We start from the raw sequence: 71,889 nt of genomic DNA on the forward strand, positions 1-71,889 counted from the left end.
TATGTGGGCAAATACCTGCTTTGCCCCTAAGGGGTCTCACATCTCTATATAAGGAACTTGTACACCACCTCATAAGATAGAGAAGAGAAAGAGGCCAGAGGCCCAACCCTATACCCTGTGTCTCGTGTGTTTCCTCTATCGTGCTTATAAGAAGGGAGACGGGTCTTCTACAGCTTCTCGCGCCTCTATTGCTGACGGGAGGGAAGGGAGCGGATCTGGTGATCCGTGGTGACGTAGTTCTCAACACGTTATCACCACGCTCTACCTCAACGTTGCTGCGAGATCAGATCTGCATCAACTCTCCGTCAAGCCGGCAGGTCTCCGGCCTAGCCGAACTGTCCTACGCGACAGGCTTCGATTCCCCTCTACACAGTCGAGCGGTATGTTTTGAATCTATTGTTCGCTGTGAAGATTGAAGAACAAATTGAGTTGTATAAAGTGGTGAAAAGATTGTTGCGGCGGTGGCTCGTCCGCACGCTCCTCTGGTATATCTTTCTACTATTTATGCTCTGCCTCGCCGTCGGAGGACGGATCCATGGCTCGTCGGGGCGCTCTGTTGCCTGCCTTGTGCATAGCGACTTGGCCGGATCAGGACTTCCACGCCCTGCGCGTAGCAGATGGAGGTGCATGCACTGAAGAACGGTGTGGCTGGGTCCAATCCACATCAATTTCGGCGGCGGGTGCGCACTAGTGGCGAGTTTTGCGCATGCAAACGCTCGCATGCAGCTGCATGGCATGGCATGCACGGCTTGCAGCATCCCATGGATTTGAACTTTCCTCTGGCTTTTGGCCCTTTTTCAATTTCAAGTGACGTGACGTGCTACATCATAGGGTAGGCACACACATCAAGCTTCATGCATATGGACAAATAAAAATGGTACCCGATCAGTGTCTGAGAAAAGGAAAAATCTCATGTTTATACAGTTTTCCTTATATTTTATATAAATAGAATATAGCATGTTTTATGTTGCAATTTCTTCTTTAACTAATTATTTCATGCAGTGAATATATATTTGAAAAAATGCATGCTTAAATATGGGGAAAATACCTTTTAGCACCCGATGTGCTTATGTTCGTGTATTAATTCCAATATTATTTTTCTACTTTATTTCTTGTATAAATAGTAGGAAACTAATAAAATGCATGTGAAGACTATATTGCGCATAATCAAATCGCTCTAAACATTTGCAATACGTTGAGCCTTTGGACTCACCCCGAGCGATTAAATGATATAGTGGGTACTCGGGCGTGCCGATCGGGCTACATTATTCATTGGCTGAGTTATGACATTGGCTGAGCAATGGCTACGCCCTGAACACGACACAATATTTGTGTCGTTCGAACTTGGTTGTGTCATGTGATTGCTATGTCGCGCTCTCTCTTAATCGGATCGGTCCCGTTGAGTCGGACCACCATCGCCGAGTTACACATTTTCGTAGGCCCTAACCATGTGTCGCAATCATTGAGTCACAATTGCGCCTGTTGCGCATGTTGTGCAGATTTATCGTGTACGCCGACTACCGAGACATAATTGCGTCTGTCACGCTTGTTACGGAGGCTTGTTGTGTTGTTGTGACCCTGATGGCCACACACGCATTGATGCCAGATACGCTAGAGCTTGTACTCGTGTGGATTGCGGTGGGTTGTTCAAGCCCCTAAAGTCACATTATACGTAACCTTCGTAAACAATTTTGTTTGCCTATATATTTTATTTGATTGTGTTGTGTGGCATCATATATTTATTTATATTGCCAAGTGGCCATAACAACTATATCAAGCTCTATAGTGCTTGGAAATCTGGGAAATTAAATTGAAATACAATTAAACACAGATAAGTTAATTTTCTGCTCTCTCCTCATGCATAATTTTTTACCCGAAGTAACCCGAAGATATATAATATAATGCATGAAAGCCTTTTTGGCATAGAAGACATCACAAATTGGGATTTTATTAGTAAGCAAAAGGCCTTACCAAATAATTTAAGACTATAAATCTCAGCCATACATTGCTCAACCAGATGTTGGCACATTGCTATTTGTTGCTGAATGACATAAAGCGAACTTTGAGATAAATGGCTACTACGTTAGCAACACGAAGTTGCGAGTACATCGAAAGGTCATTCTGAGAATTTTTTCACAATGTTTGTGTGAAAAACCATTGTGTGTTCCCGTCGAACCACTTTACTCGTCCTATCTAGGACCTCTATGCTTGTGTTGCATACATCTCTCAGAATTGTAAATACTTATAGTCGTTGAATTGACTTGGGATAGTCCTTTGACTGGTATGGTATACAGTAAACCAAATGGTAAAGGTCAATACTGAATGGAAATAAAATTGGGGGCTTATGTAGCAGAACTACATTGGATTTCACCCATTGACATGCTTACCATAATCTATATATGATCTACCAGAAGTAAGAAGAGTAGAAAAATAGCCATGAAATCTCACATCAACACAGAGCTTGAAGCTAAATTAGACATTAATATGTCCTTGGTCCTTGGCACCAGAAGAGCCACAAGTCTTGACCACAAGATTGTAAGTGGTGATAATTTGTGATAAAAATATAAAGATCTTATGGAGACCTGTTGCATTCTCCCTAGTCATGATGACTCCTTCATATGAGAGCAGTATTATCTGTTGTTGAAGACGGATCCTAGGCGGACACCAGTCCTATTTCATTCTTGCCAAGCAGTTATCATCATTTGCTTCATCAAAAGCTAGTTATATGGTGATTTTCCCAGATAAAATGAATTCCTGGCCTTGTCTGTTCTATTCCAAAGCTTCTCTTTTTGCCGAACAACGAAGAGATCGAAATAATGCTTTATAGAACAATTTGGTATATAATATGAGGAGAAATGTTTGTCTTACTGGCAACACCACAAATTAATAACTATTGTTATAAATTCTCTCTCAAAATTATAATACCTAAAAATGTTGCATAAATCGATACCCAATTTCAGAATGGTATGAGTAATTGGGTAAACCATAGGCATTAATAAAACGAGCTGGACTATACATCTCTGCATATAAAAGTCTCTGCTTGGCAGCATTGGCCTGATGTCGTGCACTTTACTACCAATATAAACACACATTTTTCCTATGTGCCTCAAAGCACAATGCAACCAGTGAATGTCCTTGTGAGCGCTAGACCCTGATGGTCATTTTACTTGTTGATCTGAAGTCAACTAATAGCTCCAAACGACGAATGGTATGCATGACCCCTGAAGGGCCCTTATGGATAAAATAGTGTTGCGCATATCAATCTAAATCTTAATGATTGACTATGCATTTGGTAGTAATAATAATAAGTTTGCAGAATTGTAACCATGAAGCAACTTGTTGTTGCGTGTCTCGCTGGATGTTGAGACTAACCCTTCATGTTGAAGGACAAATATGTAGTATTCATGCCACTACATTAATCTAAGTCCAATGCTCACTGCATAAAATCCCTATCTATAATGTGCGTAAGATTTCCAAATAAATCACCACAATAGCATACATTGCCCACAACTGGATGATCGTGGTTGGGGATTTTATCTGTATGCTTTTAGAACATCTCGGCATTAGGGGGAGGAATGCCCATATAGTGTAATGCCTCAACATTCTATTAAACGCACAAAAGCCAAACTGAATATGTCGTTCGGTGTGTACTCCTATGTATATGGAGTTTGCCAGAAATCGTTGAGGAGTAACCATATTGGTCTGAATGCTTCTACCTGATGTAGATGTGGATATACCCGGGATTAATATAATATCCACATTTGACTTATTGGCATTTGATCTATTCTTGGGGACGCCTGCGAATATGATCTGTTGGTCTTAGTCAAAGCATATATTCTGATTGCAGATTCACGTGGTATGTAATAACTCTCCTCCAATGAACTCGCCCTGCTGGTGATTTGCCTCACGAAGAGGTTCATCTTGATGATGAAATTCCTAGCAATGCGCGCAATATCATTGTGCTAGGAATATGAAACAATGAATCTTTCGTTTTGAGAAATGACGGAGATCATTATTAAATGTGGGAGACAAATGTGTCGACACCTATCTTGCCTCTCTAGATTGCAAAGGGATCCAAAACAAAGTCCTAGGCATGAGTGCTTGCAACTCTCTTCGGGTCATTGATAATTGCAATCGAGGCTGAACCAATAATCGCAAAATAAAAGTCACGAGCATGAAGTTCGGACATTTATGGGCACTACTGAAATAATGTGTGGTGAATGTGATGGTTCAAGTGGTCTTGTGAGAGACCCATCCCACATATGTGTTGAATAAACACTGTTCCGCTATGTAATATATCTGGCAAATGGCATGAATTAAAATATGCAGTTAATAGGATTCTGAAGATCCGTCATGAGATCCTAGGAGGACCCATATCTTTGAATTATAAATATGCAACATATAAATTTCGTACCGAATAATACATTCCTGACGAATGAACACTCTCCTATGTAGAGAGAATATCTCCTAGATGAGATTATAGTTCCTTAATGGAACCTTTCCAGAAGAAATAAAGTTCGTGTTAAACACCAAAGTTTGATAATCTCTAAAAAGGGATAAAGACCCATACAGACCCGAGAAGGAATAAGATGAGGTACCAAAGGACTTGAAGTTCACCGAATAAGCACATGTGCATTACACGATCTTTACTCATGGTATTTTCCACTAGATGTGGAATTACGGTATCCTCTAAAGCCACGATGGTAGAAACCTATAAGGTTTAGGTGTTACTGACAAAATATCCCCATTGTGCCAGAATGACATACTATAACGATATATCTGATCGATGAAAAATCCCTGATGGATTACGATCTTTGATGGACTTTTGTTACACCATCATAGATGTTGCAAAGGATGAACGCCTGGAGCGATGTGTCATATTTAGAATATATACTATTTTAACTATATTATCCCCTAAGTCCTATTGAAGGACATGTTGTTTGCTTTGCACAACTATGTATAAATTGTGGTGTAAGATAGAAAATGGTAGCACCCCAACCTCATCCATTCTCGTTATTTCAGATGAATAATGAGACATATATCTTGAAGAATATGCTTGAGTTATGAGGGATAACGATTTTGGCAGATGTCATCATCAGGGGGAGCGAATGCTTATATTGATCACAACTGTGAGACAATAAATGTCATATTCTATGCCCTGAAGGCGTGAGCTTGATGATCAATATATGAACTTTTGTGGAACTTTCTATCAAATATATAGATCCAGTCGGTTGAACACCATCAGTCAAAATGGCTTGTTTATATTGATACGTGCACTTACCTCGTATATCCTAGAAGTGAGTAGAGGTAAAGTTCCTGAAATAGTCCTTGCAAGGATATGCAATCTGTTTGCTAAATCTTTATGTGCATATACTTCTAGAAGAAGATGTTTTGTCTTATGGATACGGTTTTGCAAGGATCAGGGGGAGCACATTTCTAAAGTTAGCCCTTGTAGAAGATTCGATAGAATCTAGATCCCAAAGGATCGAAATCTGTCCCGATGACAGTTGTTGTACTCTTTTTCCCTTGGTGAGTTTTCTTAAAGTTTCTCACATGAGGTTTTTAATGAGGCAACAAAGTGCAAATGTAATTTGTATCACCATGCACTCTTTCTCCATATTTTCCCACTGGGTTTTTTGGAGTTTTAACGAGGCATGTGTTGGTCGCGCTATTCGCCCAAGGGGGAGTGTTAAGTAACCCTAGTTAGGGTTATGTGGGCAAATACCTGCTTTGCCCCTGAGGGGTCTCACATCTCTATATAAGGAACTTGTACACCACCTCATAAGATAGAGAAGAGAAAGAGGCCAGAGGCCCAACTCTATACCCTGTGTCTCGTGTGTTTCCTCTGTCGTGCTTATGAGAAGGGAGACGGGTCTTCTACAGCTTCTCGCGCCTCTACTGCTGACGGGAGGGAAGGGAGCGGATCTGGTGATCCGTGGTGACGTAGTTCTCAACAACTCCGTCCTAAATAAATTATAATTCGTTTAACTTTTTTATGCCACATTTGACCGGATCATCATATTTTTTTTTGCGAAAAATACAAAATTCAAAGCCACATTTAAAATATATTATATGCTAAACAATATCACAGCAAAAATTAACAATAATTATGATTTTTTTTGAATAAGACGAGCCGATCAGACTTAGAGTAAAAAAGTCAAACGAATTATAAATTAGAGATATAGAAAAAGTTTAAATAGGCGTGCGATCATCAAACTTGTATCATCTAGGACTATGAATTTGTAATTGTAAATAACGTGCATATCCCTAGGCCTACTAGTTTGTGTTATCTGGATCTATAATTTTTATAAGCGTGTCCCTAGTTCTACTAAACCATGTCATTTAAGTCCAAAGCTAAACATATGAACACTGGTTTATTTTTATTTAAAAGAAGAACACTGGAAGGAAGCTAGGCCCATACTTGGCCTACATAGCTATGCACAATTTATTTATTTTTTCGTTCTTCTGAAAAGCCCAAAGGCTCAGCATTGCTAGACAAGTTAAGACTCATATTGAGCTTACTTTCGTCGGCCAACAACTGACAGCCCACGTCTAAATTTAGCCGAAAGGAACCCAACCCACGAAGCATCCGCCACAGCCGAACTGGCCCGATGTCGCTGGTTGCCTACGATGCCTCCTCCGATGAGGAAGACGCCGGCGAGCCTGCCGCCGCCGCGGCGCCACACCCTGCCCCCATCGGTCCGCAGCCAAGGCCTCCGTCTCCTACGGCAGTGAGCCCTGCTCCTCGGCCTACGCCTACGCTTACGCCGCCGCCGCCAGCAGCCAGCCAGTAAGCTTCCCCCTCGCTGTCTTGTCTCTCTAGGGTTTCGCTTGTAGCGACGGCCGTTGCTTGGTATGTCACAAGCTGACGGGGCTGACTGATTGAGCGTGCTGTACTGAAAGTTGAAGCTACTGGCTATCGAATCACTGTACTAGCAAACCCTGCATCAATACGAGCTGCAATCCATTGTTTCGCTTTACTCCATAGCTCACGGTAGCGCGACATATCTCGTAGGAAGGTTCAATTCGGAATAATTACTGGCATGTATGCGTTTTTTTTCAATGTGCACCTTTAGGGATGCTATTTGTCATGGCCCATACTTGACTCTGACCATGACAAAGGAGACAGTCGGCTGGACGCGGGTGTTTGACGTGTGTATCGTTGATTTGAATATAATAGCGTTGTGTAAGCAGATGTGAGTGGGCCGTGAAGTTGGGCCGGATTGTTTGGGCGCCTATATAGGCTGCTCTGTTGTAACAGAGAAGGGCAGAACTTTTGAAATAACAGAACTCAGTTTCCAGTAACCAATTCACCTCACGGTGTGTTCATCGGCGATCTCTTGGTGACGACTGCGCGCACTCACGTCGGCGACGCCGCGCCGGCCAAGGGTCGTGACAAGTGGTATCAAAGCCGATCATCTTCGGCCTCACTTCTTCTACTTGTGCGCTTCTCCACGCCTGCGATCTTCACCTATAGAGTTGTTGGAAGCCACCGCACGCAAGCTATTCAACGCATTGCAGCAGATGGCCGCCGCCACGCCACAGCACGACGACGAACGCGTCTTCAAGGTGTGGCCTATCTTCGACGAGGAATGCATCTTCGATGGAGAGCCTATTTACGACGAGGATCCCAACGGTCTCATCACTGAGAGCGTCGACGTGTTTGGCTCTTCGGGTGCCCCGATGTACGACGACGTCTTCGCCACAAGCGCCTGCTCCGGGGTGTCTTCTCCTTCCTACGATGAAGACCTACTCGGCGTGTTCGGGATTTTCGTTCCCGACTGCGAGCAGTTCGACGACAAGCGGACGGTCCAAACCCGCTTCGACACCGCGCCGTGCATGGAGTCGGAGGAGACTCGCCAGTCTCTCCTTGTCGTCAACCACTTCCTCAACCACACCATCGCCCAGGCCCTCGTCGCTGACGGCGCCGACCACTGTTTTGGCGAGGAGCTCTGCTTCAGCGAGGAGCTCGACACCGATCAGACCACGGAATTCCAGTACTGCGACGGCAACCACGTCGGAGCCGAGATCCGTGCACACAGGACCGAGGCGTGCGAGGGTTGGGACATCTGTCAGGTGGTCGACCACAACGTGGACGCTGCACCGGTGGCCGACAGCTTCCTCGCGCTCTCACCTGCGAACAAACTCCGCTTCGACATGCCCGATGGGATGCAGGGTGGCTTAATCGCTTCCAATCACCTCCAGGGAAAAGTGGCGCTCGACCTCCCCATCAGCAAGCATGTTTTCGATGGCGCCAGCATCGACGGGAAACCGTGCTTGCGGGCACACACGCTGAGGAGCATCGCGGAGGAAGCGCAAGCGCTGGAGGCAACGTTTCCCATATTCCACGCCCAGACACTCAACGTGCTCTGCGGCACCATCCCGAGCTACTGTTTCACCATCGCGCTCATCGCCGTCGACGGCCACTTCAACCTCTAGCACCTCGACCCGCTCCCGCTCATTCCTTACATCCACGTGGCTCCATTTCTGGCTTCTTCTATCCTTCAGTTGGTGGGGTCTGCAGAGGAGGAGGAGGTTCTCACCAACTCGCCCAACAGGTGTTTGGTGAATTGCTTCAATCTCATACAAAGTTGTTTCAGCAGGGATGCAGTGTCACATCGGCAGCCTTGGCCACCACCTCATATGCATGTTGAGTCTGGGTGGGACAGTGCTGATTTACGTCCAATTTCGTGGCCGTCTTTCACCATAGTAGTTCATGATTCAGCAGTGCTCATGTTATGGCCGAAAGGAGTGCATGTTGTTGCTACATTCTATCATCGAGGAGTTCACGAGTTGGTGCAACCTTTGTCAGCCCGAGTAACTGATGGACAACGCTATAGGCCTATGAAGGTGGATGGGGCTCCCAAATGGATGGTGATTCAATACCATGGTGCAGCTACCTGTTTACCCGGCGTTCAACCTTCTGTTTCCACAGGAGCGGTAGTGGAGCTGTTGTTGCTCTCGGCTGCAAGTGCTGCTATGGTCGGAATGAAGATTGTTGATGTTGGAATTGATAGTGGTGCTAACAGGGTGCAGCTCGCGGGCAAGCTCAAGATATCCAAGACCGACCAGTTTGACTCCGACGCCTACGTGCAGTCCAAGTGCTGCGCCATGGATGAGAAGGAAGTAAGGCACCTGTGTTCTTACCTGCAAGATCTAAAGAAGACTTCTGCTGAAGTGATGCGCAGAAGTGTTCGTGCAAATTATGTTGTATTCATCAAAACATCAAAGGAGATATCAGACCTTGAAGGGAAGCTACTGTCAGTTAGAAATTTGCCAAGTACACAGTCGGCATTAATCCATGGTCTATCCGAAGGGGTTCAGATAGATTCATTGGTCACAGGGCCTGAAGGTTCTGTTGAACAAGACATATCCGGTGCTGAAGATCAGAAGCCATCAAAAATATGGAAATGGTCCACAGAGTTCCCGAACATGCCTGATGTTCTGCTAGCCGAAAGAAGAGTGGATGAAGCACTAGACAGAAGTTTAGCAGTCAGTACTATAATATTTGCAAACTTTCATGCTTCCATTGTTTGGGGGTACTCTGGACGGGTTGTTCCTTATCACTGGTTCAAGAGCATGTTTGGGTGGACATATCTGAAAATCGGTGTTGATCAGTTGGTGCGGCAGTGTCCAGTTTTTGAACAAACTCAAGAAGAGCAGCAGTTTCCTGTTGGGTCATTGCATCCGTCTTACTTGAGTGGTTACTGCTTTAACTCATTGTATCGGTATGCGAGTGAAACCAACAGACTGGGTGCAACAGACAGAGACGGTGTACTTGTTGACGCTTATGCTCTCTAGATGGCTGGCAAACCACGGCTAGTCTCCTTGCCGCATCTGATTTCTGTGTACAAGGGTGAGACCGAGTATGTTGTGCTTGCACACGTAACCACGACAAGTCTACACATTGACGTGATGATGGTTGTTGCTGCTCTGAAAGAATTGGTTTCTCTAAGGAATTTCCTAATTGATTTCCTAGAGCCACTTGCGTTGAAATTTGGTTGGGATGCTAAGGGTGACGCGGGCCACCTGAATGCTAGGAATTGGTCCACTGCCACGTTAAGGAGGACGTTCTGACAGCTGCTCCAAGACTTTTTCAATGCCAAGAGTTGGGCAAGAACATCAACCTCAAGGAGCTGGAGTTCAGACTAGAGAACTGGTTTTGCAGGACCAAGCTATTCCTCAAGGTGTTGATCCAACGGTCAGAAATGTCAGAGCTCTCTATGTGGATGGATTTTCATGCAGCGAAGACTCATCTCTTTACTGTTGCCTTGCTTGGGGACAAGCAAGTTTTGGTGAGGGGGCATATGTCATGGCCCATACTTGACTCTGACCATGACAAAGGAGACAGTCGGCTGGACGCGGGTGTTTGACGTGTGTATCGTTGATTTGAATATAATAGCGTTGTGTAAGCAGATGTGAGTGGGCCGTGAAGTTGGGCCGGATTGTTTGGGCGCCTATATAGGCTGCTCTGTTGTAACAGAGAAGGGCAGAACTTTTGAAATAACAGAACTCAGTTTCCAGTAACCAATTCACCTCACGGTGTGTTCATCGGCGATCTCTTGGTGACGACTGCGCGCACTCACGTCGGCGACGCCGCGCCGGCCAAGGGTCGTGACACTATTATCTATGCTATGCAGCTTCAAAAGTCAAAACCATGGGTTCTTCCCTTCTATACATATCTGGTCATCAGTATGTGCTTGCCCCTCTTTAGAGACGAGGGTACAGGTAAGACATCTCCACTTTACCTCTTTTTACCCTGTATAGATGTAGTATATTCAATCCACAAGCTTAGCAGCACTCACAACTGAACAGTGTAACTAAATGATAAGGTTAGTTCAGGGACATCTCATTGATCACGATGTTGTTCCCTATTTTGTAATGTTTAGAATGCTTAATGATGGCTCAATCGACCTCACGTAGAGTGCATTTTGTTTGTGGCGGAAGTAACTGTATGTTAACTAGTTAGTCACATATAACTTCTGGACTAATGCATTTTTCCTCTACTGCTACTGCATTGGGTTCTGCACAGTCCTTCCTCCTAATGCTCACCATGTACCACAAGTAGATGATCATTATGTTCTTCTTTAGCATGCCATCATAAATCAATCTGGAAATATTGTACTTATCTATAAGACCCAACTAATCTGGTGGTGGTTTTGGTGTAGCGCTAAATTTCTCTTATCATGGTTTATACATGCTGCTTATCATCAGAACGAGACACTAATCCACTAATATATTATGTGCCTATTCTGCTTCTTCTGTACGGGCCTGATAGTTTCTCTAAATTTTAACTAGCAAGAAAGAGCATATTTGCCTTGTGCCATTGTCCTTGATCTTCTGCCTTTTTTTAGAAAAAGGAATTAAATGGTACTCCTAACAGGATAAGTTGGATTATTAGATGCCCTGTGATGCTTTGGTTTATTGGGAAAAAAGATCGCAATTGATATTGGTTATTCAAAGCAGACACTTCCCTACTGCATTTAATCTTTACTGTATTTCCTTTGTTATGTTATATTTCATTGCCCCCTCTTTATTTTGGTTCCTGGCCTTGTTCTTTTGTTTCTTCTGATTCATTTTCAGTTCTAGCTGTGTGCTGAAGTGTTATTCTGGATGTATACTTGATTATTTGTCAGTTTCCTAAACGCACAGCACATTACTACCATTACTCCCCCCATTGCTATCTAGGTCTGATATGGTTTTTGTGAGTTCTTAACTTGTTGTTTTTGTCATTTTGGTCCAGGAGTGTAGCACCAATTAGTTCGAGTGATGTCTCTCTGCCCACATCATCATTAGATCTCCCAGATGTTGCAGATCTCTTTGCTCCCCCTGCAGACAATGCATCAAGGAAGAGGGAATCAAATGGGTCTGCTCTTCATGACTCGCGCAATAAATTTCCAAGGATGCAATCACAATCCCAAGGCATAGGAAGTGCTGCAGGGAACGCCCTAATTCCACCGCAGCTTCGTGGAAGGTTAGTTTCTTTTTTTTTTCTTTCCATTTCTCTTCGGCGCCTTGTGAAAGTGAGACCAGCTTATTATATGTATTCTCTAGTCTATACCCCCCTCAGCTAACGAGTCAAATGCTTACAGTGAACTATAATATGAGACATGTAGGCGCATTCCCAGGTGTATTTGCCAAAATGTTCACATTATATATTTCGCATCCCTGAGTGATGTCTACCTTTTTGTTACTGCTTCACAGGAGCAATGTTGTTACCGAAGACATGAGCAAACTCTTTGTGGCTAAACGAAAAGAGTAGCATCTTAACCTTTTCTGGACCTGAACCTCTGTTTGGACTCCATAGACTGATAAACGCATGTACTGAGTGCAATGGATGTGCCGGCATGATCCAAGGTTGTTGCTGAATCCTAAAGAACCGGACGAAGGATGCTAACGGTAGGACGACCTGGTCTCTTAGCCTACCGTGGGCTGTTGTCAGATGTCAAAAATGCCCTCTTAGAAGTTTAGAACATTTCTTTGGTGCTCACTCGCGTTTCATGTTCAACGGTGCTACATGACTGGTGCTGGATGCATGTAAACTCTGCAACCCTATCATGTTATGGCAGCTAGATGCTACTACGTCTATCTTTTGGTCGGTGATTACAACCATGTATTACGTCTAGTAGTGGTAATAGATCGCGATCCAAATGCTTCTTAATAAAATAGTAGAACTCTAAATAATTTTAGTTAAAAAATGAATAGAAATAAGATTCTGATTTTATTTGATCCTTAAATCGTATAGCGTAAAATTTAGAGCTTATTATCACCTTTAATTACACCCATGGTTGAACTATGTTCAGATAAAGTACTCCCTACGTTTTTTCCAGCATTTTCTTCTTCTGTTTTTTTATTTGTTACATTTTAGTTTAAAAATAAACTAATGGACGCCAAATATTCGAGAACGGAGAGATTTTTCGGTATATACTTCTTTCTTTTTTTATTTGTTACATTTTAGTTTAAAAATAAACTAACGGACCACAAATATTCGAGAACGGAGAGAGATAGTACGTAATTGTCTCATCAGATTCTGCTAGCAAGTGAGCTAGTTTCTTTTAACATGGTTTCCACGTAGGCTAATTCCACTCCTGTTATAATCTACCGTGAAGAATTTTTCGTGTCAGAGAGAGGTAAGGTACTTATTTTTTTACAACGATCTTGTCTGATTTCATAGTTTACAAAATTTATTTTGTAAGAAAACCTTTTACCAAATTTATTTATTTTTGCTCGGAGTGTGCATTTTATTTTTTTTCCCGGTGCTTGTTTGGAAACAAAGATACCAGAGAGTATTGAATGAGCTAAAATCCTCTTTCTATTTAATTTTAAATAATAAGGATATTTTAGCTCTCCTAATCTCTCCGGTATCTTTGCTTCTAAACAAGCCCTCAAGAACATGTTCATCTGTGTGCCCTCTCGCCCAAAATATTACTCTAAATTTTTCCTCCAAATTTGCGCGCGTGCTCGTGCTCGTCCTCCCCTCATCCGCCGCCGCATTGGCACCCCACCTAACCCCGAAACTGAGGCTCTCTTGCTCGCTTCAATCAATGGCCGACTAGTGGCGAAGTGAAGAAGCGAGAACTTGCGAGATTCTTGACCTTGCTCCCGCAAGCGGAGGTATGTCGTCGGCCAAACATTTTGCTTCTCAGTCTGCTTCTGTAAAAATTGGTCAAATAAATCAACGTGAATGTAGAATTCGTCGAGTCATCGCGTCCTGACTAGATGAATCTGTCGTTTTCTAGATCCTAAATCCGCTATATTCATGTTCTCGTTACACCTAGATTATCTAGGAATCAAAATTCTCATATAAACTCTTCAGGGGGAAAAATCTCAGTCCCCCTCTCATCCAAAATATGTTGGTGCCTTTTTTGGGGGAGGGGCGGGGGTTGGTTGTTCATCAATTTTGACGTCATGTTTTTCGTGCCACTCAATGGTTTGTTTTTCGGCGTTGAGAAGGGCTGCGACATTGTTGTGCTGTTGTGTGAGGTTTGAGATTTGGCCTCTTTTGGATACTTGAGTATCTGTTTTTAATCTGATTATTTCCTTTGATTCATATGTACTGTAGGAGCCTCTTTGAGTACCCAGTCACGTGCTGGTTGATGAATTCTTTTTTTGTTAATTTGTGAGGCTTTTTTATGTGTTCGAGGGTTAGATGAGGTTTTAGTCTATCCACGACCGTTTTTCTAAATTTATCCTTGTATATCCTAACTATAATATTAACTACTCTCCGCAGTATGGTTGTTCCTATCTCATTTGCTCTGTACCCCACCACTGATATAATATTATTTTATTTTAACTGCCATCCTTTTCTGTATTTTATTTAATTCAGAATCTCCATCAACAGTAGACACCTGGAGCCTGCGCCCTCAGCTCTTCTTCTTCGCTCCCTCCTAGCTCCCCTCGTCATTTATCAGTGGAGACGTGGAGTAGTGCACATTGCACAAGCACCATCCATATCGCCTTCCACCTCTGCGAGCTCGCCGCCACCATGGGACCCGCGCACCCGAGGCCCCTCTAGAAGTCGACTTCCACCAGCGTTCAACGCTGCCGCCATGGAGCTTCTCGAGAATACTCTGTCCGCTCCATGGCAGAACTTCGAGAGCTCCGGGGAGGTCAAATGTAGCGAAGCCGATGGCTGGGGCGGTGCCCAAATCCGACGCACCGGACGCGGACACCGTCGCCGCCTCTCGAAGCTGTGCTATTTTGAACTATGGGACCTTTTAAGCTCCAAAAGACTATTAAAAAATTGTTCCCTCAAACTTGATATTGTGGCCAGCTCTAAAAAAATTTTCTTAAAAAAAAATCTAAACTCACAGTAGACTAATTAGGCTGGCAGCCTAACATACCATATGTTTCTTGTAGACGTCGACTACCTCTTAACACCCAGCGCGTGAGAGGCCAGTGTTCGATAGAAAACTGTTGGTTGACTTCAAATGCACTTTCTTCCCAATAAACATTTTATAGGTTACTTTACGGGTTTTGTTGGAGTTGCTCCAAGAGATCTCAAGTGTTAATGCAATATTGTCACAACGTCACATTTTTTCCCTATGCTAACTTCTGCCCATCTCTTAACTCCCATGCATCCATCCTATTTGTTGGTAGCGAGTATTGAGATTGTAACATTTATAGGGTGTTTGGTTCGAGGAATGAACTAGTGCATTATCTTTTCACTCATCGGTTTTTTTGTTTGATTTGTGGAATAGAATAAGTTGATCCATCATCACCTCATTCCTCATATTTAGTTAGTTATTACTAATACTAGGTATATGTTCGTGCATTGCAACGGGGGACGTTTGTGCATGCATAAGTCTTTATTTAGTGATGCTATCAAGACTCATCTCAACAAAATTAACAAATGTTGAAGTCTGACATTTCGAACAACCAAAATTTGGCTCAATATCACTATTAATTGAATTAGGCAAATCCTAAAAGTTGATAATACATGATATGGTGATGTACCATGGCCTACTTAGAACAATTTTGCATTGCAGGGTGAAAAGTATAAAAAAGGAGATGGCGAGTTGTGGCTATCAAAATTATTTTAGCTCACAAATATGGCCCTCTTATCTATCAAAATTATTTTAGCTCACAAATATGGCCCTCTTATCTTATATGTTGTGGGGAATATGTTGTGCCATGATTTCTACATTACTTACATATGGACATATATTATGACAATATTCAACCCATCTAAATATGATTCCTCTAAAAACAGGTAGAGCAATTAAAGTTGTGCGCATCCAGGTTCAAGGTTTCCTTACATAGACCATGAGGCAACCATGTAATGCGTATTGGAGAGCAGCTGCCAACATTTAGATAAATGAAAATAGAATGTGTTGGACATAGCTAGTCAAATTGTTAGGATAACATTTCAGTATTAAAACCAACAACCAGTGTCATCTTTTGCATAGAACAAACATCTGCATTAGTTTGTTCAAGCAGACAGTTAACTATTGTGAATCTACCTATGAGTTATGTGCTCGTGCTTTGCAACGACACACAAAATATTCAGCAAAATATTAGTGCACAACGATTACATAGAAACGAAGAACACTTATATTATCACCGACTTTAATATCTTAAAAATTGTTTCCTAACAAATACAATGTTATCCTTATATGATTAGTGGCAGCGACATGAACATATCTAAGAGTAGCTATGAAGTGAAACTATTTTGGTACTTCTCTCGCAAAGACAAATATTTGAAGTTGCGTAATATGACATAACAGTTAACATGACCCATGAAAAAAGATGAACCGAAATATGGTCTCCCGCAAGCCAAGCATGCTCTCTCTCTACTTCAGCACGAGCAGAGTCCATCCATCCCATCCACACCCAGTCGAGCCTGATGACACCATCCAACTCCATCGGCGCTACAGTGCCATCCTGCAAAATTTTATCATACCATCATTAGCTCTTCTGTTTAGATCACCAAATGACTAAAAGTAGCTAAAAAAGCTGCTAAAGTTTATCTCTTGAGAGTGAAACATGACCTTATTCCTTATTTATTTAAATTTTGAAGTGTCAACAGAGAGTACCAAATGATAAGAAGTCACCCAAACATTACATAAACCAATTTACTTAGCGTAAATCTAAGAGCTAAAAATAGAGTATCTTAAGTTTTTTTTATGACAAATTTAATTACGCATGCTTCGAGATATATCTCATAACCGATCTCGTCTAGATAATAATAAATTGGCAAGATTATTACGAAAGTTGTTCATGTCTTCATTTTCATCTCTATGGTCACTATTGGTTCAGATGAACACTCAACCGAAATTGGCGTGTAGTTTCCATCACGATCACACATGTCAAATTCTACATGTGGCATTGCACTTTCACAAAAAGTCAAACTCTACATCTCACGGTGAAGACGGGGGCACATATTTCTTTGCATGGGGTCCATGAAAAATTAGCCCACTTTAGCACAGATTTGTGGACTAATTGTTAGTCCATAGATAAGCTAACAATTTATAGGCTAAAGTTTAGTGATTAATAATTAGCCCTTACAATATAAACATGCATATAGCAATCGATTAGCTCTCCTGGGCTCTGGTTCAGAAGGTGGACTGGTGGCCTCTCCCAAGTCAAATTAAAACGCAAGCTGTACAGAACACTCACTCTGCGATCTGACATACAGCGACCTGCTGGTGCTCAGCACGAAGATCCACTTGTACTCCTCGTTCGTGTTCACCAGATCGCCGCTCTGCTTGTACAGCAGCCGACCTTCCTCCACGACGACTTCGTACGCCGCCCTCTCGTTCTGCTCAGTAGTCAGTCAGTCAGTCAGTCGGATACATACGTATAATTATCTAGGGTCACGCCGCACGTACTGGTCCGAGGTACATGATGAGCTGTGAGTTGAGCTTGCTTCGTGGGCATTTCTGGTGATGCAAGTCTCTGCCTTTGCCGACATCCAACCAGTAGAAGAAGGGCTCGCAGCTGGAGTTCGCGCACCAGATGTCGTAGTAGAGGTGCAGGTTGTGGCCGTAGCGGTGGCGCGGGTCAATCTGAACAAGCAAACAGATGATGAGACAAACAATCCGTCCAAGAAAAAAGACATTTATATATACATATATATATATATATGAAATGGATGAAAATGCTTACAGCTTCGAGCCAGTGCTGGAGCGCGAGCTTCTGCGCCTTGTCGTCCTTGGAGAGTCCCTTGCCGACCTTGGCGACCCTCCATGAAATGAATGAAGATGCTTACAACTTCAGGAACTTGTAGGCCTTATGCAGCGTGGTGGCATCTTGGTCGAGCTCCACACGGGGGCGAGGGGAGATGTACTCGATCATGGCCTGTGCGGCTCGCCTGGGTTGGGACGTTGGGTGGATGGATGCTTAAAAGGCTTGGGAGAGGTAGGATTAGTTGTTGGACTTATTGCTTATTAGGATGCACACCTAATTTTAATAGGTGAATATTACCCATGGGTAATTGGGTTTGGGTTCTGCTTTCCAATACCCATACCCCACATACCCAATGAAGGAAGATGTCCTCCCAAATATGTACCCATGGGGATTAAAATCTTCTCATACCCTAACCCTAATAGAGGAATTCCACATGGGTTAACGACTATCGGGTCACCGTTGACACCTCTAAGCTAAAGGCTTTTTTTCATTTTTTATGTGAGGGGGTGGCTATGTAGTATCTACAGCTGGACACTTTAGACAAATACCACAATATGGTCTTGTTAAAATCTAATACAATCACAACAACTAAAAGAACACTCGTTGTTTGGGATCACCATTTTACCCTTGCAACCATCTTGAATACTCTTTTGTAATAGGTAAATACGATGGCAAACAGAATGAGGCAAGAGCAAGCATCATGTGTTAGGAGCTCCAGTGACATGGTGCCTCAGTTGACACTGGATTCCCAAACCCCCAAGCTCCAAAGGCTGCTGAAGCATCGTGTTTTGTGACAGCTGTCTTGCTAAAGCATCATGTGAGATGTTCTTAGTCTACTATACAGATTAAAATCTTCAGTCTTTTTCAACCACATGAGGCACACCTCTGTCGCTTAGTCTGCATTAAATGGTGAATGGACTAAAGGTGCAGAAGTAAAAAAATGTTGAAATTGATCAGTGAAAATGGAATATTAGAATTTGGGTGTAAAACAGAGAAATACTGTCTTGATAGATAAGTCTCCTTAGTTTTTGAGGTTGCAGCGCACAGATACTCCTTAGTTTTTGAAGGAACGAACCAAGAGCAAAAAGGCACACCTCCTTCTTCCTAGCGAGGTTCCAGATCCTCCAGGTCATGTTCTCCAGGCGCATGTTCTTCTCCTGCGGGCTCCGCATCACGTTCGCCTGCGCCAGCCCACCACGTGCGCGTGCGGCCGCACACACACACACACAGAGATCGATCAGCACACCCCGCGGATCATCAGCGAGGAAGAAGGTAAGCGGGCAGAGATTCGGAGCGCTCGCTCGCTCGCCGTCGAGCGGAGCAGGAGCACGTTACGTACCTGGAGCCAGGTCTTGTAGAGGTCGATCTCGTCGTAGCCGGTGATGACCTCCTCGACGAAGTAGCGCACCGGGAGAAGTGGCCGCGCTCGCGTAGGAGCAGCGATGTACGGCAACGACAACTGGATCAACAGCTACCTCGACACCATTATTGATGCTGGCAAGGGCGCCGGACCCGCCAAGGTCCAGGGAGGAGAAGGCGGCGGGGACCGGCCCTCACACGAGATCTACCGTCACAAGCATGGGGGAGCAGCGGCGGCAACATACCTTGCGGTAGGTGGTGTCGTCGAGCTCGACGACCCAGCCGGATGGGTATCGCGAGGTGGAGTGGCGGGCGCATGCGCGACGGTTGCAGTCGAGCGTGGAGCACCGCTGGGATGAGGGATCGGGGCCGAAGATGTAGTCCCTGCCGACGGCAGAAATCCGGATCTCGAGCGGGCGGGGAAGGAGGTGCTGAGGACGGGGGTGAGATCCAGATCAAGGGTGCATGGGGTGGGGGCGACATCGACGGTGGAGCTTGCGTGATTGATGGGAGAGGGGGCGCGATGTCGTGGGCGGATGCGCGGCGCGAGATTCCTGGGAGGCGGAGGCGTGCGGTAGACGGGGACGGGGTACGCGAATCACGCGAGCGAAGACACGGTGAAGCTGTGGACGCCTACTTTACTATCTTATAGAGTAGTAAAGATGAACACTCACTCCAATAGTCTGTACCCATTTATATTATATATGTAGTCATACACAAGTGCACGTTTACCTGCAACTCTGCATTTACATGCATATTTAAGTGTTGTTTTGTTTTATTCATCTCACATTTAATTTTTGACTTTATTGTGCAATCAATTAAGAATTTCATAGTAGTTCTAAACACATTGGAGGTCACAAAGGATAAGAAGGTCGAAGCCTATAAGGTGTTCAAGGACCCTGAGTCCCTGACAATCGACAAATTTTCTTGAGTGCGTGCAGTGATGATAGAGAGGTTGTATTGATGTGGTTGAGGGATGAGATGACTAAGCAGGTATATCTAAGGTTAACTACATATCCTAACTCAATTTTGCATACCTTGCATTATTTTTGTTATATTACTATCTGTCGGCGTTTCGACCCCGGGGGGTCCCTGGACCGACGAGTAAATTGTCGCCGCGTGCCCCAGCCCAGATGGGTCGACGCGAGACGAAGCGCAAAAGGGGGGAAAGCAGAGGGGGCAGGCGTAAAGCGGAAACCCGCGGCCTTCGTGTGTGTCCCGCGCCCAGGTCGGGTGCGCTTGCAGTAGGGGGTTACAAGCGTCCACGTGGGAGGGAGCGAGAGGCCTGCACGTGCCGTCCCGTCCTCCCCGCGCGGCCAACCTCCTCGTACGAGTGCCCTGGGCCTTCCTTTTATAGGCGTAAGGAGAGGGCCCAGGTGTACAATAGGAGATGTAGCAGTGTGCTAACGTGTCTAGCAGAGAGGAGCTAGTGCCCTAAGTACATGCCGTCGTGGCAGCCGGAGAGGTTTTGGCACCCTGTTCATGTGATGTCGTGGCCGTCGGAGGAGCGTTGGAGCCTTGCGGAAGGATAGCTGTCGGGGCTGTCGAGTCCTTGCTGACGTCTCCTTGCTTCCGTAAGGGGCTGAGAGCCGCCGTCGTCATGGAGCACGCGGGGCGCCACCATTATTTGTTTAGCGAGCTAGATGGGACGGCAGTCTTGTTCCCGTAGCCTGAGCTAGCTAGGGGTAGGATAATGATGGCCCCCCTGTGACGTGGTCGGTCCGAGCCCTGGGTCGGGCGAGGCGGAGGCTCCTCCGAGGTCGAGGTCGAGTCTGTCTTCCGAGGTCGAGGTCGAGTCCAAGCCCCGGGTCGGGCGGGGCGGAGACCATCGTCTGAGGCCAAGGCTGAGTCCGAGCCCTGGGGTCGGGCGAGGCGGAGTTCGTCGTCTTCCGGAGCCGAGGCCGAGTCCGAGCCTTGGGGTCGAGCGAGGCAGAGTTCGTCGTCTTCCGGGGCCGAGGCCGAGTTCGAGCCCTGGGTCGGGCGAGGCGGAGTTCGTCGTCTTCCGGGGCCGAGGCCGAGTCCGAGCCGTGGGTCGGGCGAGGCGGAGTTCGTCGTCTTCCGGGGCCGAGACGGGGGCCGAGCCCTGGGGTCGGGCGAGGCGGAGCTTCCTATGGCGCCCGAAGCCGGACTTGGCTACTGTCAGCCTCGCTTCTGTCGAGCGGCACAGCAGTCGGAGCGACGCAGGCGGCGCTGTCCTCTTGTCAGGCCGGTCAGTGGAGCGGCGAAGTGACTGCGGTCACTTCGGCTCTATCGACTGAGGGGCGCGTGTCAGGATAAGGCGTCAGGCCATCCTTGCATTAAATGCTTCTACAATACGGTCGGTCGGTGTGGCGATCCAGCCAAGGTTGCTTCTTGGCGAAGACTGGGCCTCGGGCGAGCCGAAGGTGTGTCCGTTGCTTGAGGGGGCCCTCGGGCGAGACGTGAATCCTCCGGGGTCGGCTGCTCTTGCCCGAGGCTGGGCTCGGGCGAGGCGAGATCGTGTCCCTTGAGTGGACCGAGCCTTGACTTAATCGCATTCATCAGGCCTTTGCAGCTTTGTGCTGATGGGGGTTACCAGCTGAGATTAGGAGTCTTGGGGGTACCCCTAATTATGGTCCCCGACAGTAGCCCCCGAGCCTCAAAGGGAGTGTTAATACTCGCTTGGAGGCTTTTGTCGCACTTTTTTGCAAGGGGACCGTCCTTTCTCGGTTGCGTTTCGTTTCGGTGGGTGCGCGCGAGCGCACCCGCTGGGTGTAGCCCCCGAGGCCTCGGAGGAGTACTTTGACTCCTTCGAGGTCTTAATGCGTTTCGTGATGCTTCGGCCGGTCTGGTTGTTCCCTCATGCGAACTGGCCGTAGCCCGGGTGCACAGTCGAGTCCCAAGTTCTCGGGCTGGTATGTTGACGCTGTCAACGGTTTGGCCGGAGCCGGGTTTGCGAGAGCAGCCTCCGAGCCTCCGCACAGAGCGAGAGGACGGTCAAGGACAGACTCGACTTTTTTACATACGCCCCTGCGTCGCCTTTCCGCAAGGAGGAGGGGGGAAAAGCGCCATGTTGCCCTTGGAGGGCGCCGAACATGGTGTCTCCAGTGAGCTGCTAACGGGTAATCCGAGTGGACGCCCGTGCCCCATTTGTTAGGGGTCGGCTAGTGGCCCGGAGGCGCGCTCCAAAAGTACATGCGGGTGATTTGCCGGACCCGGTCCCCTTTTGACGGGGTCCGAGGGCTCGATGCCTCCCTCTGATGGGATTCCGTTACAAAATCGTTCCCGTTGGTCTCGGAAATGTCCTAGGGTACCTCGGGAGCGTAGCTCGAGCCTTGGTTATGTATCGAACGTACCCAGGGTCATCCCTCGCTCTACGTGTGAGGCGGCTATCGAACCCTTCGGGGGCCAGCCTACAAACCCCTGATCAGTAGTGGGCGCAGAGCCCGAGTGGCCTGAGGCGGCCGTTGAACCCTTTCGAGGGGCCGGCCTTCGAACCTCTGACCAGTAGTGGGCGTGGAGCCCGAGTGCTCTGAGGCGGCTGTTGAACCCCTCCGAGGGGCCAGCCTTTGAACCTCTGATCAGTAGGGGGCTCGGGGCCCACTTCCTTCGCGGAGAAGGATCCCTTTTCGGGGTATTCCCTTTCCCGGTCCCTGTGACAGGAGAGAGAAAGAGGAAGTGGAAAGGGATACGAAAATCGAATGACGTGGCATACCTTTTTTGACGCGGTCATTATGGCGGAGGTGAAGCATCGCCTGCTTCGCCCGCCAAAGGTGCTGCCCGTCCTACCGCAGAGTTAATGCGACGGGACGAGTGATTCACGGGGCAGCCGTTGCGCGTGCGCGAGCCGTTCGAGGAATGGGCGTTTCGCTTTGAGTTTTGAATCTTGCGGCGGGTTTGGGCGAAGTGTTGAATGGGTCTCGCCTGGGCCTTTATATATTCGGGAGAGGGGCTGGTGATGGTTCTTTACTCAGCTGCTCGCCTCCCACTTAGGTTTTCGCAACCCGAGGGAATAGCCAGAGAAAGGAAACCGCGCAGCCAGTCCTTTCCGCCGCCACCTCTTCTGCTTGGTGATGGCCGACCGGGTGACCATTGTTCCGCCGCGCGATCCATGGCCTTTCTCCACCGTCACGGTGGATGACCTGGAGGCCTTGTTGCTGATGGTTTGCTTCGCCCTCTCTCCGGTGACTCGCAGCCGGAGTGGATGGCCCCTTCGAGCGGAGCCGCCCCGTCCCCGCCGCCGGGGTATGTCGTGAGCTTCGTCTCCTTCCACGAGCGGGGGTTCGGAGTGCCGGCAAGTCATTTTATGCGGGCGATTCTGCATGTCTACGGGGTGGAGCTGCACAACCTCAGTCCCAACTCCATCTCGCAAGCCGCTATCTTCGCGGCAGTTTGTGAAGGGTACTTGGGGATTGACCCTCACTGGGACCTGTGGACCCATCTCTTCTTCGCGGAGCTTTTTGCCTCGCCGACGGGGGAAAGAAGGGTTCGCATGGCGGTGTGGGCCGGTGGCTGCATCCTCCAGCTGAGGCAGGCGCGGGCACTGCAGTACATTCCCGCCATCCTCGCGTCTTCGAACAAAGGGTGGCATCGCCGGTGGTTCTATCTCCGAAATGACGACGGGAGGCTCCCGTCGTTTTCTCAGCGAGTGGTGACCGCCGCCACCGATAACTGGCGCTACGGGACCCCGCGCGACAGACAGAAGAACCTCCAGCCCCTTCTGAAGGCCCTGGAGGAGCTGCGGAAAGGAGGGCTCACCACCGCGGGGGTGGTTGCCGCCATTCATCGCCGGAGGGTGCTCCCTTTGACGGAGCAGCGGCTGCCGCTTTGGGAGATGACGCCGGGGGTCGACTTGGAGGGTTTGCGGATGTCCTCGGATCCCCTTCCCGTCGACGACCTCCACAGGCGGGTAGCCGACACGTTGGGGAAGCCGGACGCCGGCGCCCTCTCCCAGCTCTTGATGCGTCCCGACCATGGGTGTGTGTCCCTGGTGAGTGTACGCTCCTTCTTTCTTCTTGTGTCGGATTGCCCTTGGTCCTCACAGTCGAGACTCTTCGTCTGTCTCCAGGAGGTAGGGGCTCATAAGCCTTTCCCGCCACCGGTCCCGGAGGACGCGGTGGAACGAGCTGCGCGGAGGGTCGCCGCGGAGAAGAGAAAGGAGAAGAAGGACGCGAAGAAGGCTCGGGCCCGCGAGCGAATGCGGGCACGAGACGCCTTGGAAAGGCTCCGTCGTCGGCAGGAGAGGGATGGGCTCCCGAGGGAGCCATCGCCGGAGACGCCTGACGATGACGACGACGATGAAGACGATGATGAAGACGACGACATGGCTGCCCGCCTCGACCTCAGCCCGGATCTCAGGCTAGGCCAGGGGTCGTCAAGCCAGCCCCCGAGCGGGCTGGTGCCGTCGGTGTCCAGGACCAGGACGTCGGGGTCCCGGTCCGAAGAGCGGGGGCAGACCGAGGGGGTACTTGACCCCTCGGCCGAGGTGGTTGAGGTGACCCCGGGGAGTCAGGTCAAGCTGCCTGTTCCCCGAGAACCGTTGCCCGTGCCGACTGAGCAGGAGAGCGATCCTCAGGTTGTCGTGGCTGCGTCTGGGCAGTCCGTCCCTCGGGCGCCTAGGGCACCCAAGGCGAGGATGGTACTGAAGCTGGCAGCGGGGCAGACCTCGGTGGTACCTTCGGGGATCGAGGTTCGAGAGACCTCCCCACAGGCATGATTGATCATGGCATGGAGTGGGTAAGTATCTTAGGATATCTTCGTCCTGGCTCCTCCTTCATATGTCCCGACCCTGATTTTCCTTTTCTCCTTAGCAAGCGGAGGCACGGTTCGACCGATCTGGCTCCCCGGAAGGTCCTCAAGACGGCGTCGGCTTCCACAGCTAGTGCCGCGCCGGGCCTCGCCGGCCAGCTGACCTCCTCGCAAGACGCCCCACAGCGGGGGGCTCAGGCGGCACCAGTTGCCGTGGTGCGAGCTCCCGAGGCTGACTCCTCTGTCGAGGCGGCCGTCACGCTGGGGGGGGGGGGGGGCTGCTGGCGCAGCCGTGGCCTCGGGCCCACCAGACATGCTGTCGGCGCTGGCGCCGGCTGCTGCCGAGGCCGTTGCCGTTCTGGCCGTGGAGCCACCCGTCGCCGCCGATGCTGAGATGGCCGAGGCGTCGCTACTTGGTGCCTCGGAGGAGGGGGGCGCGGGACCGCGACCCGTCCCATCGAGTGGCAGCCTTGTCCCCGCGTGGCGCAGTTCCGAGGGGCGGCATCAGTTGCTTCGGTTCCGGACCCGTGGGGCCTCGGATCCCCTCTTCGTTCTTGATGATGAGCGGGAGGAGCAGTCTTGGGACGGGCTTCATGAGTGTGTCGAGGCAATGGTGGGGTCCCTCCGGTCGACCTTGGAGGTCCTTTGCAGGGACGTTCCCAAGATCCTCCAGGTAATGATTTCAGGCATACCTTTCTCGTGATCAAGGCGTTCTTTGTGATGCCCCGCTTCCTTCCCTCAGGATCTGACGGATCTGAGCGCCGCCAAGTCGTCGTTCATCCGCCGCGAGGTCGATGTCTAGGGTTCGCTGCGGTCCCTGAGGACCACGCTTGCCAGGGCTACCGCGCGCCTCTCCCAACAGAGCGCCGAGGTGGCGGACCTTCGGTTGCTCTGTGTCGATCTGGGAGCAGAGGCAACAGCGGCACGCGCAGAGGCGCAGCGGCGGCAGTCGGAGCTTGACCAGGTCACCGGCAAGCGGGACCAATCTCGGGGCCGGGCCGCTGAGGCCGAAAGCCAGGCTGAGGCTCTTGGAGTCCAGTTAGCCGAGGCGTCTGCTCGGGCCGAAGCCCTTGCAGCAGACCTAGTCGTGGCCTAAGCCGCATCCTCGGAGCAGCGTGCCCGAGCCGGAGGTATGTCTTGGCTATTTTAAGTTTTTGTTTCAGCTCGGTTCCTCAACTTGTGTTTGAGGTCTTCTGCTTTGGCTGTTCGCAAAGCTTGAGTCTGCCCTTGATAAGCCCACCAAGGCGCTTGCTTAGGCGGCCGAGCAGAGGGAGGCCGACCACGTGGCCATGTCCGAGGCCATCTCAGCCTTCTGCCGGGTCTTTGGCTTCGACGACGTCCCCTCGGGAAGCTCCCCTCAAAGTCGCCTGCAGGCCTTGGGTGACCATGCGCGTGGTAGACTCCGCGAGGCGCTGCATCACGGCGTCAGGCGGGCCTTCGCCGTGCTTGCTTCCCACTATGTCATGGATCTGGAGCGGGTCAGCGAGGGGTATTGCCTCCCCGACGAAGATGAAGCCACCCTGGCCGAAGTCCAGAGGCTCGACGTGGCCGCCGCGGGCCTAAGCGCGGTGCTGGCAACCACCTTTGAGGCAGAGATCCTCCCGCTTGCGCCGTCGTCCGAGGCTGGGGTGGATCTTGCCGAAGGTGGGGACGAAGCCGAGGGCGCGGCTCCTTCTCCGGGCGACGCCTGACTCTGCCGGAGCAGTTTTCTTTGAATGCATATGTGTCTTTTGCGGCCGCCGAGGCCCGAACACTTTATTATCGTAATATAAGGTTGTGCTTCTTTTCCTTCCGTTTTGCGTATCCGGACCCGTTCGTCAGTAGCAGGGTAGCTTGCCCAAGTAAGAGTCATTTTTCGTGGTAGGTGACGAGTGAGGTATCCGTATCCCAGAGGCGTAGGAGTCCCTCGGCTCGGTCGGCCTTGCCACTTACATGCGCCCTTATTCGTTTCTTGGGGTCCTGTTACTGATATAGCCGGGAGACGCAAAAGCCTTTTTGATGGAAGACTTTTTTCAAGGAAAATTTTGACGAGAGGGGGTTCCCCCCTTCTAGCCCCCGAGGGAGGGTCGGGCTTTGCCGAGGCAAGGCTGACCCTTCCTTGATGGTTAGACTTCGTATGTGAACGAGGTGTATGAACAACTTGAAAGCATCTTAAGGGTAGAAGCGACGTAGCTGTCGGATGTTCCAAGCGTTGCTGTAGACCTCGCCTTGACTGTTTGCCAGCTTGTACGTCCCGGGCTTCAGAACCTTGGCGATGACGGACGGCCCTTCCCAGGGAGGCGTGAGCTTGTGCTGCCCTCTGGCGTCTTGTCGCAGCCGAAGCACCAAGTCGCCCACCTGGAGGTCTCGGGACCGAACCCCTCGGGCGTGGTAGCGTCGCAGGGACTGCTGATACCGCGCCGAGTGTAGTAAGGCCATGTCCCGAGACTCTTCCAGCTGGTCCAGTGAGTCTTCTCGGTTAGCTCGATTGCTTTGGTCGTCGTAGGCCCTCGCCCTCGGGGAACCGTATTCTAAGTCTGTGGGCAAGATGGCCTCGGCCCCATAGACTAGAAAGAACGGTGTGAAGCCCGTGGCTCGGCTTGGCGTTGTCCTCAGACTCCAGACCACCGAGGGGAGTTCCTTCATCCATCGCTTGCCGAACTTGTTGAGGTCGTTGTAGATCCGCGGCTTGAGTCCTTGCAGAATCATGTCGTTGGCACGCTCTACTTGCCCATTCGTCATGGGGTGAGCCACGGCGGCCCAGTCCACCCGGATGTGATGATCCTCGCAGAAGTCCAGGAACTTTCTGCCGGTGAACTGGGTGCCGTTGTCGGTGATGATGGAGTTCGGGACCCCAAAGCGATGGACGATGTTGGTGAAGAACGCCACCGCCTGCTCGGACCTGATGCTATTTAGGGGTTGGACCTCAATCCACTTGGAGAATTTATCGATGGCGACCAGAAGGTGCGTGTAGCCCCCGGGTGCCTTCTGCAAGGGACCGACGAGGTCCAGACCCCACACAGCAAACGACCAGGTGATGGGTATCGTCTGCAGAGCCTGAGCGGGCAAGTGTGTCTGCCTTGCATAGAATTGACACCCTCGGCAGGTGCGGACAATTCTAGTGGCGTCGGCCACCGCGGTCGGCCAGTAGAAACCTTGTCGAAAGGCGTTTCCAACAAGGGCTCGAGGCGCTGCGTGATGACCGCAAGCCCTCGAGTGTATTTCTTGTAAGAGCTCCTGGCCTTCGACGATGGATATGCATCGCTGGAGGATGCCTGAGGGGCTGAGGTGGTAGAGCTCCTTCCCGTCCCCCAGCAAGACGAACGACTTGGCGCGCCGCGCCAATGGCTGAGCTTCAGCTCGGTCGAGGGGTAGCTCTCCTCGGTGGAGATATTGTAGGTACGGGGTCTGCCAGTTTCGATTAGGCATGACCCCGCTCCGCTCTTCCTCGACGCGCAGTGCCTCATCCTCGGGGGCCGAGGGTGCCTCGGGCTGGGCCGAGGCCTTCTCGGGCTCGGGCGTGTCGTCGGTCTTGACTGAGGGTTGATGTAGGTCTCCGGAGAAGACGTCCGGGGGAACCGTTGTTCGCCCGGAGGCTATCTTAGCCAGCTCGTCCGCAGTCTCGTTGTATCATCGGGCGACATGGTTGAGCTCGAGCCCGTAGAACTTGTCTTCCAGGCGCCAAACCTCGTCGCAATAGGCTTCCATCTTCGGGTCACGGCAGTGGGAGTTCTTCATGACTTGGTCAATGACAAGCTGCGAGTCGCCGCGAGCGTCGAGGCGTCGGACCCCTAGCTCGATGGCGATGCGCAACCCGTTAACTAGAGCCTCGTACTCGGCCACGTTGTTGGACGCCGGGAAATGGAGGCGCAGCACGTAGCGGAGGTGTTTCCCGAGGGGTGAGATGAAGAGCAGGCCCGCGCCCGCTCCTGTTTTCATCAGCGACCCGTCGAAAAACATGGTCCAGTGTTCCGGTTAGATCGGAGCCGCTGGAAGCTGGGTGTCGACCCATTCAACCACAAAGTCCGCCAAGACTTGGGACTTGATGGCCTTCCGAGGGGCGAACGAGATTGTCTCGCCCATGATTTCCACTGCCCACTTTGCAATCCTACCCGAGGTCTCTCGGCACTGGATGATCTCCCCCAAGGGGAAGGATGACACCACAGTCACCGGATGAGACTCGAAGTAGTGTCGCAACTTCCGCCGCGTCAGAATCACCGCGTACAGCAGCTTCTGAATTTGTGGGTAGCGGATCTTGGTCTCGGACAATACCTCACTGATGAAGTAGACCGGCCTCTGGACAGGCAATGCATGCCCCTCTTCTCGTCTCTCAACCACGATCGCGGCGCTGACCACCTGAGTGGTAGCGGCGACGTAGATCAAGAGGGCTTCTCCGGCAGCGGGGGGCACCAAGATGGGCGCGTTCGTGAGGAGCGCCTTCAGGTTCCCGAGGGCTTCCTCGGCCTCAGGGATCCAAGTGAAGCACTCGGCCTTTCTTAAGAGGCGGTACAGGGGTAGACCTCTTTCGTCGAGGTGCGAGATGAAGCGGCTTAGAGCCGCAAGGCATCCCATGACCCTCTGTACGCCTTTCAAGTCCTTGATGGGGCCCATGTTGGTGATGGCCGCAATTTTCTCCGGGTTGGCCTCGATGCCCCGCTCGGAGACGATGAACCCCAAGAGCATGCCTCGGGGGACTCCGAAGACGCACTTCTCAGGATTGAGTTTTACGCCTTTCGCCTTGAGACACCAGAATGTCGTTTCAAGGTCGAAAAGGAGGTCGGAGGCTTTCCTCGTCTTGACTACGATGTCATCGACGTAAGCCTCGACCGTTCGACCGATGTGTTGGCCGAACACGTGGTTCATGCACCTTTGGTATGTCGCACCCGCATTCCTCAAACCAAACGGCATAGTAACGTAGCAGTACATGCCGAAAGGTGTGATGAAAGAAGTCGCTGGTCAGAGTCTTTCATCTTGATTTGGTGATACCCTGAGTAGGCATCGAGGAAAGACAGGGTTTCGCACCCAGCAGTGGAATCCACAATTTGATCGATGCGAGGCAGAGGATAGGGAACTTTCGGACATGCTTTGTTTAGACCAGTGTAGTCTACACACATCCGCCATTTCCCTCCTTTCTTTCTCACAAGCACAGGGTTGGCAAGCCATTCAGGATGGAATACCTCTTTGATGAACCCTACAGCCATCAGCTTGTGGATCTCCTCGCCTATGGCTCTGCGCTTTTCTTCATCGAATCGACGCAGAGGCTGCTTCACGGGTCGGGCTCCAGCTCGGATATCCAGTGAGTGCTCGGCGACCTCCCTCGGTATGCCAGGCATGTCCGAGGGACTCCACACAAAGACTTTGGCGTTTGCGCGGAGAAAGTCGACGAGCACCGCTTCCTATTTGGGGTCGAGCTCGGAGCCGATCCGGATCTGCTTGGAGGCATCGTTGCTAGGGTCGAGAGGGACGGATTTGACCGTCTCCGCTGGCTCGAAGTTGTCGGCATGGCGCTTCACGTCTGGCGCCTCCTTGGAGAGGCTCTCCAGGTCGGCGATGAGGGCCTCGGATTCGGCGAGGGCCTCGACGTACTCCACGCACTCCACGTCGCATTCGTACGCGTGTCGATACGTGGGGCCGACGGTGATGACCCCGTTGGGGCCTGGCATCTTGAGCTTGAGGTAGGTGTAGTTGGGGACGGCCATGAACTTGGCGTAGCATGGCCTCCCCAGCACTGCGTGGTAGGTTCCTCGGAACCCGACCACCTCGAACGTGAGGGTCTCCCTTCGGAAGTTGGAGGGAGTCCCAAAGCAGTCGGGTAGATCGAGTTGTCCGAGGGGCTGGACGCGTTTCCCGGGGATGATCCCGTGAAAAGGCGCCGCGCCCGCCCGGACCGAGGATAGATCGATCCGCAGGAGCCCTAGGGTCTCGGCGTAGATGATGTTGAGGCTGCTGCCTCCGTCCATGAGGACCTTGGTGAGCCTGACGTTGCCGATGACGGGGTCGACAACGAGCGGATATTTCCCCGGGCTCGGCACGCGATCGGGATGGTCGCCCTGGTCGAAGGTGATGGGCTTGTCAGACCAGTCTAGGTAGACTGGCGCCGCCACCTTTACCGAGCAGACCTCCCGACGCTCTTGCTTGTGGTGCTGAGCCGAGGCATTCGCCACTTGCCCACCGTAGATCATGAAGCAGTCGTGGACCTCGGGGAACTCTCCTGCCTTATGGTCCTCCTTCTTATTGTCGTTGCGGGCCCTGCCACCTTCCGCAGGTGGCCCGGCCTTGTGAAAGTGGCGCCGAAGCATGGCGCACTCCGCAAGGGTGTGCTTGACGCGCCCCTGATGATAGGGGCACCGCTCCTTGAGCATCTTGTCGAAGAGATTGGCCCCTCCAGGAGGTTTCGAGGGTTCTTGTACTCAGCGGCGGCGACAAGGTCCGCATCGGCGGTGTCGCGTTTCGCTTGCGACTTCTTGCCCTTCTTCTTGGTGCCGCGCCGAGTGGACGCCTCGGGGACATCTTCTGGCTGGCGGCCCTGGGGCTGCTTGTCCTTCTGGAAGATGGCCTCAACCGCCTCCTGGCCAGAGGCGAACTTGGTGGCGATGTCCATCAGCTCGCTCGCCCTGGTGGGGGTCTTGCGACCCAGCTTGCTCACCAGGTCGCGGCAGGTGGTGCCGGCGAGGAACGCGTTGATGACATCCGAGTCGGTGACGTTGGGCAGCTCGGTGCGCTGCTTCGAGAATCGTCGGATGTAGTCCCGGAGAGACTTTCCCGGCTGCTGGCGGTAGCTTCGGAGATCCCAGGAGTTCCCAGGGCACACGTATGTGCCCTGGAAGTTGCCGGCGAAGGCTTGGACCAGGTCGTCCTAGTTAGAGATCTGCCCCGGAGGCAAATGCTCCAGCCAGGCTCGAGCGGTGTCGGAGAGGAACAGGGGGAGGTTGCGGATGATGAGGTTGTCATCGTCCGTTCCACCCAGGTGGCAGGCCAGCCGGTAGTCCGCGAGCCACAGTTCCGGCCTCGTCTCCCCCGAGTACTTTGTGATAGTAGTCGGGGTTCGGAACCGGGTTGGGAACGGCGCCCGTCGTATGGCCTGGCTGAAAGCCTACGGACCGGGTGGTTCGGGCGAGGGACTCCGATCCTCCCCGCTGTCGTAGCGTCCCCCACGCCTGGGGTGGTAGCCTCGGCGCACCCTCTCGTCGAGGTGGGTTCGACGGTTGCGGTGATGGTGCTCGTTGCCGAGGCGACCCGGGGCCACAGGCGCTGTGTTGCGCGTGCGCCCGGTGTGGACCGAGGCTTCCCGCATGAATCGGGAAGTCGCGGCGCGATGCTCCGAGGGGTATCCCTGCCTTCGGGAGGCAGAGCTTTCGGCCCGTCGGACCGCGGCATCCTCCAGGAGATTCTTGAGCTCTCCCTGGATACGCCGCCCTTCGGTGGTTGATGGCTCTGGCATCACGCGGAGAAGTATTGCCGCTGCAGCCAGGTTCTGGCCGACCCCACTAGAAGCCGGTGGCGGCCTTGCCCTGACATCGTCGGCGATGCGGTGCTGGATGCCCTGGGGTAGATGACGCGCTTCTCCGGCCGGAGGTTGGCCTGCCCATTCCTGCCCGATGTCCCGGCGGAACGGCTCAAGTGTTCCTGCTCCCTCGTCGAGCCTGGCCTGCATCTCGCAGATTTGCTCGAGCTGTGAGTCCTGACCCCCCGCGGGGACTGAGACCACGGCTAGCTCCCGAAGGATGTCAACACGAGGCGCAGGCCTAGGGGGATCACCGTTTTCTGGTATACCAAGATGGTTGCCTTCACCGGGACCCCCTAGATCGACGTGGAAACATTCACGACTTGGGCCGCAGTCCTCGTCGCCAAAGCTGCGTCTACCGTCGGAATAATCGGAAAGGCAGTAGTCGCATGCGGTCATGAAGTCCCGCATGGCACTAGGGTTACCAAGTCCGGAGAAATCCCAACAAAAGTCGGGCTCGTCATCTTCCTCGGAACCCGAGGGCCCGTAGGTCGAGACGGCTGTCAGCCGGTCCCAGGGTGACCGCATACCATACCCCGGAGGGTTTGGACACGCCTCTATGAAAGCATCAACCGAAGCGAAGTCGCTTGGTGGGTCGAGGCTGAATCCAAAAGGCACGAGATGGGAATCGGTCGGTACCTCTTGGTCGACGGGCGGTGACGAATTCACATCAGGGGCAGACTGCACCGTCGTCTCAGGTACGAGGGTGACGCCCAGCAAGTCCTTCGCGAGCGTGCTGGCGTCGTCCGTCCGCTTGGAGTTGGCGTGTTGCGGGGAAACGGCGCTCGTCTTCGTCTCAGACGCGAGGTCGACGCTCGACGTGTCCCCCGTTGGGGCGCCGGCGCCGTCGACTCGCTCGACAGCCGACGAGGTGCCGCCTCCTGCTTGGCCTTGGTTGCCCCGCCTCCTGCCCCATCGGCGGGGGAGGCGATGGGCCAAACCCGAATGTTGCTCTTCCGCCACGTGGGGAAGACGTCGTCGATTCCGCCGCCGGCGGGCGGGTTGTCGGCCACCATTGTCACTGTCGCACGGCGGGGGAAAGAGTATCATGTCGTAGCTGCCGTCGAGGGACATGAACTCAAGACTCCCGAAACGGAGCACCGTCCCGGGATGAAAAGGTTGCTGGAGACTACCCATCTGGAGCTTGACGGGAAGATGTTCGTCAACACGCAGCAGGCCCCTACCTGGCGCGCCAACTGTCGGCGTTTCGACCTCGGGGGGTCCCTGGACCGACGAGTAAATTGTCGCTGCGTGCCCCAGCCCAGATGGGTCGGCGCGAGATGGAGCGCGAAAGGGGGGAAACCAGAGGGAGGCAGGCGTAAAAGGGAAACCCGCGGCCTTCGTGTTTGTCCCGCGCCCAGGTCGGGTGCGCTTGCAGTAGGGGGTTACAAGCGTCCGCGTGGGAGGGAGCGAGAAGCCTGCACGCGCCGTCCCGTCCTCCCCGTGCGGCCAACCTCCTTGTACGAGTGCCCTGGGCCTTCCTTTTATAGGCATAAGGAGAGGGCCCAGGTGTACAATAGGAGATGTAGCAGTGTGCTAACGTGTCTAGCAGAAAGGAGCTAGTGCCCTAAGTACATGCCGTCGTGGCAGCCGGAGAGGTTTTGGCACCCTGTTCATGTGATGTCGCGGCCGTCGGAGGAGCGCTGGAGCCTTGCGGAAGGACAACTGTCGGGGCTGTCGAGTCCTTGCTGACGTCTCCTTGCTTCCGTAAGGGGCTAAGAGCCGCCGTCGTCATGGAGCACGCGAGGCGCCATCATTATTTGTTTAGCGAGCCAGATGGGACGCTGGTCTTGTTCCCGTAGCCTGAGCTAGCTAGGGGTAGGATAATGATGGCCCCCCCTATGACGTGGTCGGTCCGAGCCCTGGGTCGGGCGAGGCGGAGGCTCCTCCGAGGTCGAGGTCAAGTCTGTCTTCCGAGGTCGAGGTCGAGTCCGACCCCCGGGTCGGGCGGGGCGGAGACCATCGTCTAAGGCCAAGGCTGAGTCCGAGCCCTCGGGTCGGGCGAGGCGGAGTTCGTCGTCTTCTGGAGCCGAGGCCGAGTCCGAGCCCTAGGGTCGGGCGAGGCGGAGTTCGTCGTCTTCCGGGGCCGAGGCCGAGTCCGAGCCCTGGGTCGGGCGAGGCGGAGTTCGTCGTCTTCCGGGGCCGAGGCCGAGTCCGAGCCCTGGGTTGGGCGAGGCGGAGTTCATCGTCTTCCGGGGCCGAGCCCTGGGGTCGGGCGAGGCGGAGCTTCCTGTGGCGCCCAAAGCCGGACTTGGCTGCTGTCAGCCTCGCTTCTGTCGAGCGGCACAGCAGTCGGAGCGACGCAGGCGACACTGTCCTCTTGTCAGGCCGGTCAGTGGAGCGGCGAAGTGACTGCGGTCACTTCGGCTCTGTCGACTGAGGGGCGCGCGTCAGGATAAGGCGTCAGGCCATCCTTGCATTAAATGCTTCTGCAATACGGTCGGTCGGTGTGGCGATCCGGCCAAGGTTGCTTCTTGGCAAAGGCTGGGCCTTGGGCGAGCCGAAGGTGTGTCCGTTGCTTGAAGGGGCCCTCGGGCGAGACGTGAATCCTCCGGGGTCGGCTGCTCTTGCCCGAGGCTGGGCTCGGGCGAGGCGAGATCGTGTCCCTTGAGTGGACCGAGCCTTGACTTAATTGCACCCATCAGGCCTTTGCAGCTTTGTGCTGATGGGGGTTACCAGCTGAGATTAGGAGTCTTGGGGGTACCCCTAATTATGGTCCCCAACACTATCTGACTACATATTACAGTATGTACCTATATGTTCTTGTTGCTACAATAGGTTCTAACTTTGATTTGTTAGGGGACATGTATATATCTTTGATTGATATGATAACAAATTATGTGTGGTGTGTTCTTAATACATAGGCAACACACTGGTGTGTGACCCTATTAATTTCTATAACTAACAGATATAAACATAAACATGTTGCAGTTTACTTGATGCACGGTTCCCATCCACCAGATTGTGCCATGGAAAAACATTTTGGTGTTCCCTCGTGCGTGTCTTCATGATATTCTTATAGATTTGGGGCAAAGTATTATAGTTTTTTGCTATATGTAGTTTGATCAGCCAACACCAACTAGCATAAAGCAAAGTTGAGAATTTGATTACACATCAAAAGCATCATAATATATGATCCGGTAAAACTTAGTTCTACTGGAATGTGATATGATTTTGCTGCCCTGGCATATATATTATGGAGCGAAAAATAGCCTCACAGTCATGTTGCTGTATATATTGATAAAAGATTGAATAGAGCTTTACTCTTTCCTGTTTGATCATGGTTTTGTAAGTTGGCTACTGAAAGGGAATTAGGCTTACACCTATTTCCTAAATGATTTTGGTGGTTGAATTGCCCAACACAAATAATTGGACTAACTAGTTTGCTCTAGTCTATAAGTTATACAGGTGCCAAAGGTTCACACTTAGCCAATAAAAAGACCAAGAATTGGGTTTAACAAAGAGAGCAAGGGATAACGGAAGGTAGCCCTGGTCTGGCGCACTGGACTGTCCGGTGTGCCACCGGACAGTGTCCGGTGCACTAGGGAACTCCAAGCCAAACTCTTCACCTTCGGGAATTTTCAGAGGCGCTTCGCTATAATTCACCGGACTGCCCGGTGTACACCGGATAGTGTCCGGTGCTCCAGGAATGAAGCGACTCTGAACTTGCCAGCTTCGGGAATTCGCTCCGCTATAATTCACCGGACTGTCCGGTATACACCGGACTGTCCGGTGAGCCAGCGGAGCAACGACTACTTTGCGCCAACGGTCACCTGCAGAGTCATTTATTGCGCGCCAGAGCGCGCAGAAGTCAGGCACGCGCGTAGTGGCACACCGGACACTCTACAGTACATGTCCGGTGTGCCACCGGACATCCAGGCGGGCCCAGCAGTCAGAGCTCCAACGGTCGGAACCCAACGGCCTGGTGACGTGGCTGGCGCACCGGACACTGTCCGGTGTGCACCGGACTGTCCGGTGCACCATGCGACAGACAGCCTCCACCAAACGGCTAGTTTGGTGGTTGGGGTTATAAATACCCCCAACCACCCCACATTCAAGTCATCCAAGTTTTCCACCTTCCAACTACTTACAAGAGCTAGGCATTCAATACAAGACACACCCAAGTGATCAAATCCTCTCCCAATTCCACAAAAGCTTTAGTGTTAAGTGAGAGTGATTTGTTGTGTTCTTTTGAGCTCTTGCGCTTGGATTGCTTTCTTCTTTCTCATTCTTTCTTGAGATCAATACTCACTTGTAACCGAGGCAAGAGACACCAATTGTGTGGTGGTCCTTGCGGGGAAGTTTTGTTCCCGGTTGATTTGAGAAGAGAAAGCTCACTCGGTCTGAGGGACCGTTTGAGAGAGGGAAGGGGTTGAAAAAGACCCGGCCTTTGTGGCCTCCTCAACGGGGAGTAGGTTTGCGAGAACCGAACCTCGGTAAAACAAATCCGCGTGTCACACTCTTTATTCGCTTGCGATTTGTTTTGCACCCTCTCTCGCGGACTTGATTATATTTCTAACGCTAACCCGGCTTGTAGTTGTGATTAATTTTGTAAATTTCAGTTTCGCCCTATTCACCCCCCTCTAGGCAACTTTCAATTGGTATCAGACCCCGGTGCTTCATTAGAGCTTAACCGCTCGAAGTGATGTCGGGAGAACATGCCAAGAAGGAGATGGAGACCGGTGACAAGCCCACTATAAGCCATGGGAAGGCTTCATCAGGAGAGTCTCGCAACAAAGAGAAAGGGAAGGAGAAGAAGCCCTCTTCCCACAAGTCGCATCGGAGTGGGGACAAGATAAAGAAGATGAGGAAGGTGGTCTACTACGAGATCGACACCTCATCGCCATCTACCTCCGGCTCCGATGCGCCCTCCGTAACTTCTAAGCGCCATGAGCGCAAGAAGTTTAGTAAGATCCCCTTACGCTATCCTCGCATTCCTAAACATACGCCTTTACTTTCCGTCCCATTAGGCAAACCACCAACTTTTGATGGTGAAGATTATGCAAGGTGGAGTGATTTAATGCGATTTCATTTAACCTCACTCCACAAAAGTATATGGGATGTCGTTGAGTTTGGTGTATAGATACCATCCGTAGGGGATGAGGATTATGATGAGGACGAGGTGGCCCAAGTCGAGCACTTCAACTCCCAAGCCACAACCATACTCCTCGCCTCTCTAAGTCTGTCACACCCGGGGTTTCGGGGCACCAAGATCCGGGCGCGAACATAATCACCAGGTGTGCTGGGACCAAGTCTCACACATATGATGAATCATGGCACAGGATCGAATGTCACATCTTTACTATGTAATCGAAGTTTTGTACAAAATAAATAAATAATTACATTATATGGAGACAACGGTCCAGCAACCCAAAGTTGACTGGGAGACGACGGCCTAGATGTCTCACGAACTCATCACAGCATCCTCCATGCGCCTCATCCTGCGGTACCTGTTCTTGACCTGTGGGGGGGTGTGAGACAGCAAGAGTGAGCTCACATAAGTTCATCGCTCAACAAGTTGTGGGGAATAATGTGCATGAACTCACCAAAGGTGGGAGCTCACGTGAAGTGTAAGGCTTACCAAAGAGGATGGTTAGAGCTGAGCATTGCTTTTAAAGTTGGTCAAAATTTTATTAGCAATTACTAAGTATAAGTAAATACCAACCCAATTAAGTAGTAGAACAAAAGTAACAACATCACCTGCGATGCAATGCATATGACAAATTGAGTTTAAGTTCCATAATTTAATCATCAGAGAGTCCTGAGCTGCTCATGACCGTGAGCTCGGCTAGTATACCAGTTTTACACTCTGCAGAGGTGGTACCCTTTACCCACAAGTCATGTTACCCATCTGCCAAGGGATCGCGACTTCCCATACACCTCTACCGAGGAGGCGAGGCAAGGTAACACTACGAGGCCTTTACAAAGTTCCACTAGCTTTAGAAAACCCGCTACAGTTTATAGGAAGCTCCAATGCAGGGTTCTTGCCTTACCGCCATCGCAGCAAAATCAAGCAAGGACCTCCCTACACTGACCACTCCCCTACTGCCCTTGCCCCTTTCGGGTAAGGTAGTCCTCCACTAGCTTTCCTAATTAATCAGCCAAGGGCATCCATAAACCCTTGTGGTGGCACGTGTTTCTCAAGTTAAGCTCTATGTTCCAATTAACATTAATGATCTTGACATGAACATAAATAGAATAACAAAATAACTGGAACATAGATATGATAAATAATTATCCCAAATCCATGTAAAGCAATAGCAAACTACCCAAGTGATTCAGGGGTAAACAAGGTAATGAGATAAACAATCTAGGGAGACCTATTGGGTCCCATCAAAATTAAACCTATGCATTGAATAGTGATAATAACGAATATTATTGGGTAACAGAAGTGATCAAGGGCACAACTTGCCTGGCACTTGAGATTCCAGGTACCAACTTGCTTTTCAGATGACACGTGTCCTCAAGCTAGTCGTAGCAATATAAACAAACATGGTATAGATAAAATTAACATCACACCAAACATAAGTACAAACTGAATAATAATAATCTACGCGTTGCTATGAGACTCACACAACTTGAACGGATCAAATCGGAGTTAAAATGAAAGAGTTATGAATTTCTAAGTATTTTATGTGTTTTGTACAAGATTAAATAGAATATAAAATTTAATGTGACTTTCATGTCAAAACAGTGGCACCAATTGATAAACAATCTTATTATAACATTATAGAAATTTAAATGAATTGATTTGGACTTCATATGCATTTTCTATAAATTAAACAAGTTCTATGGATTGTTTTTATATTAAAAATTCGTTTTCTAAATCATTTATCCACTTTAAATGGTCTCTCGACTGCACGTGTATTAGACAGAAATGCAGGGGTCTCGGTGTGAAAGATTCCAAGACACAGGGCGCCCCTGTCACGGACGGCGGTTTGGATTCCTGAAAACCCGAGGGCTTATCTGCAAAATGCACAGGCCGAAGGGGTGTGAGTTGTTTCTGGCCGCACGATCTGATTTGGACGGTGCTGATTAGATGGCATCAACACCGAACCGGTATGCGATCATGGCCCCAGGATTCCAGATCAACGGTCGGATCGCAATAATGAAGGGCGCGGTATGTTGTAATCTGGAGCGTTCATCATTCAACTAACGGTCCATGCCTATCCTAGCCGAAAGGGTACGCGAGATCAATCTGTGCCGTCCATCCATCGAACAACGACCCCTGCGTTCTCCTTCTCCCCCAGACAGAAGCCACGGCGGCGGCGCCTCGGTCACGGCGGAGATCACATTGGACTTCCCCAAATTCGAACTCCGTGCAAGCTACACGAGCCCTAAACGAGCTACACGCAGAGGAGTGCGGACATGTGAGGGGGTACCTTTCGGGCAGAAGCGGCAGGCACATAGCCGACCGCGGTAGGAGACGGACCACGGGGAAAGAGTAACTCCGGTGAGCATTTGCTTGAACCACAACCATTTCTTCGTCGTGATAGCAGTAGACGTGGCATCCACACGCCCGAGAGAGGCTCCCAAACCACTTCTTGGCCACCAATCGCCAGTGTAGGTGTGGAACGGTGCTGGCGGGGCGAAGACAAGCAGTTTCTGGAGGTTGGTTCGGATGGTTATGGAGCACAAGAAGTAGCGGAAGACCATGGAGCAGTCGGTGGGGTGGTTTCCGGGCAGTCCATGATGGATTTTTGGAGACGCAGAGCAGCACCCTCGACCTCCCCGAGCGAGGTCCGAGCTTTGGGTTGCAAGGTGCGCTCGCCCGAGATCTCCAGCTCGATTTGTTTATGGCGATGACCAGCTATGTTCACGTACTTATACTCGATGTCAGGGTGCGGTGTTTGGTCACAGTCGCCTAACGGTTGACGATATACGCGGCAGCAAGTCCGCGGGAGCCGCCCGACGAGCATCGCGGAGAAGAAATCGCAGTCTGTTGAAGTCCGATCTTTCGCGGATCCAGCGATTTGTTGCTACCCGCGAGCGCCCAGGTGCGGGGTGGAAGACGGCTGACAAGGCGGGTCCGACTTGTCAGCGCGGTGCGGATGCGGAGATGGGCTGCGCGGTGTAAAGCGAGATGGGCGAGAAACGAGGCAGTCGGCCCATGTAGCTCTTTTATTCTTTTTCCTTTTATCTTTTCTTCCCATTTTATTTTCTTCCTTTCTAGGTTTAATTTGAATTTGAATTTTGAAGTCAAACTTGTGCTACATTAATCTTTATTACTTTTGTGAAGTTAAAAGTACCATTTTTAGAAATATAATTATATTATTTATATTTTTATATCATTTCTCTTCTTCTCATTTTCAAAACCCTAATTCCCATTTAGGGTTTAATTCAACTTCTAATAATTATTATCTTATTGTTTTTATTTAATGCACAAACATATAACTCCAACATGATGCATATTTTTTTATCATTGTTTTAATTCATCTCTAAATTTTATGTATGCTCTTTTTATGATGCAAATATGGCACATGACATGAGGAGACCTCTCTATATTCTTTGTATACAAAATTGAGTATTACAAATCCTCCCCACCTAAAAATAATCTCGTCCTCGAGATTTGTAGAAAAGGGATGCAACCAGTTTGGTTTAGGAATCAAAAGTTTTGTTTCATGTTTTTTTATACTAGCTAGTAGATGATTTGGAAAATATAGACATATATGTCTAGCCATCTATTAGGTCATATGAGGTACGATTATGGCAAGTATAGGTAATAGGTTGTGGCAAGGAAGAGTATAATAAGGAAAGACTTCATCCTGAACTGTGGATCTTGATTCCGCTGGCGATTCAACTTGATCTTTGAAGTCTTGAGTTGATGCTTATCTTTCTTTGACGTGGTTATCCGAGTTAAGGACATATGGTTAGGATATATGTGAGTAGGATGGATTATATGGTGTAGGTAGGTTAGAATCTCTTGCTAGGTTAAAATTGAGGGGTTATGCAACTATCGGATGGTTAAGGTAGTTGCATATGGCCAAGTCGATCTGTCATTCTTAATTTAGACCTGTTCTATAGGAGTAGAGTCTAAACTATTTCATCAGTATTATCTAACATGTTTGATAAGTCACTTTATATTAGATCAGATCTAGGTTAGATTGGTGTGACTAGTTTGACTAGATAAGATCTAATTAATTTACATTAGATCATGGTTGTTAAACTAGGGTTGATAAGTATGCTTATTAGGAAAAGATGAAATAGAATCTTTTGAGATTAGTTAGATCTATTAAGATGAGATAAAATATTTTTAAGATAAGATGAATCTATTAAGATAAGAGAGAATCTTATTAAGATAAGATGGATCTATGAGGCTTGATATATTCTAGTGGTGGTATTCTTAATTTGTACAATCCTCTTATGATTTTTTATTTATTTATATTTATGTCTATATGTATATGCAGATGTAATTGTGGACATTACTCCACAATTCATCACACTCAATCAAAGATCCAAATCAGAAAAGTATCATAAGAACAAGCATTCAAGCATATAGATACTTATATATAAAAAATAATTTTGTTTTTGTTCTTAACAGTAGGTCTCTATTTCTAAAAGTCACTTAATGTAAAGGATTTCAAAGTGTGAAATCCACATTTGTCTTACGAATGAAAAAGGTAAGAGTAATCAGAGTAAGGCGGAAATAGATGAGAAAAGATTAAGATGAGTTTAGAAAAGAATCAGAGTAAGGTAAGTAAGTATTGGTTGTCCAGTTCTATCTAGGTTTCGTCCTACAGTCAACATTCCTCTGATACCACTTCTGTCACACCCGGGGTTTCGGGGCACCAAGATCCGGGCGCGAACATAATCACCAGGTGTGCTGGGACCAAGTCTCACACATATGATGAATCATGGCACAGGATCGAATGTCACATCTTTACTATGTAATCGGAGTTTTGTACAAAATAAATAAATAATTACATTATATGGAGACAACGGTCCAGCAACCCAAAGTTGACTGGGAGACGACGACCTAGATCTCTCACGAACTCATCACAGCATCCTCCATGCGCCTCATCCTGTGGTACCTGTTCTTGACCTGTGGGGGGGGGGTGTGAGACAGCAAGAGTGAGCTCACATAAGTTCATCGCTCAACAAGTTGTGGGGAATAATGTGCATGAACTCACCAAAGGTGGGAGCTCACGTGAAGTGTAAGGCTTACCAAAGAGGATGGTTAGAGCTGAGCATTGCTTTTAAAGTTGGTCAAAATTTTATTAGCAATTACTAAGTATAAGTAAATACCAACCCAATTAAGTAGTAGAACAAAAGTAACAACATCACCTGCGATGCAATGCATATGACAAATTGAGTTTAAGTTCCATAATTTAATCATCAGAGAGTCCTGAGCTGCTCATGACCGTGAGCTCGGCTAGTATACCAGTTTTACACTCTGCAGAGGTGGTACCCTTTACCCACAAGTCATGTTACCCATCTGCCAAGGGATCGCGACTTCCCATACACCTCTACCGAGGAGGCGATGCAGGGTAACACTACGAGGCCTTTACAAAGTTCCACTAGCTTCAGAAAACCCGCTACAGTTTATAGGAAGCTCCAATGCAGGGTTCTTGCCTTACCGCCATCGCAGCAAAATCAAGCAAGGACCTCCCTACACTGACCACTCCCCTACTGCCCTTGCCCCTTTCGGGTAAGGTAGTCCTCCACTAGCTTTCCTAATTAATCAGTCAAGGGCGTCCATAAACCCTTGTGGTGGCACGTGTTTCTCAAGTTAAGCTCTATGTTCCAATTAACATTAATGATCTTGACATGAACATAAATAGAATAACAAAATAACTGGAACATAGATATGATAAATAATTATCCCAAATCCATGTAAAGCAATAGCAAACTACCCAAGTGATTCAGGGGTAAACAAGGTAATGAGATAAACAATCTAGGGAGACCTATTGGGTCCCATCAAAATTAAACCTATGCATTGAATAGTGATAATAACGAATATTATTGGGTAACAGAAGTGATCAAGGGCACAAATTGCCTGGCACTTGAGATTCCAGGTACCAACTTGCTTTTCAGATGACACGTGTCCTCACGCTAGTCGTAGCAATATAAACAAACATGGTATAGATAAAATTAACATCACACCAAACATAAGTACAAACTGAATAATAATGATCTACGCGTTGCTATGAGACTCACACAACTTGAACGGATCAAATCGGAGTTAAAACGAAGAAGTATTGAATTTCTAAGTATTTTATGTGTTTTGTACAAGATTAAATAGAATATAAAATTTAATGTGACTTTCATGTCAAAACAGTGGCACCAATTGATAAACAATCTTATTATAACATTATAGAAATTTAAATGAATTGATTTGGACTTCATATGCATTTTCTATAAATTAAACAAGTTCTATGGATTGTTTTTATATTAAAAATTCGTTTTCTAAATCATTTATCCACTTTAAATGGTCTCTGGACTGCACGTGTATTAGACAGAAATGCAGGGGTCTCGGTGTGAAAGATTCCAAGACATAGGGCGCCCCTGTCACGGACGGCGGTTTGGATTCCTGAAAACCCGAGGGCTTATCTGCAAAATGCACAGGCCGAAGGGGTGTGAGTTGTTTCTGGCCGCACGATCTGATTTGGACGGTGCTGATTAGATGGCATCAACACCGAACCGGTATGCGATCATGGCCCCAGGATTCCAGATCAACGGTCGGATCGCAATAATGAAGGGCGCGGTATCGTTGTAATCTGGAGCGTTCATCATTCAACTAACGGTCCATGCCTATCCTAGCCGAAAGGGTACGCGAGATCAATTTGTGCCGTCCATCCATCAAACAACGACCCATGCGTTCTCCTTCTCCCCCAGACAGAAGCCACGACGGCGCCGCCTCGGTCACGGCGGAGATCACATCGGACTTCCCCAAATTCGAACTCCGTGCAAGCTACACGAGCCCTAAACGAGCTACACGCAGAGCAGGAGTGCGGACATGTGAGGGGGGTACCTTTCGGGCAGAAGCGGCAGGCACATAGCTGACCGCGGTAGGAGGCGGACCACGGGGAAAGAGTAAGTCCGGTGAGCATTTGCTTGAACCACAACCATTTCTTCGTCGTGATAGCAGTAGACGTGGCATCCACACGCCCGAGAGAGGCTCCCAAACCACTTCTTGGCCACCAATCGCCAGTGTAGGTGTGGAATGGTGCTGGCGGGGCGAAGACAAGCAGTTTCTGGAGGTTGGTTCGGATGGTTATGGAGCACAAGAAGTAGCGGAAGACCATGGAGCAGTCGGTGGGGTGGTTTCCGGGCAGTCCATGATGGATTTTTGGAGACGCAGAGCAGCACCCCCGACCTCCCCGAGCGAGGTCCGAGCTTTGGGTTGCAAGGTGCGCTCGCCCGAGATCTCCAGCTCGATTTGTTTATGGCGATGACCAGCTATGTTCACGTACTTATACTCGAGGTCAGGGTGCGGTGTTTGGTCACAGTCGCCTAACGGTTGACGATATACGCGGCAGCAAGTCCGCGGGAGCCGCCCGACGAGCATCGCGGAGAAGAAATCGCGGTCTGTTGAAGTCCGATCTTTCGCGGATCCAGCGATTTGTTGCTACCCGCGAGCGCCCAGGTGCGGGGTGGAAGACGGCTGACAAGGCGGGTCCGACTTGTCAGCGCGGTGCGGACGCGGAGATGGGCTGCGCGGTGTAAAGCGAGATGGGCCAGAAACGAGGCAGTCGGCCCATGTAGCTCTTTTATTCTTTTTCCTTTTATCTTTTCTTCCCATTTTATTTTCTTCCTTTCTAGGTTTAATTTGAATTTGAATTTTGAAGTCAAACTTGTGCTACATTAATCTTTATTACTTTTGTGAAGTTAAAAGTACCATTTTTAGAAATATAATTATATTATTTATATTTTTATATCATTTCTCTTCTTCTCATTTTCAAAACCCTAATTCCCATTTAGGGTTTAATTCAACTTCTAATAATTATTATCTTATTGTTTTTATTTAATGCACAAACATATAACTCCAACATGATGCATATTTTTTTATCATTGTTTTAATTCATCTCTAAATTTTATGTATGCTCTTTTTATGATGCAAATATGGCACATGACATGAGGAGACCTCTCTATATTCTTTGTATACAAAATTGAGTATTACAAAGTCGAGAGGAGTATAACAAGGTGCAAGGATTAAAGAGCGCCAAGGAAGTTTGGGACGTGCTCAAGACCGCGCACGAGGGAGATGAGCTAACCAAGATCACCAAGCGGGAGACGATCGAGGGGGAGCTCGATCGCTTCCGGCTTCGCAAAGGGGACGAGCCACAAGATATGTACAACCGGCTCAAAACCTTGGTGAACCAAGTGCGCAACCTCGGGAGCAAAAAGTGGGATGACCACGAGATGGTTAAGGTTATTCTTAGATCGCTTATTTTCCTTAACCCTACTCAAGTTCAATTAATTCGTGGTAATCCTAGATATACACTAATGACTCCCGAGGAAGTAATCGGGAATTTTGTGAGCTTTGAGTACATGATTAAGGGCTCAAAGAAAATCAATGAGCTAGATGATCCCTCCACATCCGAAGCACAACCGGTCGCATTTAAGGCGACGGAGGAGAAGAAGGAGGAGTCTACACCGAGTAGACAACCAATCGACGCCTCAAAGCTCGACAACGAGGAAATGGCGCTTGTCATCAAGAGCTTCCGCCAAATCCTCAAACAAAGGAGGGGGAAGGACTACAAACCCCGCTCCAAGAAAGTATGCTACAAATGTGGTAAGCCCGGTCATTTTATTGCAAAATGTCCACTATCTAGTGACAGTGACAGGGGCGACGACAAGAAGGGGAGAAGAAAGGAGAAGAAAAGGTACTACAAGAAGAAGGGCGGCGATGCCATGTTTGTCGCGAGTGGGACTCCGATGAAAGCTCTAGCGACTCCTCCTCCGACGAGGACGCCGCCAACATCGTCGTCACCAAGGGACTTCTCTTCCCCAACGTCGGCCACAAGTGCCTCATGGCAAAGGATGGCAAAAAGAAGAAGGTTAAATCCAAATCCTCCACTAGATATGAGTCTTCTAGCGATGATAATGCTAGTGATGAGGAAGATAATTTGCGTATTCTTTTTGCTAACCTCAACATGCAACAAAAGGAGAAATTAAATGAATTGATTAGTGCTATCCATGAAAAGGATGATCTCTTGGACTCTCAAGAGGACTTCCTTATTAAAGAAAACAAAAAACATGTTAAGGTTAAAAACGCTTATGCTCTAGAAGTAGAAAAGTGCGAAAAATTATCTAGTGAGCTAAGCACTTGCCATGAGACTATTGACAACCTTAGAAATGACAATGCTAAACTTATTGCTAAGGTTGATTCAAATGCTTGTAATGTTTCAATTCCCAATGATAATGTAGATTTGCTTGCTAAAATTGAAGAATTGAACATTTCTCTTGCTAGCCTTATGATTGAGAATAAAAAATTGCTTACTAAGGCCAAAGAACTAGATGTTTGCAATGTTACAATTTCCGACCTTAGAAGTAAAAATGATATATTGCATGCTAAGGTTGTAGAATTAAAATCTTGCAAACCCACTACATCTACTGTTGAACATACTTCCATTTGTACTAGATGTAGAGACATTAATGTTGATGCTATTCATGATCACATGGCTTTAATTAAACAACAAAATGATCACATAGCTCAACTTAATGCTAAAATCAATGAACATGACTTAGAAAATGAAAAATTTAAATTTGCTAGAAGCATGCTCTATAGTGGGAGACGCCCTGGCATTAAGGATGTCATTGACTTCCAACAGGGAGGCAATGTCAAACTTAATACCCCTCCTAAGAAATTGTCCAACTTTGTTAAGGGCAAGGCTCCCATGCCTCAGGATAACAAGGGTTATATTTTGTACCTTGCCGGTTATCCTGAGAGCAAAATTAGGAGAATTCATTCTAGGAAGTCTCACTCTGGCCCTAACCATGCTTTTATGTATAAGGGTGAGACATCTAGTTCTAGGCAACCAACCCATGCCAAGTTGCCTAAGAAGAAAACTCCTAGTGCATCAAATGATCATGACATTTCATTTAAAACTTTTGATGCATCATATGTGTTAACTAACAAATCTGGCAAGGTAGTTGCCAAATATGTTGGGGGCAAGCACAAGGGGTCAAAGACTTGTGTTTGGGTACCCAAAGTTCTTGTGTCTAATGCTAAAGGACCCAAAACCATTTGGGTACCTAAAGTCAAGAACTAAAAATGTTTTGTAGGTTTATGCATCCGGTGGCTCAAGTTGGATCATCGATAGCGGGTGCACAAACCACATGACAGGGGAGAAGAAAATGTTCTCCTCCTATGAGAAAAACCAAGATCCCCAACGAGCTATCACATTCGGGGATGGAAACCAAGGTTTGGTCAAAGGATTGGGTAAAATTGCTATATCTCCTGACCATTCAATTTCCAATGTTTTTCTTGTAGATTCCTTATATTACAATTTGCTTTCCGTTTCGCAATTATGTCAAATGGGCTACAACTGTCTTTTTACTGATGTAGGTGTCACTGTCTTTAGAAGAAGTGATGATTCAGTAGCATTTAAGGGAGTGTTAGAGGGTCAGCTATACTTGGTATATTTTGATAGAGCTGAACTCGACACTTGCTTAATTGCTAAGACTAACATGGGTTGGCTCTGGCACCGCCGACTAGCCCATGTTGGGATGAAGAATCTTCATAAGCTTCTAAAAGGAGAGCATATTTTAGGATTAACAAATGTTCATTTTGAGAAAGACAGGATTTGTAGCGCATGTCAAGCCGGAAAGCAAGTTGGTGCTCACCATCCACATAAGAACATCATGACAACCGACAGGCCACTGGAGCTCCTACACATGGATCTATTCAGCCCGATTGCTTACATAAGCATCGGTGGGAGTAAGTACTGTCTAGTTATTGTGGATGATTATTCTCGCTTCACTTGGGTATTCTTTTTGCAGGAAAAATCTCATACCCAAGAGACCTTAAAGGGATTCTTGAGACGGGCTCAAAATGAGTTTGACTTAAGGATCAAGAAAATAAGAAGCGACAACGGGACGGAGTTCAAGAACTCACAAATCGAAGGCTTCCTTGAGGAGGAGGGCATCAAGCATGAGTTCTCCTCTCCCTACACGCCACAACAAAATGGTGTAGTGGAGAGAAAGAATCGAACTCTATTGGACATGGCTAGAACCATGCTTGATGAGTACAAGACATCGGATCGGTTTTGGGCCGAGGCGGTCAACACCGCCTGCTACGCCATCAACCGGTTATATCTACATCGAATCCTCAAGAAGACATCATACAAACTCCTAACCGGTAAAAAGCCCAATATTTCATATTTTAGAGTCTTTGGTAGCAAATGCTTTATTCTTGTTAAAAGAGGTAGAAAATCTAAATTTGCTCCTAAGACTGTAGAAGGCTTTTTACTAGGATATGATTCAAACACAAGGGCATATAGAGTCTTTAACAAGTCCTCTGGACAAGTTGAAGTTTCTTGTGACGTTGTGTTTGATGAGACTAACGGCTCTCAAGTAGAGCAAGTTGATCTTGATGAGATAGGTGATGAAGAGGCTCCGTGTATCGCGCTAAGGAACATGTCCATTGGGGATGTGTGTCCTAAAGAATCCGAAGAGCCTCCAAATGCACAAGATCAACCATCCTCCTCCACGCAAGCATCTCCACCAACTCAAAATGAGGATGAGGCTCAAGTTGATGAGGGAGAAGATCAAACAAATGAGCCACCTCAAGATGACGGCAATGATCAAGGGGGAGATGCAAATGATCAAGACAAGGAGGATGATGAACCAAGACCGCCACACCCAAGAGTCCACCAAGCAATCCAACGAGATCACCCCGTCGACACCATCCTCGGCGACATCCATAAGGGGGTAACCACTAGATCTCGTGTTGCACATTTTTGTGAGCATTACTCTTTTGTCTCCTCTATTGAGCCACATAGGATAGAGGAAGCACTTCAAGATTCGGATTAGGTGGTGGCAATGCAAGAGGAGCTCAACAACTTCACTAGGAACGAGGTATGGCATTTGGTTCCACGTCCTAATCAAAATGTTGTAGGAACCAAATGGGTCTTCCGCAACAAGCAAGACGAGCATGGTGTGGTGACAAGGAACAAAGCTCGACTTGTGGCCAAGGGATACTCCCAAGTCGAAGGTTTGGATTTCGGTGAAACCTATGCACCCATAGCTAGGCTTGAGTCAATTCGTATACTATTGGCCTATGCTACTTACCATGGCTTCAAGCTTTATCAAATGGACGTGAAGAGTGCCTTCCTCAATGGACCAATCAAGGAAGAGGTCTATGTTGAGCAACCTCCCGGCTTTAAAGATAGTGAGTACCCTAACCATGTTTACAAACTCTCTAAGGTTCTTTATGGGCTCAAGCAAGCCCCAAGAGCATGGTATGAATGCCTTAGAGATTTCCTTATAGATAATGGCTTCAAAGTCGGAAAGGCCGATCCTACTTTATTCACTAAAACTCTTGAGAATGACTTGTTTGTATGCCAAATTTATGTTGATGATATTATATTTGGGTCTACTAACGAGTCTACATGTGAAGAATTTAGTAGGATCATGACACAAAAATTCGAGATGTCTATGATGGGGGAGTTAAAGTATTTCTTAGGATTTCAAGTGAAGCAACTCCAAGAGGGCACCTTCATTAGCCAAACAAAGTATACCCAAGACATTCTAAACAAGTTTGGGATGAAGGATGCCAAGCCCAACAAGACACCCATGGGAACCAATGGGCATCTCGACCTCGACACGGAAGGTAAGTCCGTGGATCAAAAGGTATACCGGTCGATGATAGGCTCTCTACTCTATTTATGTGCATCTCAACCGGATATTATGCTTTCCGTATGCATGTGTGCAAGATTCCAAGCCGACCCTAAGGAAGCTCACCTTACGGCCGTAAAACGAATCTTGAGATATTTAGTTTATACTCCTAAGTTTGGGCTTTGGTATCCTAGGGGATCCACATTTGATTTAATTGGTTATTCGGATGCCGATTGGGCGGGGTGTAAAATTAATAGAAAGAGCACATCGGGGACTTGCCAGTTCTTGGGAAGATCCTTAGTGTCTTGGGCTTCAAAGAAGCAAAATTCCGTAGCTCTTTCTACCGCCGAAGCCGAGTACATTGCCGCAGGCCATTGTTGCGCGCAACTACTTTGGATGAGGCAAACCCTTCGGGACTACGGTTACAAATTAACCAAAGTCCCTCTTCTATGTGATAATGAGAGTGCAATCCGCATGGCGGATAATCCCGTTGAGCATAGCCGCACTAAACACATAGCCATTCGGTATCACTTTTTAAGGGATCACCAACAAAAGGGAGATATCGAGATTTCATACATTAACACTAAAGATCAATTAGCCGATATCTTTACCAAGCCACTTGATGAACAAACCTTTAACAAACTTAGGCATGAGCTAAATATTCTTGATTCTAGGAATTTCTTTTGATGTTTTGCACACATAGCTCATTTATATACCTTTGATCATGTCTCTTTCATGTGCTATGACTAATGTGTTTTCAAGTGAATTTCAAACCAAGTCATAGGTATATTGAAAAGGAATTAAAGTCTTCGGCGAAGACAAAGGCTTCCACTACGTAACTCATTCTTCGTCGTCGCTCCGAGCATCTCTCCGTCTTTGGTATAATCTTCACTCATGTTTTATTTGCCAAAGGGGAGAAAGTAGTTAGGAAAGGGCTTATATTTCACTCAAGTATCTGTTTTTGGCGATTCATGCCAAAGGGGGAGAAAGTATTAGCCCAAAGCAAAAGGACTGCACCACCACTAATTTTAAAAAGAGTTTTTCAATTGGTATAATTTTTCAAATTGGTATCTCATTGTGTTCAAAAAGGGGAGAGAGTAGTATTTTCAAAATCAATATCTTAAAACCCTCTTGAACACTAAGAGGAGGAATTTATCAAGGGGGAGTTTTGTGTAAGTCAAAGGAAAAGCATTTGAAACAAGGGGAGAAAATTTCAAATCTTAAAAATGCTTCGCAAAATCTTATTCATTTATCTTTGACTAATTGCAAAAGGACTTTGAAAAGAATTTACAAAAGTATTTGCAAAAACAAAACTTGTGGTGCAAGCGTGCTCCAAAATGTTAAAGAAAGAAACAATCCATGCGTATTCTATAAGTATTTATATTGGCTCAATTCCAAGCAACCTTTGCACTTACTTTATGCAAACTAGTTCAATTATGCACTTCTATATTTGCTTTGGTTTGTGTTGGCATAAATCACCAAAAAGGGGGAGATTGAAAGGGAATTAGGCTTACACCTATTTCCTAAATGATTTTGGTGGTTGAATTGCCCAACACAAATAATTGGACTAACTAGTTTGCTCTAGTCTATAAGTTATACAGGTGCCAAAGGTTCACACTTAGCCAATAAAAAGACCAAGAATTGGGTTCAACAAAGAGAGCAAGGGATAACCGAAGGCAGCCCTGGTCTGGCGCACCAGACTGTCCGGTGCACCAGGGAACTCCAAGCCAAACTCTTCACCTTCGGGAATTTTCAGAGGCGCTTCGCTATAATTCACCGGACTGTCCGGTGTACACCAGACAATGTCCGGTGCTTCAGGAATGAAGCGACTCTGAACTCGCCAGCTTCGGGAATTCGCTCCGCTATAATTCACCGGACTGTCCGGTGAGCCAGCGGAGCAACGACTACTTCGCGCCAACGGTCACCTGCAGAGTCATTTAATACGCGCTAGAGCGCGCAGAAGTCAGGCACGCGCGTAGTGGCACACCGGACACTCTACAGTACATGTCCGGTGTGCCACCGGACATCCAGGCGGGCCCAGCAGTCAGAGCTCCAACGATCGGAACCCAACGGCCTGGTGACGTGGCTGGCGCACCGGACACTGTCCGGTGCACCATGCGACAGACAGCCTCCACCAAACGACTAGTTTGGTGGTTGGGGTTATAAATACCCCCAACCACCCCACATTCAAGTCATCCAAGTTTTCCACCTTCCAACTACTTACAAGAGCTAGGCATTCAATACAAGACACACCCAAGTGATCAAATCCTCTACCAATTCCACAAAAGCTTTAGTGTTAAGTGAGAGTGATTTGTTGTGTTCTTTTGAGCTCTTGCGCTTGGATTGCTTTCTTCTTTCTCATTCTTTCTTGAGATCAATACTCACTTGTAACTGAGGCAAGAGACACCAATTGTGTGGTGGTCCTTGCGGGGAAGTTTTGTTCCCGGTTGATTTGAGAAGAGAAAGCTCACTCGGTCCGAGGGACCGTTTGAGAGAGGGAAGGGGTTGAAAAAGACCTGGCCTTTGTGGCCTCCTCAACGGGGAGTAGGTTTGCGAGAACCGAACCTCTGTAAAACAAATTCGCGTGTCACACTCTTTATTCGCTTGCGATTTGTTTTGCACCCTCTCTCGTGGACTTGATTATATTTCTAACGCTAACCCGGCTTGTAGTTGTGATTAATTTTGTAAATTTCAGTTTCGCCCTATTCACCCCCCCCTCTAGGCGACTTTCAGCTACACCACAAGATGTTTTAGTCAATATGCTGATTATTTTAAAGCAATACATTGAATGTTCACCTCGTTTAAAGAGTTTATATTTGTTGACATATATTCACAATGATATTTTTATTTTTATGATAGTTACAAGGGTCAAGTCATGCATGAAGTAGCTCCAGTCTTTAGAGGAAGAATGTCTTCTTTGTTTATATTATATAAGTTTTATTCTAATTAATGTATTGAAGACCTTTTCTAAATTATTTTTATGTACTTGTTCTATCAAAGAGAGACGCATCATTATATGGATCCATGATCTCGTCATAGTCATCACACTAGTGATGTAGTCTTTTGCAACTTATTAGTGTCAACAGACATAAGATTATTGTGCTTGTTGTAATAAGGTTGTCTTCATCATAACAAAACTTGCAGGTCTCTATGGAGCTGAAGTGTTATGTATTGGCAGCGTGACTGGTACTTGACAATACTCTAGATTAACCGAACAACAGATTGAGCTAGGGATTATAGCCAAAAGGGATTATACCCCCAAGGGGTTCAAGTGACAAAGAGGGGATTAACTCAATCCATCCTGGATTCAATACCTCTCTGGAATAAAAACCTGTAAACCGAACATGCCCCTAGGGAAGTAATCCATTGCAAACGAACATGCCCTCAGGGTTTACTACTGTGTCCGCTCCCACCGGGTCTGCGCATCAGAGACCGACAAGACTGGGAAATCCAGAGATGCATTTTTCTACCGATCAGTTGATCGGCTCGGCGTTCATTGCCTTTGGGCTCACATTGTTCGTGTGTTTCTTCTATGTTGTCGTCGTGTCCAAGCTGCTTCTGCCACATCAAAATGGATTCCTGGCCGCCATCCAAAACGACTGGTAAGGAACATCTAACCAAGAGAGATGCTTGTTAAGCATGCACTAAACTAGGTGATCGTTGTGCAACAGCGTACAACCCGTGCAAACTATACAAGAAATTCACGCCTTCTTCGTAATGCTGCAGGTATTACTGTCTGCTTGTGTCGTTGACGCTTCCTGTAATAATTGTGGCTGTCTACCTGCACTAGCTCAGCATGAAGATGTTCAAGCACACATGAAGCAGTCATGCAGCTTCCTTCCGGTTTCAGAATCCTGGTCAAAATCGAGGTTGGTTTGGTTTAGCTGAAAGTGTCAAGGCAATAGCCAATTTTCTTATATACAACCTGCAATTTTTTTGCTGTCTCCAAGATGTAATCTGGATGTGCTTCTTTCAGATGTATATATAAGTTTTTTCGGGGTGCCGACAATTCACTATATGGAGGTTCTTCATTCAGATGTAGTATATATAATTTAATGCATGGAGGTGTCATTTTCCCCTAGTGCATGTTGAAAATGGGGATCCTCGACACCCTGATCACCGTTGTGGATGCTAGGAGGGGGGAGGGGGAATCCAAATGGTGTGAGCAACTAGGTATGGTGGTGCGCAAGTTTGAAGCAAGGTGGTTAGATGAGGAAGAGTGTGCTGCCCGAGCTGAGTAGGCATGGATGGGAGTTTCAACCTTCAAGGGAGAGTGACTGGGTGAGGTGAGTATGATGGAAATCCATAAAAATTTAAAAGGTGCTCGAAGAGCTATGGAGATTGGACAACAATGTTCTTGGAAGATTTAGAGAAAAGGATAGGCGAGGTAAAGAGGGAGCTAGAAAATTGTAGGAGGAGAAGAAGCATATGTCAGGAACAGGTGAACCCGGAGAACATGTCAGGAATAGGTGAGTTCGTACCTCATGGCTGACCAAAAGAGGACCGGAACACGTTCTTCCATGCATATGCTTAAGACAGGAAAAGGAAGGAATCATGTGAGGAAATTGATTGATGATAACAGATGGTGAATCTCTTGAAGTTGGGGACAGGGAACTTTGCGCCGGGTTTTCAGGTGCTCCGCAAGCTGGAAACCTTGGCTGTCCAAATGAGTCTGGAATGGGTGGCACAACTTGGCATGCCAAGAACAAGTTTGGAGACAGATGCAATGCAACAACCTTGGGACTGGCTGCTCGATGGAGATGTGGACCAAAGCCCAAATGGTAGCTCGTTTATGTTACAATCTAATTCTGTGCATTGTTCAGTCTATCTGCTCTAGATTGTGTAATAAGGTATCTTAGCAGGCAGCTTAGCTGCCCATGGGGCTTGTAACTTGCAGCCTGATTCACATGTCTACTTAAGCCAGCCCCCCTAGACTTTTGTAATGTCTCGATGGTAATGCATTGGCTTGTCGGTCCCCGAGTCATTCATCCACTTGTCAACGTACAGGAGCATATTTAGGGCCGTCTAGGCCATGGCCCATGGAGTGGAGGCCCAGGCTGTGGCGGCGGCTCACTCTCTGTCTCTCTCCCCTAGTAGTAGTCCCCCTCGGCCCTCACTGCCAAGCCTCGGATGGTATCACTGTCCGCCTCCATTGAGTGCCTGTGCCGGGGAAACTTCGCGGCCGCACTGCTGCTGGCCAACGCATCGGTGTCCTTCCCCAGCCTCGGCGACCACCACCGCCTCCCCTGCCACAGCAATGTCAAATCCGAGTCCACCCCCACGTCCGCCACCTCAGTCTCGCAGCCGTGGTCTTCGCCGGCTACGAGCACCCACCGGGTGTGCCTTCCCACTCCCCTCCCTGCCGCTCGAAACAGACCATCCCAACCCAAACCAACGGATCTGACCCAGTCCAGTCATGGTAGCTATTAACTTGGATTTCTTCTTCTTCAGGGTTTACTACTGTGTCCGCTCCCACCGGGTCTGCGCATCAGAGACCGACAAGACTGGGAAATCCATAGATGCATTTTTCTACCGATCAGCTGATTGGCTCGGTGTTCATTGCCTTTGGGCTCACATTGTTCGTGTGTTTCTTCTACTTTGCCGTTGTGTCCAAGCTGCTTCCGCCACATCAAAATGGATTCCTGGCCGCCATCCAAAACGACTGGTAAGGAACATCTAACCAAGAGAGATGCTTGTTAAGCATGCACTAAACTAGGTGATCCTTGTGCAACAGCGTACAACCCGTGCAAATTATACAAGAAATTCACGCCTTCTTCATAATTCTGCACGTATTACTGTCTACTTGTGCCGTTGACGCTTCCTGTAATAATCGTGGCTGTCTACCTGCACTGGCTCAGCATGAAGATGTTCAAGCACGCATGAAGCAGTCATGCAGCTTCCTTCCGGTTTCAGAATCCTGGTCAAAATCGAGGTTGGTTTGGTTTAGCTGAAAGTGTCAAGGCAATTGCCAATTTGCTTATATACAGCCTGCATCTTTTTTTGCTGTCTCCAAGATGTAATCTGGATGCGCTTCTTTCAGATGTATATATAAGTTTTTTCGGGGTGCCGACAATTCACAATGGAGGTGCTTCATTCAGATGTAGTATATATAATTTAATGCATGGAGGTGTCATTTTCCCCTAGTGCATGTTGAAAATGGGGGTCCTCGACACCCTGATCACCGTTGTGGATGCTGGGAGGGGGGAGGGGGAATCCAAATGGTGTGAGCAACTAGGGATGGTGGTGCGCAAGTTTGAAGCAAGGTGGTTAGATGAGGAAGAGTGTGCTGCCCGAGCTGAGTAGGCATGGATGGGAGTTTCAACCTTCAAGGAAGAGTGACTGGGTGAGGTGAGTATGATGGAAATCCATAAAAATTAAAAAGGTGCTCGGAGAGCTATGGAGATTGGACAATAATGTTCTTGGAAGATTTAGAGAAGAGGATAGGCGAGGTAAAGAGGGAGCTAGAAAATTGTAGGAGGAGAAGAAGCATATGTCAGGAACAGGTGAACCCGGAGAACATGTCAGGAATAGGTGAGTTCGTACCTCATGGCTGACCAAAAGAGGACCGGAACACGTTCTTCCATGCGTATGCTTAAGACAGGAAAAGGAAGGAATCATGTGAGGAAATTGATTGATGATAACAGATGGTGAATCTCTTGAAGTTTGGGACAGGGAACTTTGCGCCGGGTTTTCAGGTGCTCCGCAAGCTGGAAACCTTGGCTGTCCAAATGAGTCTGGAATGGGTGGCACAACTTGGCATGCCAAGAACAAGTTTGGAGACAGATGCAATGCAACAACCCTGGGACTGGCTGCTCGATGGAGATGTGGACCAAAGCCCAAATGGTAGCTCGTTTATGTTACAATCTAATTCTGTGCATTGTTCAGTCTATCTGCTCTAGATTGTGTAATAAGGTATCTTAGCAGGCAGCTTAGCTGCCCATGGGGCTTGTAACTTGCAGCCTGATTCACATGTCTACTTAAGCCAGCCCCCCTAGACTTTTGTAATGTCTCGATGGTAATGCATTGGCTTGTCGGTCCCCGAGTCATTCATCCACTTGTCAACGTACATGAGCATATTTAGGGCCGTCTAGGCCATGGCCCATGGAGTGGAGGCCCAGGCGGTGGCGGCGGCTCACTCTCTGTCTCTCTCCCCTAGTAGTAGTCCCCCTCGGCCCTCACCGCCAAGCCTCGGATGGTATCACTGTCCGCCTCCATTGAGTGCCTGTGCCGGGGAAACTTCGCGGCCGCACTGCTGCTGGCCAACGCATCGGTGTCCTTCCCCAGCCTCGGCGACCACCACCGCCTCCCCTGCCACAGCAATGTCAAATCCGAGTCCACCCCCGCGTCCGCCACCTCAGTCTCGCAGCCGTGGTCTTCGCCGACTACGAGCACCCACCGGGTGTGCCTTCCCACTCCCATCCCTGCCGCTCGAAACAGACCATCCCAACCCAAACCAACGGATCTGACCCAATCCAGTCATGGTAGCTATTAACTTGGATTTCTTCTTCTTCAGGGTTTACTAATGTGTCCGCTCCCACCGGGTCTGCGCATCAGAGACCGAGAAGACTGGGAAATCCATAGATGCATTTTTCTACCGATCAGATGATTGGCTCGGTGTTCATTGCCTTTGGGCTCACATTGTTCGTGTGTTTCTTCTACTTTGTCGTTGTGTCCAAGCTGCTTCTGCCACATCAAAATGGATTCCTGGCCGCCATCCAAAATGACTGGTAAGGAACATCTAACCAAGAGAGATGCTTGTTAAGCATGCACTAAACTAGGTGATCCTTGTGCAACAGCGTACAACCCGTGCAAATTATACAAGAAATTCACGCCTTCTTCATAATTCTGCATGTATTACTGTCTACTTGTACCGTTGACGCTTCCTGTAATAATCGTGGCTGTCTACCTGCACTGGCTCAGCATGAAGATGTTCAAGCACGCATGAAGCAGTCATGCAGCTTCCTTCCGGTTTCAGAATCCTGGTCAAAATCGAGGTTGGTTTGGTTTAGCTGAAAGTGTCAAGGCAATTGCCAATTTGCTTATATACAGCCTGCATCTTTTTTTGCTGTCTCCAAGATGTAATCTGGATGCGCTTCTTTCAGATGTATATATAAGTTTTTTCGGGGTGCCGACAATTCACAATGGAGGTGCTTCATTCAGATGTAGTATATATAATTTAATGCATGGAGGTGTCATTTTCCCCTAGTGCATGTTGAAAATGGGGATCCTCGACACCCTGATCACCGTTGTGGATGCTGGGAGGGGGGAGGGGGAATCCAAATGGTGTGAGCAACTAGGGATGGTGGTGTGCAAGTTTGAAGCAAGGTGGTTAGATGAGGAAGAGTGTGCTGCCCGAGCTGAGTAGGCATGGATGGGAGTTTCAACCTTCAAGGAAGAGTGACTGGGTGAGGTGAGTATGATGGAAATCCATAAAAATTAAAAAGGTGCTCGGAGAGCTATGGAGATTGGACAATAATGTTCTTGGAAGATTTAGAGAAGAGGATAGGCGAGGTAAAGAGGGAGCTAGAAAATTGAAGGAGGAGAAGAAGCATATGTCAGGAACAGGTGAACCCGGAGAACATGTCAGGAATAGGTGAGTCTGTACCTCATGGCTGACCAAAAGAGGGCTGGAACATGTTCTTCCATGTGTATGCTTCAGACAGGAAAAGGAAGGAATCATGTGAGGAAATTGATTGATGATAACAGATGGTGAATCTCTTGAAGCTGGGGGCAGGGAACTTTGCGCCGGGTTTCAGGTGCTCCGCAAGCTGGAAACCTTGGCTGTCCAAATGAGTCTGGAATGGGTGGCGCAACTTGGCATGCCAAGAACAGGTTTGGAGACAGATGCAATGCAACAACCCTGGGACTGGCTGCTCGATGGAGATGTGGACCGAAGCCGAAATGGTTGCTCGTTTATGTTACTATCTAATTCTATGCATTGTTCAGTCTATCTGCTCTAGATTGTGTAATAGGGTAGCTTAGTAGGCAGCTTAGCTGCCCATGGGGCTTGTAACTTGCAGCCTGATTCACATGTCTACTTAAGCCAGCCCCCCAGACTTTTGTAATGTCTCGATGGTAATGCATTGGCTTGTCGGTCCCCGAGTCATTCACCACTTGTCAACGTACAGGAGCAGATTTGGGGACGTCTGGGCCATGGCCCATGGAGTGGAGGCCCAGGCGGTGGCGGCGGCTCACTCTCTGTCTCTCTCCCTGTGACAACCCTCCCAAGTTATTAGGCCCACATGCACCAATCCTTGCCTTAATGGCCTCAGATGGCTGTGCACGTGTGCCGGATAACTTAACAAGGCTATCGAGTTCGCCAACTGGAACTCATCATCCCAAGGATCTCCCACATAACAAGTATATTACAGTAATCACATTTGATACACACACATTGGAGATAGAGCGGAAGACTTTTACAAAGTACACTTTACATTCCAGAACTCAAGTTTTACATGGTAGAAAGAGATGTATTTATTACAAGTCCTGATAGTACTCAAAGTGCATAACTTATTACAATAATTGGAAGGGTGAAGCCTTTCCATAAGATATATACATAAACATTCTAAGCTTCAAGTCATCCACAAGAAGTAACTAACCCAAAGATAAGGGAATAAACCTTCTCCTACAAAAACAACAAGGGATAAAACCCTGAGTACGCAATTACTCAGCAAGACTTACCCGACTAAAGAAAAGACTCTCAAGGGTATGCTGGCTTTTGGGAATCAAGGTAAAGTTCATCAAAGTTCAAGGACTCATTTTGTAGAAAAGCTTACTAGAAGTGGGTCCTTAAGCCAAGTTTTATTTCACAAGTTAGTTTATTACCTGAATCTTCTAGCCTGAATCTAGCATTTTCCTAATCTAGATCATTCACTTGACCTACACTAGGTTCCTTTTAAAATCCAAATTTTTGTTTCGCTTGTTATCTACGATGAAGGGCAGCGATCCAGTCTTCATATCCGAGAAGTAACGGCGATCCGAATCGATTAATACCCAGTTGGGGATCTCCAACCACACGACATATGCCTCCCTTAACTGTTTTGCACATGTCTACCCTTCCCATGGATCCTCCACCACATGAACAGGTCCGCGCCACCCGAGAGCGCACCACCCCTTTTAGGCGGTCCTTTGCGAGGAGGGTACGTGTCACTCTCGCCATCTCTCCACTCCCAGTGCGTGATTGTCTTTTCATGTATGGAATAGCCGGGTTCAGGCTTGCTCATGACGAGGTATGTGGCCAGATAAAAGGTCCTAGATCATCAGGCCAACAATCGGTACAGTCCTTAATCGACACAGACGAGCGACCTTTCCTACTCAACGTCTGGTCCCATTTTAAACTATTTCAAAACTTTGGCGCCTGACAGAGGGGCCATGCTTGGATAATGAATTTATCAACGTCTTGATGCCTTCATTATCCCAAGCCCATTTTCTTTTTGTAAAAAGATGAGTCACAGATCAAAAAATATTTTTCTTAGTCTATCAGCATGACTAAGCATCTCTAGTTTTTATAAAACAGGTGACAAGGTGTGGTAATCAACCTTTCAAGGATGTTAATGCATCAAGAGTTTAATCAATCAACTTCTATAACCTAATGCAGCATATAAGTGATAAAAATTTTGTAAGCACAAGGAAGGTGGCAAATGCACCGGGGCTTGCCTTATTGTAGGAGAAGATCCCAAAATTATTCTACTATGGTAAGTAGTTAGATGAAACTCCACCACTGGATCAACAGGCACTGAAGTGAACTCTTTCTTCAAACATCACTTCTTCTAGGTGTTCTACAAGTCAATTACATGTAGATGAATGCTTGCTATGGTATGAAAATGCATTTCAAAAAGAAGGTAACAAACAACACATCATGAGTACACTTTTCTACAAAGTGCACGAAACTAGCCAAAACACAAGAGGATTTTCAAGGGCACTTCAAGACATCTTCACTTACAAATCTCCAGGGAACTAATCCATGTTAGACTTAATCCAAAACTTAAACCTTCTTAAGCAACTTTATTGCTTAATTACCCAAGGGTGAAATCCTTTACTGAGCAAATCACTTCTAACAAATTCAAACTTGAACCAAGTGCTCAACTGGTCAATACAAGGTTGCCCAAAAATTTTCATAATTTTTTGAACACAACTTTTATTTCTAAAAATCAAATAGTTCTTCTAAAAGCATTTGTTATTCCCTGAAATTTGGTGTATGCTGTAAAAACCCTAAATCTATTTTAATAGGAAGTATATGATTTTACACACCTTAATCGAGGAACCACGAGGAGACCGGTCGATGGAGAACTGCGATGCGACGATGTTCACTGGCAGCGAGCCCTCCGTTTCAATAACCGTGAAAAAACTTGGCCACGGTGAGGAGAAGAATCGGACAGCATGGTCACCACTATTGTCAATACTACGGTGACGTTGTGACGACGACCTAGTGTGGTCGAGCTGTGAGTCGACGGCGCGGCATAACAAGTGGAGCACACGGCGATGCGAGGTTGAACGCAGGATCAATGGCCTACGACCAACAACAAGTGTCGAGACGACGTGCGTGAACCTTAGGGGGTTTTGCAGTGTGGACTACGAGGCAGGACGTCGGTGAGCTGTAGGACGACGTCATCGAGGTGAAGAACATCGGCGAGGTGGGCCGTGAGCAGTGGTCGGCACGACGAACGGGAGGAACAGAGATTCACCGGCGCTAAAGCGAGGCGATGCAATTTGGAGATGAGACTGGACCTCCACCGGCGATGTTGCAGATTGGGGATAGGTACCAGGTGCAAGGAACACGGAGAGCGAAAGCTGGGAGAGGAGAGCGCGCTGTACGAATTCCAGAGCCGAGCGCACGCCCTGGGAGTAATATAGAGAGATGCCGTGAGATATTTCTAGAGAGACGATGGTGAGCTGGGAATAAGCAAGCAACTGAGAATTCCTACGGAGCCAACGTGGAAGGTGTTTCCAGGGAGTTCAGGTTCAGTGCATGGAGATGTACGCCGAAGAATATCTGTAGTGGCGTGGATAAGAAGGAAAAAAAAACAGCGTGAGCGATTGCCAGCTCACATCGTGCTTGCAAGTGCCACATCGAGCTGCTGCGTGCCCACACACAAATAACCCACGCAGAGGTTGTACAACATCCTTATCAACGCCAAGCAGAAAAGCGAGCTGCTGCCCCAGCTACAGTACACATATGAATCCAGAATTTAAGCTTCGTCTTTCTCCCAACTTTATATAGTAACTCAAGAATCTGTTTTACTAACGACTGTTTATTGAGGATTACTCTTCATCTTTTCTTAAGGATCATCCACAGATATTCTCAGATTAGAGAAATGTAGATTGATCAAGAAAGAAGGAAGAACTGGAGTTCAGACTTGAATGGCATTCAAAGCACTCTTTATGACCTGACATCGCGTAATTAGGCACAAATTTCTCATAGCTCCAGACAATTTCAGTGGTATATCACTTAATAAGAGTTGCTCCCCTACAAAATCTCTCAAAATTTTCTATAATGACGATCGACCACGAGTCCACAGATTAGAAGTTACAGGGGTCCAAAGCTAAGGGTAGCAAGTTGTTTCTGAAAAATTTAATGAACTGAATCAGACCTGAACATAACACGCCTGACAGAGAGTTTTGGCATAGTTTATTCCAATTTTCGTGCAGCACCAGGCCAGACACACTTCAACAAACTTGCTCATCAATCTATGTTCTTTAACTTTTCTATAGATACTACAACCCATAACTCCATGGATTAGTGATAAGAAAGCTCCAAAGTTCAGCAAAACTCACTAAAATTCAGCTGTCTGTTAATTGAACAAAAGTTCAGTCCATGTAAACTAACAGCCCAGTTTTGAGTAACTTTTACTCCATGTTCTGGGTTAGATCAAGCCTAACGCACACAACGAAACTTGTTCACTGACATATGCTCTTCAACTCTTCCATAGCAATCATGGTCCAAAACTGCATAGAACAGGCAGCACACAGCCCCAAAACTGCACTAAAAATACAGATTTCAGATTCAGATACTATTCACAAATCTGAAAAATTCAGAATTCTGATAGCCCCTCTTTAGTCACCTTTTTTCTCCTGGTTCCAAATGGTTTTAGGGCTACTACACTTAATTAGGGTTGTTCTCCTATAGTTACTCTACAAGTTTGTTATAACAACTGTTTCCAAAATACTCATGGATTAAAAGTTACAGGGATTCAAAAACAAATAAACAAAACTGTTTTAGGCTGATTCCAACTGACCCAAATCTGAATTTTTGCAAATTACTTCAAATTCTCCCACATCACTTGGAGAGCTCCAAATATGAAAATTATTCACTTTTCCAAGCTCCACAATTTTGATATATGACTTTTAGCAAAACATAGCTAGATCTTAAAATCCACTTTTTGGGCTAGTTTAGAGTTGAAATTGAAATTTTGGACCTAGTAAAATGTATTCTAGATGTATCAAGCAAGATGATGCTAATGCATATGATGACATGTCAAAGTTTTAGTTCTCGTAACACCAGGGGTGTTACATTCTTTCCCCCTAAAAAGGAATCTCGTCCCGAGATTAAAACTCCAGGCTAAGGAATGGAAAAGGAAACACGTCACGATCTTATTCTACCTTTGTTCTTACAAGGCAGAGGTGTGCCCCTGTTGGTTTACAAAGACAATTTATGCAAGGCCTAAGTTTTACAGGAATCTAAAAACTGAGGAAAATGCTCCATTAGATAGTCTTCTGATTCCCAAGTAGCCTCATCTTCGGAATGTTGGTTCCATTGTACTTTATAAAATTTGATGATTTTTCTTCGTGTGACTCTGTCTTTCTGGTCCAGCACCCGGATAGGATGCTGAGAGTAAGTTAGATCAGGCTCGAGGTTGATATCTGAAACATCTACTACTTGTTCGGGGACTCGGAGACATTTCTTCAGCTGAGATACGTGAAACACGTTGTGCACAGCTGAAAGACTTTCTGGCAGTTGCACCTTGTAAGCCACAAGTCCACACCGCTCAAGCACTGGAAATGGACCAACATAGCGAGGGGCGAGTTTTCCTTTGACACCAAATCGAGTTACGCCTTTCATAGGTGACACCATTAGATACACATGATCACCAACATGGAAAATCAAAGACCGACGTCTTTTATCGGCATAACTCTTTTGACAAGATTGTGCCATTTGCAAATTTCGTTGGATCACTTGAACTTTTTCTTCAGCATCCTTTACAAGATTAGGCCCAAAGAAGTATTTCTCTCCTGGTTCTGACCAATTTAACGGTGTTCTACACCTTCGACCATAAAGGGCTTCAAAAGGTGCCATCTTAATACTTTCTTGATAGCTATTATTATACGAGAACTCGGCCAAAGGCAAGCATTCATCCCACTTAGCGGAGTAAGCGAGAACACAAGCTCTTAACATATCTTACAGGATCTGATTCACCCTCTCAGTTTGACCACTGGTTTGCGGATGATAAGCTGAACTGTGAATTAGCTTGGTACCCAAAGATTTGTGCAACTCTGCCCAAAACTTAGCAACAAATTGCGGACCCCGATCCGACACGATGGTCTTGGGTACACCATGCAAACTCAGAATACGAGCAATATACAACTTAGCATATGCAAGTACTGAGTTGCTTTTGTTTACTGGCAGGAAATGAGCCAACTTGGTGAGACGATCCACAATCACCCAGATAGAATCATACCCTTTTGTTGTTTTGGGTAAACCAACAATGAAGTCCATGCTGATATCTTCCCATTTCCAGGCTGGAATGGGCAAAGGTTGTAATGGCCCGGCAGATTTCAAATGAACGGCTTTCACACGTTGACAAATGTCACACTTAGCCACATACCGAGCAATTTCTATTTTCATCTTAGTCCACCAAAACCTTTGCTTCAGATCTTGATACATCTTATTGCTTCCTGGGTGAATGGAATACCGAGACAAATGAGCTTCGTCTAGTATTTGTTGACGCAATTCAGGTACTTTTGGAACTACCAAACGGTTTTGGAACCAAAGAACACCATCTTCATCAATTCTAAAACATGTAGCCTTTCCTGCTTCAACCCGTTCTTTAATATGGGCTATACCCTTATTCACTTTTTGAGCATCAATAATTTGGCTCTGGATAGCTGATTCAAGAACAAGATTGGCTATGGTTCCATGCTGAATTATTCCCAAATTCATTCTTTCCATTTCCTGACACAAGGTGACAGTTAAAGGTTCTGCCAAAAGACAATTACACTAAGATTTTCGGCTTAGAGCATCTGCCACCACATTAGCTTTGCCAGGATGGTAATGAACCTCAAGATCATAGTCCTTTATCAACTCTAACCATCTTCGTTGCCTCATATTCAGCTCGGATTGGGTGAAAATATACTTTAAACTTTTATGGCCCGTGTATATATGACATGTATTACCCAGCAGATAATGGCGCCAGATCTTGAGTGCATGAACAACAGCAGCCAATTCAAGATCATGGGTTGGGTAATGCTCTTCATGACGTTTGAGTTGCTGAGATGTATAGGCAATCACTCGCCCCTCTTGCATAAGTACACACCCTATGCCAATGCCTGAAGCATCGCAATAAACATCAAATGATTTCTCAATATCGGGTTGAGCCATTACTGGTGCTGAAGTCAACAACTTCTTTAGCTCTTCAAAAGCTTTGTTGCACTCGGATGACCACACAAACTTGACATGATTCTTGAGCAACTCAGTCATAGGCTTAGCTATCTTAGAGAAATCTGGAATAAAACGACGGTAATATCCCGCTCATTCCAAGGAAACTTCGGACCTCATGCACTGTAGTAGGTGGTTTCCATTGCAAAATGTCCTTGACTTTACTTGGGTCGACCGCAACACCTTCGGCAGACAAGGTATGACCCAAGAACGGAATTGTATCCAACCAAAATTCGCATTTACTAAACTTGGCATATAGTTGATGTTCTCTTAACCTTGTCAGAACAATACGCAAGTGCTCTGCGTGATCTTCTTTGGTCTTGGAGTATATCAAGATGTCATCAATAAAGACCACCACAAACTTGTCAAGCTCGGGCATGAACACCGAGTTCATTAAGTACATGAAATGTGCTGGAGCATTGGTCAGACCAAAAGACATAACCAAATATTCATACAGACCATATCGGGTAGTAAAAGCAGTCTTAGGAACATCTTCAGGACGGATTCTTATCTGGTGATAACCCGATCTAAGGTCAATCTTAGAAAATACTTTAGCTCTAGAAAGTTGATCAAACAACGAATCAATACGAGGGAGAGGATATTTGTTCTTAATGGTCACCTCGTTAAGTGGCCGGTAATCAACACATAACCGGAGTGTTTGATCTTTCTTCTTCACAAAAATGGCAGGACAGCCCCAAGGTGATGAACTTGGGCGAATGAACCCTTTGTTGAGCAAGTCCTGCAATTGAGTCTTTAGTTCTGCTAACTCCTTAGGTTCCATTCTGTATGACCTTCTAGATATAGGTGCAGTACCTGGCTGCAATTCAATCACGAATTCAACGTCCCTTTCTGGAGGCAAACCAGGTAAATCTTCAGGAAATTCTGAGACAACAAGTATATCTTTCACCTCTTTAACGGTAGCAGCACATACTCTTTCTACTGCTCTCCTTGGTGTCGATACCTGGATCAACAACTTATACTTACCATTAGGTGAGTCCAACTATATTGTCCGTTGCAACGCATCGATCACCGCCCCATGCTGACGAAGCCAATTCATACCAAGAATCACATCTATATCTTGATTTTGAAGAACTAGCATGTTGGTAGGGAACATGTGACCAACCAACTTTATGGGTATCTGATATACCATCTCTTTAGTATGCAAGAGTCCTCTAGGAGATTGTATACAATACCCAGTATCCACCACTTCCATAGGCAACTGGTGCTTCAACACAAATGTCCGATTTATGAAGGTGTGTGAGGCACCAGAATCAAATAAAATACTTGCCAAATGATTGGCAACCGGAAAAGCACCCATCATAACTGGTTCACCCTCAGGAATAGCTTTGATTTTGGTATAATGGAACTGACCCAGTTTAAGAACAATCTTATTCTTCCTTGCTTTTTGCTGGCTACTTCGAGGAAGATTCACAAGTGATTGTTGCGCATCCACTAGCTTAGAGAAGTGACAATCCTGAGTAGAGTGTCCTGACTTACCACACTTCTCACATGGTTTGGCATTGGATGGAATATTTTTAGAACGGATGTCTAGGACATCTGGCTTAGGTGGAATGAAAGGGATAACAACCTGCCTTTCGCATGACTGCGGTGAGCTAGGCAGCTGGAGTGGAGAAGAAAGAGGATAATAAACAGGTTGATAAACAACCCTCCGGTACCGTTTGACTTTACCAGAGGATTCCTCCGCAAATTTCTTTCTTTTAGACTCTTGATGAAGCCGAATCTTGTTATCACCCAAAACAGCTTGACTGACCACTTCATTATATTTTTCAGCCAAACTAGTTGCCATCAAGCACTGGAGCTTCTCATTAAGGCTACGCAGGAAGTAGAACTTTTTCTTCTCATTGGTATTCACAAAATCCAAAACATATTGGGATAACCGGGTAAACCTCTCAAAATATTCCATTACACTCTCTTCTTCCCCTTGCTTCAAATCTAAGAACTCATTGAATTTGATTTCCATCAGGGCTTTCGGAATATAACGTGTCTGGAATACTTCCTAGAATTCGTCCCAAGAAATTTGATGCCCGTCTTGCTGTAACGCAAGGTATTCTGCCCACCAGGCTCCAGCTTGACCCTGAAGTTGTTGTGCTGCGCACTGAGTTTTCTGAACATCATCACAACGGATGAGTCCCAATTTCTGTTCAATGGTTCGAACCCAATCTTCTGCCTCCAACGGATCTTCCGCTTTGGAGAATACCGGTGGTTGCGTGCTGAGAAACTCTTTATAGAGGATAGCAGCATCAGAACCATGATAAGCATATGCAGTTGATGTTGTAGGCTGAGCTATTTGCTGTAGAATAGCGCTCACATTCGCAAGTTGAGCCACAACATCATCCAAAGTTGATGCCGGAGGTGGATTGGGTGCATTGGCATTCCTCTGGGAAGCACCATGATCCTTTCCAGAACGAGTCCTCATTCTGCCAATTAAAAAGGCAACTTAGCTTCCAATCTTCACGAATAGGAAAGGCAGGATAGAAAAGTAAAGACAGGTAGCATGAACAGGGTGGATAAAACACGCACTAAGTCGGTTACACTGGGGGTTTAACTTAAAAGTTATATGTCATGATGCATGCTCGGCCTATTCGTCCTCACAATTCTTGCCAACTCAGTGGCTATCACGTTCTATGGCGGTGGCATACCTACTCACTCTGTCATTGATCACTAGTCGCACTTTCCTATTGTTTAGTTAGTGTACCTGCAGAAAATTGCATTATAGTTGTGGGTTAGTGGTTAGCATCTTAAACTAAGCCACCTTATAGTCCTTAGTTTTAACCACATACTATTTGCACTTCTACTATCAGGCTTTGCTGATCCATTATTAAGTTTTTCAAAGTAATTTGGACTCAAAATCATTTTGAAGTTTATCAAAGGATTACTTTAATATCCATGCTAATGAGGGATCGCTCCGATACCACGCTGTGACAGCCCTCCCAAGTTATTAGGCCCACATGCACCAATCCTTGCCTTAATGGCCTCAGATGGCTGTGCACGTGTACCGGATAACTTAACAAGGCTATCGAGTTCGCCAACTGGAACTCATCATCCCAAGGATCTCCCACATAACAGGTATATTACAGTAATCACATTTGATACACACATTGGAGATAGAGCGGAAGACTTTTACAAAGTACACTTTACATTCCAGAACTCAAGTTTTACATGGTAGAAAGAGATGTATTTATTACAAGTCCTGATAGTACTCGAAGTGCATAACTTATTACAATAATTGGAAGGGTAAAGACTTTCCATAAGATATATACATAAACATTCTAAGCTTCAAGTCATCCACAAGAAGTAACTAACCCAAAGATAAGGGAATAAACCTTCTCCTACAAAAACAACAAGGGATAGAACCCTGAGTACACAATTACTCAGCAAGACTTACCCGACTAAAGAAAAGACTCTCAAGGGTATGCTGGCTTTTGGGAATCAAGGTAAAGCTCATCAAAGTTCAAGGACTCATTTTGCAGAAAAGCTTACTAGAAGTGGGTCCTTAAGCCAAGTTTTATTTCACAAGTTAGTTTAATACCTGAATCTTCTAGCCTGAATCTAGCATTTTCCTAATCTAGATCATTCACTTGACCTACACTAGGTTCCTTTTAAAATCCAAATTTTTGTTTCGCTTGTTATCTACGATGAAGGGCAGCGATTCAGTCTTCATATTCGAGAAGTAACGGCGATCCGAATCGATTAATACCCAGCTGGGGATCTCCAACCACACGACATATGCCTCCCTTAACTGTTTTGCACATGTCTATTCCCACGGATCCTCCACCACATGAACAGGTCCGCGCCACCCGAGAGCGCACCACCCCTTTTAGGCGGTCCTTTGCCAGGAGGGTACGTGCCACTCTCGCCATCTCTCCACTCCCAGTGCGCGATTGTCTTTTCATGTATGGAATAGCCGGGTTCAGGCTTGCTCATGACGAGGTATGTGGCCAGATAAAAGGTCCTAGATCATTAGGCCAACAATCGGTACGGTCCTTAATCGACTCAGACGGGCGACCTTTCCTGCTCAACATTTGATCTCATTTTAAACTATTTCAAAACTTTGGCGCCTGACAGAGGGGCCATGCCTGGATAATGAACTTATCAACGTCTTGATGCCTTCATTATCCCAAGCCCATTTTCTTTTTGTAAAAACATGAGTCACAGATCAAAAAATATTTTCTTAGTCTATCAGCATGACTAAGCATCTCTAGTTTTTATAAAACAGGTGACAAGGTGTGGTAATCAACCTTTCAAGGATGGTAATGCATCAAGAGTTTAATCAATCAACTCCTATAACCTAATGCAGCATATAAGTGATAAAAATTTTGTAAGCACAAGAAGGTGGCAAATGCACCAGGGCTTGCTATTTATTGTAGGAGAAGATCCCAAAATTATTCTACTCTGGTAAGTAGTTATATGAAACTCCACCACTGGATCAACAGGCACTGAAGTGAACTCCTTCTTCAAACATTACTTCTTCTAGGTGTTCTACAAGTCAATTACATGTAGATGAATGCTTGCTATGGTATGAAAATGCATTTCAAAAAGAAGGTAACAAACAACACATTATGAGTACACTTTTCTACAAAGTGCACGAAACTAGCCAAAACACAAGAGGATTTCCAAGGGCACTTCAAGACATCTTCACTTACAAATCTCCAGGGAACTAATCCATTTAGACTTAATCCAAAACTTAAACCTTCTTAAGCAACTTTATTGCTTAATTACCCAAGGGTAAAATCCTTTTCCTTTTTGGCAACAATCTGTTTACTGAGCAAATCACTTCTAAACAAATTCAAACTTGAACCAAGTGCTCAACTGGTCAATACAAGGTTGCCCAAAAATTTTCATAATTTTTGGAACACAACTTTTATTTCTAAAAATCAAATAGTCCTTCTAAAAGCATCAGTTATTCCCTGAAATTTGGTGTATGCTGTAAAAACTCTAAATCCATTTTAATAGAAAGTATATGATTTTACACACCTTAATCGAGGAACCACGAGGAGACCGGTCGATGGAGAACTGCGATGCGACGACGTTCACTGGCAGCGAGCCCTCCGTTCCAATAACCGTGAAAAAACTTGGCCACGGTGAGGGAAAGAATCGGTCGGCATGGTCACCACTATTGTCAATACCACGGTGACGCCGTGACGACGGTCTAGCGTGGTCGAGCTGTGAGTCGACGATGCGGCATAACAAGTGGAGCACACGGCGATGCGAGGTTGAACGCAGGATCAATGGCCTAGGACCAACGACAAGTGTCGAGACGACGTGCGTGAACCTTAGGGGTTTTGCAGTGTGGACTACGAGGCAGGACGTCGGTGAGCTGCAGGACGACGTCATCGAGGTGAAGAACATCGGTGAGGTGAGCCGTGAGCAGTGGCCGGCACGACGAACGGGAGGAACAGAGCTTCACCGGCGCTAAAGCGAGGCGATGCAATTTGGAGATGAGACTGGACCTCCACCGGCGATGTTGCAGATTGGGGATAGGTACCAGGTGCAAGGAACACGGAGAGCGAAAGCTGGGAGAGGAGAGTGCGCTGTACGAATTCCAGAGCCGAGCGCATGCGCAGGGAGTAATATAGAGAGATGGCGTGAGATATTTCTAGAGAGACGATGGTGAGCTGGGAATAAGCAAGCAACTGAGAATTCCTACGGAGCCAACGTGGAAGGTGTTTGTCACACCCGGTTTTGGAAGGCAAACCGAATGCGAACTATGTACGTGCCAGGATCAGAACTCACGTACACAGCGATTACATAAATGAACATCATCACACAATGCTCGAATAACAACATAAAAGGGGTACTTATTACATCATAGAGTCATAGACATCCACATATTCATTGTCTTAACAAGTAAATCAAAGTACTAGCGAAACGCAGTAAAGATAAGGCCTCCACAGGCAGCTGACTGGGGGTTGCCGCCAACCCACACCTAGAACTCGTCGTAGTCTTGGAACTCCTGGAAGTCTCCTTCCACGACTTCATCTCCTCCTGAGCAGTGGTTGCAATGCGGACAACCTGGTGTTTTGTGGTAAAGCAAGGATGAGTACACATCAACGTACTCAGCAAATGTCCCGTTTGGCTGAAGTGGACTAGCTTTATGTGGGGTTAGGCTCAAGCAGTTGCTTTTAGTTGGTCACGTATTTATCATTAGTAGAAGCCAGATTTTAGCATTATCCAACCCGTAAACCATTTCCTCATCGAGGAACAACATCATCATAGTCGAACCAAAACCATAACATAATCCTTGTCTCTCGAACCATCT

At 47.5% G+C, this 71,889-nt stretch overlaps 2 protein-coding genes and 2 pseudogenes across 4 annotated transcripts; all 4 read left to right on the forward strand.

Moving 5' to 3' along the window:
• The first annotated feature begins 6,564 nt into the window (after positions 1-6,564).
• On the forward strand, positions 6,565-12,646 carry LOC103650772 (classical arabinogalactan protein 10-like). 3 transcript variants are annotated; one of them, NM_001327874.1, is made up of 3 exons: positions 6,565-6,790; positions 11,744-11,974; positions 12,205-12,646. In NM_001327874.1, the coding sequence occupies exons 1-3, from the start codon at positions 6,612-6,614 to the stop codon at positions 12,260-12,262; spliced, it is 468 nt and encodes a 155-aa protein (NP_001314803.1). In that variant the 5' UTR covers positions 6,565-6,611; the 3' UTR covers positions 12,263-12,646. The 3 variants fall into 3 exon arrangements, with proteins under 3 accessions (NP_001314803.1, XP_035821959.1, XP_035821958.1); XM_035966065.1 differs by lacking the exon at positions 6,565-6,790 and adding an exon at positions 8,536-10,728 and having other exon boundaries at positions 12,205-12,603; XM_035966066.1 differs by lacking the exon at positions 6,565-6,790 and having other exon boundaries at positions 6,797-11,974; positions 12,205-12,606.
• A 7,010-nt stretch (positions 12,647-19,656) lies between these two features.
• Positions 19,657-53,822, forward strand: LOC118476713 (uncharacterized). Its single transcript, XM_035966346.1, has 3 exons — positions 19,657-19,980; positions 53,102-53,559; positions 53,684-53,822. Exons 2-3 carry the CDS (start codon positions 53,336-53,338, stop codon positions 53,745-53,747), a joined length of 288 nt encoding a protein of 95 aa, XP_035822239.1. The 5' UTR covers positions 19,657-19,980; positions 53,102-53,335; the 3' UTR covers positions 53,748-53,822.
• A 1,265-nt stretch (positions 53,823-55,087) lies between these two features.
• LOC118476808 (uncharacterized) lies at positions 55,088-55,942 on the forward strand (annotated as a pseudogene).
• A 1,207-nt stretch (positions 55,943-57,149) lies between these two features.
• On the forward strand, positions 57,150-58,004 carry LOC118476809 (uncharacterized; annotated as a pseudogene).
• The last annotated feature ends 13,885 nt before the right edge of the window (positions 58,005-71,889 follow it).

This window comes from Zea mays, chromosome 3 (genome assembly GCF_902167145.1).
Source record: "Zea mays cultivar B73 chromosome 3, Zm-B73-REFERENCE-NAM-5.0, whole genome shotgun sequence".
Lineage (NCBI taxonomy): Eukaryota > Viridiplantae > Streptophyta > Magnoliopsida > Poales > Poaceae > Zea > Zea mays.

Excerpts from the sequence above, each read along its gene's own strand:
- LOC118476713 (XM_035966346.1), top strand. The coding sequence starts at position 53,336 with ATGCCCTCAGGGTTTACTACTGTGTCCGCTCCCACCGGGTCTGCGCAT. Across the intron at positions 53,560-53,683 it reads GCCGCCATCCAAAACGACTG|GTATTACTGTCTGCTTGTGT; the intron begins GTAAGGAACATC and ends GTAATGCTGCAG.
- LOC103650772 (XM_035966065.1), top strand. The coding sequence starts at position 8,644 with ATGCATGTTGAGTCTGGGTGGGACAGTGCTGATTTACGTCCAATTTCG.